The 72089-nt window shown below is 41.2% G+C and overlaps 1 protein-coding gene across 2 annotated transcripts; it reads right to left on the bottom strand.

Moving 5' to 3' along the window:
• Positions 1 to 25207: 25207 nt before the first annotated feature.
• tmem74b (transmembrane protein 74B) lies at positions 25208 to 61392 on the bottom strand. 2 transcript variants are annotated; one of them, XR_002469199.3, is made up of 4 exons: positions 60954 to 61392; positions 58596 to 59501; positions 29758 to 29916; positions 25208 to 29649 (listed from the first exon to the last, which is right to left on the bottom strand). XR_002469199.3 is itself a non-coding variant. In XM_021568374.3 (2 exons), exon 2 carries the CDS (start codon positions 59438 to 59440, stop codon positions 58685 to 58687), a length of 756 nt encoding a protein of 251 aa, XP_021424049.3. In that variant the 5' UTR covers positions 59441 to 59501; positions 60954 to 61392; the 3' UTR covers positions 56605 to 58684. The 2 variants fall into 2 exon arrangements, 1 of the variants encoding a protein (XP_021424049.3); XM_021568374.3 differs by lacking the exons at positions 25208 to 29649; positions 29758 to 29916 and having other exon boundaries at positions 56605 to 59501.
• Between the last annotated feature and the right edge of the window lie 10697 nt (positions 61393 to 72089).

The raw sequence follows: 72089 nt of genomic DNA, 5'->3' as shown, positions 1-72089 counted from the left end.
AACAAATATGATAATTGCAAGATATTTCCATTTAAAATATTGTATTTACTTTGCCCTTACATTGAATAAAAAGTCCTATAATGTTCTGTAAATAAATATATATTGGGGAAAGCATGTGAGAAGATGTTTTTCAGCACTGTTATAAAGTTTTGCTTTTGTGAACAAACTTCCCCAAGTTTGCTGTAAAATACATATTTATATCCCATCACAAAGCACATCATAAATCAAAAAAATTCCTTGAACATTTACTGGCGATCCTAAAAGGAATTTGAGGCATGATTGTTGAAAAGAAATATACCGACATTCAATATTATTAACAAAGACCTTGTATAGCTAGCACAATTTCACATTTTAAGATATAAAAAAATGAACTCCAAGGTTGTTGGTACATTTATCTTTTTATGAATCTAGAGGAGATTAGAACATAAATGTATTGTAAAAATGGCAACGTCATATGGCTGTACAACACTTTAGGAATCAATAATACATATGTCTATTCTGCACCCCAAAATGATCTTGACAAGCATAAAATGACTTGTGTCGATAACTTCATGGATGGAATTACAAACATTCACAGAGCCAGCAAAATATCTCCATAACCCTTCATAATCTGTGAAAGAACTATTCACAACAGTTTATGGCAATCAGTGAGTATGATAAGGTCGTTGAACATGGATAAATAGTTGCCATGAAATGCTGGCAACAAAGTTATATGGTTTAAATGCATGAATTGAATATAGTTCCACATACATTTCTAATGATTAGTTAAATCAAAGACTCACAAAGCATAATATCGAACATGAACAAAACCACACAATGATTGCCCAAAGCTGTAGTCTGCAAAAGTGCCAAGTATGAGGTACAGTATACGTGCATTCGATTGACCTTGGCATATATTCATATTGAGGAATTACTCCAAATGTGTCATGTAATGAAACATAAATATGCAATATGATGGGCTTTACTGTATGCCATCTAAGAGGTGTGAATAGAATGTTGGTTTGGTACATTTAAAAAAATGTATCTGCCCTCATGGAGAAAAAGTTGTTCACTTAAATATTATGTTATTCATACGGATAATGTATGGCAATGGAACAGCTGAGTCTCCCAGGTGAGTCCCCCAGCTGAGTCCCCCAGCTGAGTCCCCCAGGTGAGTCCCCCAGGTGAGTCCCCCAGGTGAGTCCCCCAGCTGAGTCCCCCAGGTGAGTCCCCCAGGTGAGTCCCCCAGCTGAGTCCCCCAGGTGAGTCCCCCAGGTGAGTCCCCCAGCTGAGTCCCCCAGCTGAGTCCCCCAGCTGAGTCCCCCAGGTGAGTCCCCCAGGTGACTTGGTGCATTGTTCAGGAGTTTCCACTTGTTCTTTCGTCTCTTTCATCTCTTTCTCTCACCCCTTCTCTTCTTTTTTCTTCTTGTTTTGTCTGTTAGTGGAAAACAGACCATATTACAATGTCATGTATTGCACAACTCCTATCCACTTTACGTACATTATTGGGTCAGCTTTCCAGGGTGTTGACAGAAACTCTTTCCTTACCCTTCTGCCATCTGCTTTGGTTTGCGCCAGTATCTCTTAAATCAGTAGCTGTATTGATGCTTTGCCACCCCCCACACAGATATCAGAAACCATACCGAATACAGGAGAGTGTTTGAACATTCGTCAATACATAAGATACGGTTACTGTCATGTAGCTGTACATTTCAAAACACTCGTCTTTCAATTCACAATGAACAGCAAACACATAAAACACTGAATTTAAGGAAAAACATTGCATGATGTGAGAATGTGTATTCTCAGCAAATTGTCTTCAGGGAGGCTTGACCTACTGGCATACATCAAAATAGCTAAGAGGGTGTGGAGGGAAATACACGTTTCAAACTCATAGCACAACCATCTCCCTGTAGATGCAACAAGTCACATTTTCATTTTCTAAACAAAATCCATGTTTGTCTTTTTTTTAAAATGAAATCGACTCTAATTGACGCCTGGGGTAAAGAGAGAGAAAAGAAAGAGAAGCTTGGAAGTGGAAGAGAATGTGGGTAACCAGGTGCCGCTGCTCCACCTTCAGTCTGTCATGCCATCCCCCATACTGTGATAAAAGGGGATGTAGGATTTATAGTCCCAACGCCTCTCCTTTTACCTCTAGTACTCCAATCGCAAATATGTATTTTGTATTTGAATTTATTAAGGATCCTCGTCCTGAAGTCCAGCAAAATCATATACAGTTTTAAAAACATTATTACAAAACACATTGTGTGTGTGCCCTCAGGCCACTACTCTACTACCATATCTACAACATAAAATTAATGTGTACATGTATGGTGTTTATGTTATCATGTATGTGTGTGTCTGTGCCTGTGTGTGTTCACTGTACCCGCTGTTCCATAAGGTGTATTTGTATGTTTTTTTTAATCAGATTTGACTGCTTGCATGAGTTACTTGATGTGGGAGTCTCAGAAGTAAAACAGTCAAAGTGAAGAGGGAGCTCCTCAGTTCTTCCCGCTGAGAGAGGATGGGGGGCCGTGTCAGGTCAACTGAGTCCTCTGGGTTTGGATCTGTGGAGCTAGTTTCCGAGTTCCAGACCGACTAGGTTGTAGTCACCTGCCAGATTTCACAATGTCTGAATTAGTGTTTAGCACATCAGTTAGAGTGGCAATTTATTATTGCTTCATCCATTTTTTAAACTTTTAAGTTAATGATATATACCCTTTGATTATTTAAGAATATTACTAATACATGCCTCAGTAGCTCAGCTCAACTGTAGCCCCATCAGAACCCAAAATATATGTTTTTTAAAAATCCAATATTACCAAAAATGGTGGTGGGGTGTAACCTTTGTTATTGTTTCAACTGCCGATTACCCCTTTAACCGCATCTTATGATATAGCTTACATAACTATTTGTTTTTCTGGGTGCAACGCGACTCCAATGTAGTCCACCTGGAATGCGACCAATCTCTTTAAGCAGATTCCAATTCACTCCCTACCCTTAGACCTCAAATGTAAATGTTTGCAGATCTGTAAGGCGTAAGCAATATGATGAATGATCCACCGCTAGACTGCTTAAAACTATCCAGACCTTTCAGATCTGCAAATATTGAAGGAGGAAGAGGAAGAAGCATGGAGTTAATTGAGACCAGCTGTATGTGATCATATACAGTACCTTCAGAAAGTATTCAAACTTTTTAAAAATGTTGATTCACTGACACAATACCCCATAAGGTCATATTGGAATTATGTTTTAAGAAAAGTTTACAAATTATTCAAAAATGAAAAGCTGAAATGTCTTGAGTCAATAAGTATTCAACCCCTGTCTTATGGCAAGCATAAATAAGTTCAGGAGTAAAAAATGTGTTCCATGGACTTACTCTGTGTGCAATAATAGTGTTTAACATTTTAATACGCATCACTGCATCCTGTATCAAAAGGTTGGTTGGTCCTCATTAAAGTTCCTTAGATTAGTTAATTACTCCCTTTTTATTTACAAAGTTCTACTACACAAGCTTCCGACCTACCTCACTTCACTGTTAAAAAAAAAAAAAATGAGACACCAAACCCGTTCACAGGGATGGTTAACTCTCAGTTCTACTAGTATGCACTGATCTAGGTAAATCCGCCTTCACTTTTAGTTCCCCCATTTTTGGAATAGCCTACAAAACTCCCTTACATTTTGACTCTCTGGTGCCTCTAGGGCAGTTTAGGACTTGTGAAATACATTTTTATGAGAATTTCAACTGTTTAGATTGAATGTAAATAATTGGGTTTGTCGTGTTTGAAGCTGTTGAGTTAATTCTGTAATTTGTAGTTTATTTAATTTTGATTTATCATTTTGAAATTGTTCTGTTGTTATTCTCAGGCCACCACTGTAAATGAGACCCTGGTCTCAATGGATTCCCCGGAATAAATAGTCTTGCTTAATTGTAACACTACTTACTGGAGTGATAGTAGTTACCAACAAAACAGATTTATAAGTGTTGTTTGGATAAGTAAATCCCTTGGACCACAAACGCCACATTCTTTGAATCTGGCATGTGTTTGATGGGTCATTCTGTAAGGGAAAAAAGACCATGACTTATTGAATACTACTGATATTACAGAGCATGCGGAAAAGCTTCCTATTACACCAATTCATGCGTTGTTGCACCTGCAGACAAAATGTTGTAGCCTAGAGTCTTATATGAGGCCTAACTTCAACTAATTATTTCTCAACAATCCTTTTAAATACAAATGTCATGGGATCACATTTAGCAAGTGGTCACATGATGGCTCTCGCAGAAAATCTTGCGTAAAGTACACAAGTAGCCATTTTTCCAATCGTTTCTTATGGGAAACCAATTGTCCCGACGGATATATTATCGAATTGTTATGTGAAAAACACCTTGAGGATTGATTCTAAACAACGTTTGCCATGTTTCTGTCGATATTATGGAGCTAATTTGGAAAAAAGTTTGCCGTTGTAGTGACTACATTTTCCGGTCGATTTCTCAGCCAAACGTGAAGAACAAACATTTCTTCTACAAAAATTATATTTTGGAAAAAAGGAACATTTGCTATCTAACTGGGAGTCTCCTGAGTGAAAACATCCAAAGTTCTTCAAAGGTAAATTATTTAATTTGATTGCTTTTCTTATTTTCGTGAAAATGTTGCCTGCTGGTAGCAGAGCCTAGCCATAGCATTATGCCATGATAAACTTATACAAATGCTTGTCTAGCGTTGGCTGTAAAGCATATTTTGAAAATCTGAGATGACAGTGTGATTAACAAAAGGCTAAGCTGTGTCTCAATGTATTTAACTTGTGAGTTTCATGAATAGGAAGATTTTCTAGTAAGATTTATGTCCGCTGCATTGTGCTAATTAGTTTGAGGCTATGGTTACGCTCACGCATGCGGGTTGGAGAGTCATGAGAAGTTTTAAGATGTGAGTGGACAGGGACTTTAGAAGGAAAGGGAGAGGGAACACGTCACAGCATTGCACTACTGTTCATGTATCCATGACTACTACATCCATAAACGATGTTCATGTATAGATAGATTTCTAGGTTATTTTCCACATCTAGCCTAACGTATGCCCATTGTACTTACACATGGTTACCCGACCATGGTGCATATGGCAGGACCATTTTGTACAGAGCGGGTGGTGATATTACCATACTGGTTCTTTTTGGTTGAATGTTATAGTTACCTTGTTTTGTTACAATTGAGAAATGTTCCACTTGTAGCATTCTTCAATTGGGGAATTCATGTTTAATAAGATTGTTATTCCCCGATTCTTTAGGGACCACTGAGCCGTACAGTGAAATATAGAACATGTTGTAATTGTGTGGCCTGTGACCATTTCCATCTTATTTTTCATTTGAAGAGGTGTGATTCTCAAATTAATCTCATATCGCCTATCGAGATTGATATCTTCTAGGGTTGTAAAATTCTTGTAACTTTACCCAAATTCTCAGGTTTTCCATAAATCCTGGTTGGAGGATTTCTGATTTCTTGCTCATTCCCTCCGAATTCTGGGAATTTTCCGACTGGAATATCTGTCAAATCTGGCAACATTGGAAAAGCTACCGGAATGTTGCAACCCTAGCGTCTTCACATCGAAATCGGGCATATGGAAAGATGTGAAACTAAAATGGATAGCCCAGTGCCACGGTGTTGCCATTGTAAGAATATTTTAAGATAATACACAACGCTAACGGTAGTACTAATGGTCAATGGGAATTATCAATGGAAATAGTTGGTTTTCAGTTCAACATCTGTTTAGAATCTGTGTAGGAATGTGAGTCCTGGACTCAGCTGCGTGTGCCACGTTTTCATTGGTCTGAATCGTCTGTACATTGAGCCTGAAAAGGGATACTTGTTATTTAGCCATTGGCCCAATTTTACTATAAGGAATTCTAATTGGTCAACCACAGGCTAGGGTGGAGGGTTATAAATTACACCCTGTTCCTTTATTCTGTGGCGAAAGTCACTGAGGATAGGGGAGAATGAACCATCTACTTCCCAGCATAACATCTATAGTTGAAGTATGAAGTCTACATACACTTAGGTTGAAGTCATTAAAACTCGTTTTTCAACCACTCCACACATTTCTTGTTAATTAAACAAACTACAGTTTTGGCAAGTCGGTTAGGACATCTACTTTGTGCATGACACAAGTCATTTTTCCAACAATTGTTTACAGACTGATTATTTCACTTATAATTCACTATATCACAATTCAAGTGGGTCAGAAGTTTACATACACTAAGTTGACTGTGCCTTTATACAGCTTGGAAAATTCCAGAAAATTATGTCATGACTTTAGAAGCTTCTGATAGGCTAATTGACATTATTTGAGTCAATTGGAAGTGTACTTGTGGATGTATTTCAAGGCCTACCTTCAAACTCAGTGCCTCTTTGCTTGACATCATGGAAAATCCCCCAAAAATCAGCCAAGTCCTCAGAAAAAAAATTGTGGACCTCCACAAATCTTGTTCATCCTTGGGAGCAATTTCCAAACGCCTGAAGGTACCACGTTCATCTGAACAAACATTAGTACGCAAGTATAAACACCATGGGACCACACAGCCGTCATACCGCTCAAGAAGGAGACTCTGTCTGTCTCCTGGAGATGAACGTAGAACGAAGAAGCCACTGATACAAAACCGCCATAAAAAGCCAGACTACAGTTTGCAACTGCACATGTGGACAAAGATCGTACTGTACTTTTTGGAGAAATGTCCTCTGGTTTGACGAGACAAATATAGAACTGTTTGGCCATAATAACCATAGTTATGTTTGGAGGAAAAAGGGAGAGGCTTGCAAGCCGAAGAACACCATCCCAACCGTGAAGCATTGGGGTGGCAGCATCATGTTGTGGGGGTGCTTTGCTGCAGGAGGGCCTGGTGCACATCACAAAATAGATGGCATCATGAGGGTGGAAAATGATGTGGATATATTGTTCGCAAATGGGTCTTGAAATGGGACAATGGGACAAATGCGACAATGATCCCAAGCACACTTCCAAAGTTGTGGCAAAACGGCTTAAAGGAAAACAAAGTCAAGGTATTGGAGTGGCCATCACAAAGCCCTGACCTCAGTCCTATATCAAATTTGTGGGCAGAACTGAAAAAGCATGTGCGAGCAAGGAGGCCTACAAACCTGACTCAGTTACACCAGCTCTGTCAGGAGGAATGGGCCAAAATTCACCCAACTTATTGTGGGAAGCTTGTGGAAGGCTACTTGACCTAAGCTAAACACTTGACCTAAGCTAAACAATTTAAACACAATGCTACCCAATACTAATTGAGTGTATGTAAACTTCTGACCCACTGGGAATGTGATGAAATAAATAAAAGCTGAAATAAATCACTCTCTCTACTATTATTCTGACATTTCATATTCTTAAAATAAAGTGGTGATCCTAACTGACCTAAGACAGGGAATTTTTACGAGGATTAAATGTCAGGAATTTTGAAAAACTGAGTTTAAATGTATTTGGCTAAGGTGCATGTAAACTTCCGACTTCAATTGTATGATTTGTCCTCTTTGAATAAACCTATTTTTCTCCCCATGTGTTATTGAGGGGTCTGTGTTATTGAAGAATAACATAAACTGCTAACAACATTAAAGTGGAAGTTTACCTAAAATCCAAACTCCTTAAGTGATTCCATACTGTACATTCCATACTGTACAGAAACTAGTTAGGTGGAGTTGACCTCCTCGCTCTCCTTGCAGTCTAAACTGGAAAGCTGCAAAATGATGCACTGCTTTGTGCAATACTAGCTCTGCTCCGTTGTCAGTCAAAGAGTGATTGAAAAAATAAATTGTGGACAGTCTTTGTTTTAATGAAAGTGTACGGCCGAAATGAGCAAAACATTTTGAGTCAGGAAATGTGTACTTTTCTACCTAAAACGATTGCGATTATTTTATAACATTATTTATGTGGCCGACTGCAACAACAGCAGAAATAGGCTCACGTGGGGGAATCCCTTTACGTAAAAATTGCATGTAAGGCTCTTGTTCACAATCACAGATGCAATTTATTTTGCAATAAAATCTGATTAGCCAACACATCAGACATTGGAGATTATGAAAAAAAGCGAGTAGACCTGATTCTAAATAATTAAAATTCAACAAAACCGTTCCTTTTTGTTATCTGTCTATTCTGCAACGTAAGATGACACAAATACTGTCTATCTCTTCAACCTAAGCTAACCGGTAAAGTGTCTAGTCTACAACACAATAAGATCAATTCAAACTGCAATGATTAGACTACATAACTCTGCACGCTCGCTTTGGCGCTTGCTCTTGTCAAAAGCATCTCTGTATTTTGGCAGGCACCAGATGGCACCAGCCCATGGGAATACAGAAGGTATGGCTGTACACACACCTATATTTGCAAGATTGACGGTAGGAGTGTTTACATAGTATTTCCAGTTTTTTATTGCTACTAGCCATTTTCTGCACCTTTCAACAGAAAACTGACATTTTGTGCTTTCTTCCCTAGATTTCTTATAGAAAGTGCAGCAGGGGACCGAACACCATCTTACTCTTGCTGACATCTCTTCGGATTTCCACTTTTCAGAATTAACTTTAGGCTACCTGTAATAAGTCAGCTCCTTCTCCCCCAATAAAACTCACATCTGTGATGGTGAAGCTCCAAATAAGGTTATATACATCAAAGTTATCCCACAAGACCGCACATGCGCAGTTGTTACCCATCTCCGCTGTTGTTGCAATTCACAATTGTTTTAGGTGGAAAAGTGCATACATAGATCGAATCCCTGAGCTGACAGGGTAAAGATCTGTTGTTCTGCCCCTGAACAAGGCACTTAACCCACTGTTCCCCACTAGGCCGTCATCGTAAATAAGAATTTGTTCTTAACTGACTTTTGTTGCAAATGTTTTACTTCGGGACCACAGTGTTAGTGCTGTTCTGGATTTTACCATCTCCTGCTGGTAACGTTAGCAGGCTAGCCCCTGCTAGATCCAACTAGCTAGGTTACCTGGCTGTCACCGGCAAAATGTGTCTCAAGTCGCATTTGGCTCTTGTAGCCAGGACCGCTGTGTCTGACCTAAGTATAACCATGTCAGACTCCTCTGATTTGGATCCAGAGATGGACAGTAAAGCCATCATATTGGAGACCTTTGATATGTTCACTTTAGTGAAAGATAAATAATTTACTGTGTACACTTGTGAAAAGTGTAAACAACTTGTCGCCTCAAAAGACCAGAAAACGACTAGAGGAGAACAGGGTCCTATAAAAGAAAGGTCTGTCTAAGCAGACTTCAAGACTGCATGCTGTTTTTGATGCAACAATTCTAAACAATTCTTGAATACAAGATGGCGTAGCAGTCAGACGTCTTTGTCGTCGTATATATCTTTTTATATATTTTTTTCTTTGCATATATTTTCTTTTATATTCTTCTTAACCTCAACTTCAACATACTCTCCTATAATCCGCCTCACCCAATGTGGCATGGATCTGCTATTTTCTTTACTTTAGAACCGGAACCCCCAACAGAGGCTAGCCAGCTAACTAGCTTCTAAGTAGTAGTCAGTATTCAAACCAGAGCATATCGGACATATTTTTCTCCATAGCTCCGGATTCCTACCGCAAGCTTTGAACCTTTTTACTTGGATCATAGAAGATAGCTAGCTGCTATCTGAGTGGCCACTCCTGGCTAACGTCTATGTCCCGAAGCAAGCACCAATTAGCTTGGCGCTAGCCTACGCTAGGCCCATCTCCTTTTAAACACTTCAGCAAGCAGGGCTTTCTAATCGACCTGGCCCGGGTATCCTGGAAGGATATTGACCATATTCCGTCAGCCACTCCTTGGGCTACAATCCCTATTTTACCAATTGGCATGGACCCCTTTCACTGCCGATACGGAGCCCCACCGTATGTGAAAGGGGTCCAGGCCTATCCATCCCGACTGGACTACCGACGTAATCTGCCTTGAGGGGGTTTTTCAACTGGCTCCTCCGTCGTGACGTCCCCTGAATGCCCGTCTGCTAGCCTGCTAGCTGTCTAGAGCATGTCGGACTGTTAGCTGAAAAGGCCCATTCACCAATTTCTTGGGCCACTATACCTAGATTGCCTGGACCCTTTTTCTACATGGAGCCCTGCTGATCCATCACGACTGGTCTGCCGACGTAACCGCATGAGGGGGCTACAACAGACTTCTTCCGCCACGACGTACATCTAAGCCCCGGCCCGCTAGCTGTCTGAATCGCCGTGTCTCCAGCCCGCCTAGCTACTCACGGGACCCCTAAGATCACTCGGCTACACATGCCTCTCCCTAATGTCAATATGCCTTGTCCATTGCTGTTTTGGTTAGTGATTATTGCTTTATTTCACTGTACGGCCTCTAGCCCTGCTCAATATGCCTTAGCTAACCCTTTAATTCCAGCTCTCACACATGCGGTGACCTTACCTGGTTTAAAGGATGTTTCTAGAGACAATATCTCTCTCATCGTCACTCAATGCACAGGTTTACCTCCACTGTATTCACATCCTACCATACATTATGCCTTGAATCTATTCTACCGTACCCAGAAACCTGCTCCTTTTACTCTCTATTCGGAACGTACTAGACAACCAGTTCTTATAGCCTTTAGCCGTACCCTTATCCTACTCCTCCTCTGTTCCTCTGGTGATGTAGAGGTTAATCCAGGCCCTTCAGTGCCTAGCTCCACTCCCATTCCACAGGCGCTCTCATTTGTTGACTTCTGTAACAGTAAAAGCCTTGGATTCATGCATGTTAACATTAGAAGCCTCCTCCATAAGTTTGTTTTATTCACTGCTTTAGCATACTCTGCAAAACCAGATGTCCTATCTGTGTCTGAATCCTGGCTTAGGAAGACCACCAAAAACCCTGAAATTTTCATCCTTAACTATAACATTTTCCGACAAGATAGAACTGCCAAAGGGGGCGGAGTTACAATCTACTGCAGAGATAGCCTGCAGAGTTCTGTCTTACTATCCAGGTCTGTGCCCAAACAATTTGAGCTTCTACTTTTAAAAATCCACCTTTACAGAAACAAGTCTCTCACTGTTGCAGCTTGCTATAGACCACCTTCTGCCCCCAGCTGTGCCCTGGACACCATATGTGAATTGATTGCCCCCCATCTATCTTCAGAGCTCGTGCTGTTAGGTGACTTAACCTGGGACATGCTTAACACCCCGGCCATCCTACAATCTAAGCTTGATGCCCTCAATCTCACACAAATTATCAGTAAACCTACCAGGTACAACCCCAAATGCGTAAACACGGGCAACCTCATAACTATCATTCTAACCAACATGCCCTCCAAATACACCTTTGCTGTCTTCAACCAGGATCTCAGCGATCACTGCTTCATTGCCTGCATCTGTAATGGGTCTGCGGTCAAACACTCCCTAAAACACTTCAGCAAGCAGGCCTTTCAAATCGACCTGGCCCGGGTATCCTGGAAGGATATTGACCTCATTCCATCAGTAGAGGATGCCTGGTTATTCTTTAAAAGTGCTTTCCTCGCCATAAAACAGATATTAAACAGATATACAGATATAGCAGATATAGGAACAGATATAGCCCTTGGTTCACTCCAGACCTGACTGCCCCTGACCAGCACAAAAAACATCCTGTGGTGTACTGCATTAGCATCGAATAGACCCCGTGATATGCAACCTTTCAGGGAAGTTAGGAACCAATATACACAGGCAGCTAGGAAAGCAAAGGCTAGCTTTTTCAAACAGAAATTTGCATCCTGTGACACAAACTCCAAAAAGTTCTGGGACACTGTAAAGTATACAGAGACTAATGTTTGTGTATTCATGTGTATATTGATGTGTATGTTTGACACAAGGCTCATCTGTAAAAGAGACCATGGTCTCCGCATGACTCCCTGTCAAAAGAAAGGTTAAATAAAAAATGTAAATATCTTGAATTGGAGGGCATCATCTCAGCTCATATCCATCTTAGCCAACATTTACAGCATGTTTTTTTTGCCTCGGCTTCGCGCCGGAAAGAAAGTGAAATGGATACAGAGACTAAGAATAGACGGGGTATGTGGAGTATTCTCAGTGTCCCGCACTGCAGACACATGGGGGCAGGGCATAGTGTGCAGTGCAGGAGAGAAAGAAGAAGAGTCGTCCTTAGGAAATGGCACCGGTCCAAAGATGGAGCCTGTCACTTGGCATCCACCACCTCCCTTTTCTCTCTCTCTCTCACTCCCTCCCTCCTCTCTCCTCCCTTTGCTTCCTCTGACCCTATCAGATTTGTCTCGTGATGTCAGCAATATATCGACCTTGGTGCTGTCATGCCCTCGTCCACGAGGGAGAGGGAGCAGAATGATACAGCAGATTTACATTCTGTCTGAAGTATACAATGGTTAGGAAAGGGCAAAGGGACACAGTATTCACAAGATGCTCTGACATGCTGAGGAAATCAGTCAATATAAATAAATTCACGAGGGCTAATCTATGGATTTCACATAACTGGGCAGGGTCGCAGCCATGGATGGGCCTGGGAGAGCATAGGCCCACTCACTGGGGAGCCAGGCCTAGCCAATCGGGATTAGTTTTTCCCCACAAAAGGGCTTTATTAGGCAGAAATACTCAGCACCCCCGCCTCAGACGATCCCACAGGTGAAGAAGCCGGATCTGGAGATCCTGGGGTGGCGTGGCTACACGTTTTAGAGAACAAGCACAGACCACAACGTTGGAGATGACTTAGAGAAATTAACATTCAATTCTCTGGCAACAGCTCTGGTGGACATTCCTGCAGTCAGCATGCCAATTGCAATCTGTGGCATTGTGTTGTGTGACGAAACTACACATTTCCGTGGCCTTTTATTGTCCCCAGCACAAGGTACACCTGTGTAATGATCCTGCTGTTTAGTCTGGTTCTTGATATGCCACACCTGTCAGGTGGATGGATTATCTTGGCAAAGGAAAAATTCTCAGTAACAGATGTAAACAAATTTGTGCTCATATTTTTGTTGTGTTTATATTTTTTGTTCAGTATATATTACCAGAAGCTATTCTAATACCTAATCCTATGCATAGGGTAATATTAGGGTAACAATACAGAATGAATACATACACTGAGTATACCAAACATTAGGAACACCTGAGTTGCACCCAACACCATTCTTCATACACACGGGAAACTGTTGAGCGTGAAAAACCCATTTATCAGGTATGAAGGTAAGACCCAGATGCAGAACACATCGAATAAACAATAGTTTAATGATCCAATAGGGGCAGGCAATAGACAGGTCAAGCCAGGCAGGGGTCATAAAATTAGAGGTCAGGCAATGGTACCAGACGGCAGGCAGGCTCAGGGTAAGCAGAGGTCAAAAGGTACAGGTCGGTAGGCGGGCTCGGAGTCAGGAGAAACAGATCAGGGTGTGACACCATTAGCATTGCAGTTCTTGACACAAACTGGTGCGCCTGGCACCTACTACCATACCCTGTTCAAAGGCACTTAAATCTTTTGTCTTGCACATTCACCCTCTGAATGGCACATGTCGTGTCTTTGGTTATGCCGGATTATGTGATATGACTTGCTATTCTATAAAATAATGTCTCTGTAATTAATATCACCTGATTGAGCTAATCATGTAAATGTAATTAACTAGAGAGTCGGGCACCACGAAATAACATTTATAAAGCTGTTATCTTCCGAATAAACTCTTAAAGACCTAGTAATATTTTACATCCATAGCAGTCAACATTAATCTTCATCTTACTTCTCATCTGAAAGTTGTAAAATGTTTTATCTGCACGAACCCTGGCTAACAATTTGAATCAGCAATACAAATTGGGTTTAATTATTTATTTACTAAATACCTAACTAATCACACAGAATTCACATACACACAATTAATCATAACTTGATTACGAATTACGTCATAAAAAAAGAAAACGTCCCTAGCGGGCGGAACAGAATTGACGGCTTGTTACACAAAGGAAAAGGGGCTGGGTTAAGTGAAAGAGCGGGAAGACAGGAACAAAGGGCGAAGCTGTGCTATTGTAAATACAGTATCTTATGCATTCTAAATTACCACCCATTTGGAAAAGGAAAATGCAATAAATATTTACTCTGAGCTGCTCTTCAGCATGTTGTTGGTCGATGGAAGGCCATGTTGCCAAACCGAGTCCTCTGTCCTTTGAAGAATGTCTCTGGTTGTCAATTGGATACGTTGTAGTAGTGTCGTTGTGTGGTAGACGGGATACTCTGTCTGTTCCTTCCTAACCTGCGTTTGTAACTGCGGTCGCTAACTCAACAGCTAGGTGGTATCATTTCTGTAGTGAATAAGAGTTCAAAGTTCATACCATTCGCAACCAAAGCTCATGCTGATGTTGGCTTCGTTCTGAACCATTCTGACATAGGACCGTCGCCCTCATATCCTTGGAACAGGAAGTTATGTTATCGTCAAGGGCTTATATAGGAAGGGAGAGGAGGGTGTGTTTGAAAAGTTTTATAGCCCTTGTCCCTTCACAGGGGAGGGCCACTGATTGAGCAGCCCTATCTTATGAAAACCCACATCTCACATTCTAGAAGCTGAAATCACATTTCATCCCATCACAAATAATTTCATATTCAAACATTTAAATTGAACAATAATTCCATGTGAATCTGATAAATCTGATGTGTAGACTTTCCACTGTAGAGTTTATGTAATCTTATCATTGATGAGAATGTCTCAGATGACAACCGAACTGACATCATATTCATTAAGTACCACTGCATATGTTCAATTGTTCGGATTACCAGAATATAGTTCATTTCCCCCCACATTCTGACGTTCCCAGAATCTCTATGTTAACCAAGGGGTTTTGCAAATGTAACCTTAGTAGGTTAGAGAGAGGAAAAAGGGGGGAAGAGGTATTTATGACTGTCATAAACCAACCCCCCCAGGCCAACGTCATGACACACACAATCCATGTCTCAATTGTCTCAAGGCTTAAAAATCCTCCTTTAACCTGTCTCCTCCCCTTCATATACACTGACTGAAGTGGATTTAAGTGGCATCAATAACGAATCATAGACTGATAATGAAAGCTATGTCATGGAAAGAGCATTTGATCTTAATATTTTGTAAACTCAGTGTCTTCTGAAATAAGTTTATGCTGAGTTTATATATACAGTGTTGATACTGTATTCACTCACCTGCATAAAACATTTTTCAGTATATACCCCTGTGGGCGAACAATATCACACAACTTTTAATGTACATTTGATATTGTATTGTTGTCAACAAACGCGAATTGATTGTACATCCAACAAAAACCATTGTATCAACTGTGAGACTTAGTTGACATCTGACAATACCTTGCAAAACTAAACTATGTGCAGTCTCTAATTTGCCCCCAGCCTGTCTGATTGTGGCTCCATTCGCTGCAGGAGGAGCCATTCTGGATCTCTTTGGGTGAGTTTCCCTACTGCACTCAGCAAGTGTCACGTCCTGACCTGAGATATCTCTGTTTTCTTTATATTTTGGATAGGTCAGGGTGTGACTAGGGTGGGTACTCTAGTTTTTGTATTGTCTAGGGTTTTGTATGTCTGGTGTTTTGTAAGTCTAGGGGTTTTTGTATTTCTATGTTGGCCTGATATGGTTCACAATCAGAGACAGCTGTTTATCGTTGTCTCTGATTGGGGATCATATTTAGGTAGCCATTTTTCCTTTGGCGTTTGTGGGATCTTGTTCTATGTTTAGATACCTGTCTGCACTATTCATATTAGCTTCATGTTTTGTTAGTTTGTTCAGTGTTCATTCTTTATATAAAGGAAGTATGTACGCATACCACGCTGTCTCCTTCATATAACGGACGTGACAGCAAGGATAGAACAACAGACAATGTGGCAGACCATTCAAAATTGAAGATCAATGAAGATCAGGCCCAAGTATTATGAAAGGGATTACTCTATCTGAGCCACTAACACCGCAAATAGCACAACATGATCATTATTCATCCTAATTAAAAAGACCAATGCCAGTGGCCTCCTGAGTGGCGCAGCAGTTTTAGGCATTGCATCACAGTGCTGAGGCGCTGTTACAACCTGGGTTTGACCGGCGGTGCACAATTGGCCCAGCACAGTCTGGGTTAGGGGAGGGTTTGGCCAGCGAGGCTTTCCTTGGCTCATCGTGCTCTAGGGACTCCTTATCTTCGTATGGCTGCAATCGCGTTAAAGGGATCGATATGATAACAGCTAGTGAAAGTGCAGGGCGCCAAATTCAAAGCAACAGAAATTTCATAAATAAAATTCCTCAAACATACATGTATCTTATACCGTTTTTAAAGGTAATCTTGTTGTTAATCCCACCACAGTGTCCGATTTCAAATATGGTTTATAGCGAAAGCACCACAAACGATTATGTTAGGTCACCACCAAGCCACAGAATAAACACAGCCATTTTTCCAGCCAAAGATAGGAGTCACAAAAAGCACAAATAGAGATAAAATGAATCACTAACCTTTGATGATCTTCATCAGATGACACTCATAGGACTTCATGTTACACAATACATGTATGTTTTGTTTGATAAAGTTCATATTTATATAAAAAAATCTGAGTTTACATTGGCGCGTTACGTTCACTAGTTCCAAAAACATCCAGTGATTTTGCATAGCCACATCGATTCAACAGAAATACTCATCATAAATGTAGATGATAATACAAGTTATACACATGGAATTATAGATATAACTCTCCTTAATGCAACCGCTGTGTCAGATTTCAAAAAAACTTTACGGAAAAAGCAAATCATGCAATAATCTGAGACGGAGCTCAGAAAAATAATCAAATTATCCGCCATGTTGGAGTCAACAGAAACCAGAAATTACATGATAAATATTCCCTTACCTCTGATGATCTTCATCAGAACGCACTCCCAGGAATCCCAGGTCCACAATAAACGCTTGATTTGTTCGACAATGTCCGTTATTTATGTCCAAGTAGCTACTTTTGTTAGCGCGTTAGGTATACATATTCAAACGCTCATACATTACTTCGGACAAAAACTTCAAAAAGTTATATTACAGGTCGAAGAAACACTTCAAACTAAGTATAGAATCAATCATTAGGATGTTTTAATCATAAATCTTCAATAAAGTTCCAACCGGAGAATTCCTTTGTGTCTAGAGGAGCAATGGAATGCAAGTCGATATCATGTGGAATGGGCATGACCAGGAAATGGCTCAGACAGTTTTAGAAACCGCAGAGTGTTTTCTATCCAATACTAATAATAATATGCATATATTAGCAACTGAGACTGAGGAGCAGGCCTTTTACTCTGGGCACGTCTGGGCACCTTTCATCCATGCTACTCAATACTGCCCCTGCAGCCATAAGAAGTTATGGCAGGTCGGGTGCCTGCAAGCTGACTTCTGTCGTCAGTCAGACAGTGTTTCTTCCGACACTTTGGTACGGCTGACTTCCGGGTTAAGCGAGCAGTGTGTTAGAAGCAGCGCGGCTTGGCAGGTCATATTTTGGAGGATGCATGTCTCGACCTTCACCTCTCCCGAGCACATTGGGGAGTCGCAGTGATGAGGCAATGTCAACTGGATATCACAAAAATGGGGTAAAATAATACAAAAATGCTAAAGACCAAAGCCAGCTCTGTTTCTGTGTTTGTCCCACAGTGGTTGTGGAGGAGGATGGATGATCGTGGACCCTTTGCGAGCTGGTTATCCCCGCTCAGGGTTCGACCCCTCTCGTGGGCGTCCTGCCCCCGGGAGCTGTGCCACCTGGGGCCCACCCCTTTGGGCACGTTGGAAGACACAGACCAGGGTACAGGTTATGTTTCTATTGAGAATTTTAATTTAGGTATTAATAACGTCCACCAATTATAAGGCATTCATAGGTAGTTTGCTCACCATTTGTGAATCATTATTCCTAAATTAGTAAATTTTAGTAAGCTATATATAGATAATTATTAAAAACAATTGCCTTTGAAATGTAAATATTATATCTACAGTGCATTCGGGAAGTATTCATAACCCTCATCAATCTACACACAATACCCCATAATGACAAAGCAAAAACAGGTTTTTAGTGAAATGTATAAATACAAAAAACTGATATCACCATTACATACCCATCAATCAGTACTTTGTTGAAGCACCTTTGGCAGCCTTGAGTCTTCTTGGGTATGAAGCAGTGGTGTATCTGTACTTTAAGTTTATCTTTTTGCCAACTTTTACTTTTACTTCACAACATTCCTAAAGAAAATAATGTACTTTTTACTCCATACATTTTCCCTGAGAGCAAAAACTACTTGTTACATTTTGACAGGAAAATGAACCAATTCACACACTCACACTATCGTTCAAAAGTTTGGGGTCACTTAGAAATGTCCTTGTATTTGAAAGAAAAGCACTTTTTTGTCCATTAAAATAACATCAAATTGATCAGAAATACAGTGTAGACATTGTTAATGTCTTAAATAACTATTGTAGCTGGAAACTGCAGATTTTTTATGGAATATCTACATAGGCGTACAGAGGCTCATTATCAGCAACCATCACTCCTGTGTTCCAATGGAACATTGTGTTAGCTAATCCAAGTTTATCATTTTAAAATCTAATTGATCATTAGAAAACCCTTTTGCAATTATGTTAGCACAGCTGAAAACTGTTGTTCTAATTAAAGAAGCAATACAACTGGCCTTCTTTAGACTAGTTGAGTATCTGGAACATCAGCATTTGTGGGTTCAATTAAAGGCTCAAAATGGCCAGAAACAAATAACTTTCTTCTGAAACTTGTCAGTCTATTCCTGTTCTGAGAAATGAAGGCTATTCCATGCGAGAAATTGCCAAGAAACTGAAGACCTAGTACAACGTTGTGTACTACTCCCTTCACAGAACAGTGCAAACTGGCTCAAACCAGAATAGAAAGAAGAGTGGGAGGCCCCGGTGCACAACTGAGCAAGAGGACAAGTCCTCAACTGGCAGCTTCAATAAATTGTACCTGCAAAACACCAGTCTCAACGACAACAGTGAAGAGGCGAATCCGGGATGCAGGCCTCCTAGGCAATTCAATCAATTCAATTTACCACAGGTGGTCTCCAAGTTGTAGAAACATCTCAACTATGATCAATGGAAACAGGATGCACCTGAGCTTAATTTCGGGTCTAATAGCAAAGGGTCTGAATACTTATGTAAAGAATATATTTCTGTTTTCTATATTTAATGCAATTGTAAACAATTCTTAAAACCTCTTTTCACTTTGTCATTATGGGGTAATGGGTGTAGAGCTGAGGAGCTGTTTTGTTTAATCCATTTTAGAATAAGGTTGTAACGTAACAGAATGTGGAAAAAGTAAAGGGGTCTGAATGCTTTCCGAAGGCACTGTATTTATAGCGTACTAGCTGACATTTACGAATGTAGGACTAATGATTAAGAAATGGTGAGCAAACTATTTATAAATGCCTTATAAATGATTTATTGCTGGACGTTATTATTAAGTGTTATCTCGCTTTAATTATGGAATTTATTTTAAATGGATAAGTGCACAATAATTACAATTTCAGCGGTTAAGTCCATGTAAATGTGTCTGACATGGCCTCCCGAGTTGCGCAGTGGTCTAAGGTTTTGGCCGGCCGGGGATGTCCTTGTCCCATCGTGCGCAGTGCACGCTGACATGGTCGCCAGGTGTTCGGTGTTTCCTCCGACACACTGGTGCAGCTGGCTTCCGGGTTAAGTGGGCATTGTATCAAGAAGCAGCGCAGCTTGGTTGGATTGTGTTTCAGAGGACGCGCGGCTCTCGACCTTCGCCTCTCCCGAGTCCGTACGGCAGTTGCAGCGATGAGACAAGACTGTAACTATCAATTAGATACCACGAAATTGGGGAGAAAAAAGGGGTAAAAAAAATAAATAACTGTAATGGCTTCCAAAGGTGCTTCCACAAAGCATTAACTCTGGGGTGTGAAAACATACAGGTATGCAATAAAGACATCTTTGTTAAAAAAAAAAATTATTTAGCCAATTTTCTATAGTTTTCTTTCACTTTGAAAATGTGGAGCAGGTTGTGTAGATCTGTTGGAAACATATATTTTTAGATGTATTTTAAGGAAGACAAATATGAAGACTGCAAGGGGTGTGTAGACTTACGCTAGGCACTGTAGGCATTTGCAATACAACACGTCACTCACTTCTACGTAACTGAAGCTAAGGTCAGCCAGTCTTTCTTGAATCATATCTGAGATAGGCCTATGTTATCATTTAAGAGTTAATAAATAGCTGGCATGGTGGGCCGTCACAGAAATTGGCCACCAGATATGTGTCTTAAATCTGGCTTTTGTGGAAGAGTACTATTTATGAGTGTATTAATTATGTATTATGATCTTTGGTTTCCAGGCCAGACCCAGATCACGTGCCGCCGCCAGGCTATGATGATACAGTGCCTTGCGAAAGTATTCGGCCCCCTTGAACTTTGCGACCTTTTGCCACATTTCAGGCTTCAAACATAAAGATATAAAACTGTATTTTTTGTGAAGAATCAACAACAAGTGGGACACAATCATGAAGTGGAACGACATTTATTGGATATTTCAAACTTTTTTAACAAATCAAAAACTGAAAAATTGGGCGTGCAAAATTATTCAGCCCCCTTAAGTTAATACTTTGTAGTGCCACCTTTTGCTGCGATTACAGCTGTAAGTCGCTTGGGGTATGTCTCTATCAGTTTTGCACATCAAGAGACTGAAATTTTTTCCCATTCCTCCTTGCAAAACAGCTCGAGCTCAGTGAGGTTGGATGGAGAGCATTTGTGAACAGCAGTTTTCAGTTCTTTCCACAGATTCTCGATTGGATTCAGGTCTGGACTTTGACTTGGCCATTCTAACACCTGGATATGTTTATTTTTGAACCATTCCATTGTAGATTTTGCTTAATGTTTTGGATCATTGTCTTGTTGGAAGACAAATCTCCGTCCCAGTCTCAGGTCTTTTGCAGACTCCATCAGGTTTTCTTCCAGAATGGTCCTGTATTTGGCTCCATTCATCTTCCCATCAATTTTAACCATCTTCCCTGTCCCTGCTGAAGAAAAGCAGGCCCAAACCATGATGCTGCCACCACCATGTTTGACAGTGGGGATGGTGTGTTGCTTTTACGCCAAACATAACGTTTTGCATTGTTGCCAAAAAGTTCAATTTTGGTTTAATCTGACCAGAGCACCTTCTTCCACGTTTGGTGTGTCTCCCAGGTGGCTTGTGGCAAACTTTAACCAACACTTTTTATGGATATCTTTAAGAAATGGCTTTCTTCTTGCCACTCTTCCATAAAGGCCAGATTTGTGCAATATACGACTGATTGTTGTCCTATGGACAGAGTCTCCCACCTCAGCTGTAGATCTCTGCAGTTCATCCAGAGTGATCATGGGCCTCTTGGCTGCATCTCTGATCAGTCTTCTCCTTGTATGAGCTGAAAGTTTAGAGGGACGGCCAGGTCTTGGTAGATTTGCAGTGGTCTGATACTCCTTCCATTTCAATATTATCGCTTGCACAGTGCTCCTTGGGATGTTTAAAGCTTGGGAAATCTTTTTGTATCCAAATCCGGCTTTAAACTTCTTCACAACAGTATCTCGGATCTGCCTGGTGTGTTCCTTGTTCTTCATGATGCTCTCTGCGCTTTTAACGGACCTCTGAGACTATCACAGTGCAGGTGCATTTATACGGAGACTTGATTACACACAGGTGGATTGTATTTATCATCATTAGTCATTTAGGTCAACATTGGATCATTCAGAGATCCTCACTGAACTTCTGGAGAGAGTTTGCTGCACTGAAAGTAAAGGGGCTGAATAATTTTGCACGCCCAATTATTCAGTTTTTACTTTGTTAAAAAAGTTTGAAATATCCAATAAATGTTGTTCCACTTCATGATTGTGTCCCACTTGTTGTTGATTCTTCACAAAAAAATACAGTTTTATATCTTTATGTTTGAAGCCTGAAATGTGGCAAAAGGTCGCAAAGTTCAAGGGGGCCGAATACTTTCGCAAGGCACTGTATGTTCATGTAGAAGAGAAGGCCCTTCTTGCTTCACTTCACACACTTCCTGGACCACTTCCTGTCTGCGCAATGCATGAAGAATACACACTTAATAAAACTGACGGACTCATTTGTTCAGCGTGAGGACTAAAGTTACATTGCACTCCCTTTTGGGGGGACGTACCTGGAGGTAATTTAATTGTACACAATTTGGGAGTTCCTAGAGTACAAATCTGTCGGAAATGTTGAAGCAGCTAACATTTGTTTTGATTTTCAAATGCTGGCGTTTGCCACTAATGTGAAAATACCAGTCAATTAATTTTTTCCAGACAAAGTTGTTCATATACACACCTGCAGCAATAGAAGTGAATGATTGATTGATAAAAACATTATTATGCCTGCTACCCAACTTAAAATAATATGCTTTTATTAAAAGGTCATAAGATGCTTTTTAGACCTTTTACATTTTTCAGATTTGACTCATTTATAACTACTGCAAAATGTCGTAATCAAATATTTATTACATTCCAGTTTGTGATATTACTATTTAATTATTGATTTTGTTATAAAAGAAAGCGAAAACTCAAAGGCAAAACCCTGTAGAATGAACAGGTTCCTTTAGAAGCAGTCAAATCATTCATTTGAACAAGCAACAGTGTGCCCTCCACAGCTGAACTTAACAAGAGCACATGTCACGCCCTGACCATAGATATCTCTGTTTTATTTATTATTTTGGTTAGGTCAGGGTGTGACTAGGGTGGGTATGCTAGTTATTATATTGTCTAGGGGTTTTGCATTGTCTAGGGGTTTTGTATTCTCTAGGATATTTGTATGTCTCTGGTGACCTGATTATGGTTCCCATCAGAGGCAGCTGTTTATCATTGTCTCTGATTGGGGATAGTATTTAGGTTGCCATTTTCCCTTTTGGTTTTGTGGGTTCTTGTTCTATGTTTAGTTGCCTGTCTATATTAGCTTCACGTATCGTTTTGTTAGTTTGTTCAGTGTTTCGTTCTTTATTAAAGAAGAATGTACGCATATCACGCTGTGCCTTGGTCTCGTCCTTACAACGATCGTGACATATAATCTGAGTGAATATAAAAATAATAATGGAATTTGAATGGACAATCGATGGCATGATTCCCATAAATGTATCTTAAAAATATATTGAGGATACACAAATGCATTTTTATAATTTCTTCTTAAGTTTCTGCAAGATGAAATAAGATAAGAACTGTAAAGATTGCCATATGAATCATGATAGATCATACACAGTGCTTATGTTTTAATGGCGAAATCTTATTAATCAGTCTGTGGTTGAGTGATGATCTAGCTAGCTGATGCTCTGCCTGTGTTCTGATAATATCCTGTGATCTAAAAGCCTGTCTTCTGTCTGATAGCCTGTGCTCAGTGCTGTGCTCCTTTGTACTGGAGTTTACCCTCATTGTCATTCTGTGTGTGCAGTGTGTGCAGTTCTCCACCGCTACTGTCAGTGGAAACAAGAGTGCAACTTCAGTGCTCTCCTTTCAGTCTACCCTCTCACTGTCATATCAACAACAATCTACACAAAATAGTCTAATGTCAGTGGAATAAAAATTCTCCAAAAAAGTATTGTTTTAAAAAAATAAACTTAAACACTAATTAATGTATTCAACAAATGTAAGAATTATTTTGTCTTTCTGGGCAAGTCGCTAAGAGTTTTCCAAACCTGGATTGTACAACATTTGCTCATTATTCTTTTCATAATTTTTAAAACTCTCATATTGGATGTTGATCATTTGTAGACAACCCTTTTCAGGTCTTGCCATATATTTTCAAGCAGGTTTAAGTCAAAACTCTAACTCGGCCACTAAGGAACATTCACTGTCTTCTTGGTAAGCAACTCCAGTGCAGATTTGGCCTTGTGTTTTAGGTTATTGTCCTGCTGAAACAGTGGTGGCTGCTGAGGTGAGGACGGCTCATAATAATAGCTGGAACGGAAGGAATGGAATGGCATCAAACCATGTGTTTGTATTTGATTCCATTCCACTGATTCCACTCCAGCCGTTACCATGAACCCGTCCTCAATTAAGGTGCTACCAATTAAGGTGCTGAAAGGTGAATTCTGTCAGTGTGTGCTGGAAAGCAGACTGATCTGGACCAGGTTTTCCTCTAGGATTTGTGCTGTGCTTAGCTTCATTCCTTTACTTGTTTTTTTTTACTGAAACGTCACTAACGATTACAAGCATATGCATAACATGACGCCGCCACCACTATTCTTGAAAATATCGAGACTGTGTCAGAGTCTATCTAGAGGATAGCGAAGGAGTCAGGCGCAGGACACAGGTAAGAGTAAAACCACTGTATTTACTCCATCCGAGAACGGAACAAAAATCCTGTTTATAAAACAAATACAAAAAAGGATACGAAAGACAATCACGCACAAAACAGAAAGCGAAACCAGAGGGTTAAATAAGGAACATAATCATGAGATGGGAACCAGGTGTGTAAAACAGACAAAACAAAAGGAAAAATGAAACATGGGATCGGTGGCAGCTAGAAAGCCGGTGACGTCGACCACTGAACACTGCCCAAACAAGGAGAGGGAACAACTTCAGTGGAAGTCGTGACAGACTGGTACTCAGTGATGTGTTGTATTGGATTTGCCTCAAACATAACACATAATATTCAGGACAAAAAATTCATTGCATTGCCACATGTTTTGCAATATTACTCTAGTGCCTTGTTGCAAACAGGATAGATGTTTTGGAATATTTGAATTATGTGCAGGCTTCATTCTTTTCACTCTAAATTAGGTTAGTGTTGTGGAATAAATACAATGTTGTTGACCAGTCCTCTGTTTTCTCCTATCACAACCATTAAACTATGCAACTGTTTTGAAGTCTCACTGTAAAACCTGATAAGTTCCGTGAACTCACTTTTTTTGGGGGGGGAAACTGATTACTTTTTAGATAAAGTAAGGTCACACCTAATTATTTTGAATTACTTGTACTTAACCTAATGGTTTTATGCAAACTCTATTTTTTAACTGTACTTAACTTTAAAATATTGTTTAAATAATTTCATACATTTAATTGCTGCATATTTAATTGCTATGCTTTATTTGTACTCAACTTCATTGAGTATTGCAATAGTTGTACCAACTCAAATTCTTATGATCTTACTCAAACCCTTTTTGGAAACCGATTTAGGTAGGTACTATTAACTCAAAACTTACCAAACCATACTATATTCTTAGTACACACAACTCAGGCAGACCATTTTCAGGTATTCAAGAAATCTTTATTATAAAGGCTTGAATAATATTTAAAAAAAACAATTATATAGATTGCTATAAATATACAGTACATAATAAAATTAGGAATCAAATGAAGTAAACAATTGAAAATGTTCTTGACAATGCAAACTTTAATATTCCTATGCCTGTGTATTCAACTTAACAAAACACCTGCCTCCAACACAATAACCAAATGTGACACTAACCAAGTTTCCATCTAACCTTTTTATGCGGGTATAGACAAGTGGAAACGCTTTATGAGGACATTTTTAGATAATAACCATTATATTGAAGTAAACTTGGAGTTACACAATGACGTGTGGTCCTCCCACTACGACTTGTCGGGAAAGCATGCAGTTTATTAGACGACAGGTGAAATAAGTTGTGATCAACTTCACAGGGCGGTGAAAGTGCAAGGTGCTCCTCTCCAATAAATATCAAGGGTCTTATTCTGGTGACATGATCATCAATGCTTGGTTGCAGTTTGACAAATAAAATAAGTATCTCGCTTCTTTGTCCAATCTTATCATGTAGGCTTTATGTGCGCTCTAGCATGAAATGGAGGATAGAAACCTGGTTAAAGCATTTTCTGTAACTCCATTTGGATAGTCCCCTGTGCTGTACATGCTCAAACTATCAATAAACTAAGAAAATGTCAACTGTATCTCTGCTGATATGTTAGGGTTAGTTTGATAGCAATTTAACATTTGTTGATGGTCTTTGAATGCTCAATTCACTATCTACAGATGGACTATCCAAATAGTTTCACTGAATTTTCTATTTTCTATATATATAGACAAAAACGGGAAAATGAGGAACAACACATTAAAGCTGCAGCCATGAACAAAAACCATGAACTGTTAGAACCATTGCAATACATACATTTTAGAAAATATGTTCCAGCTTTATTTTAGTGCAAATTAACTCTTGCTTACCTCCATTACATTCAGAACATAGTGTACGTTACATGTCAGACATCAATGACAATAAAAGGAAAACATTTATAACTTTGAAAGAATGCATGGTTTTTGATTGGAAACACTGGCTGTGTGAGCCTATACTGCGATTTACAAGGCAATGATGGGACAATGTGGACCCACACAATAAAGACATATCTACGAGAAAGGCCTACAACCTCACTGATGGTAAATACCTCTAAAGGCAAATACCCACACAGGCCCATACATCATTAGTCTTGCGCCAATAGGTCATTTTTCAGAGACACAAGCTTCGGTTTAAGCATTTTCCCATCAGCCTAGAACTGTTTTGTATGAAGTCAGAAGTATGGATCAGCTGCTTGGGATAACTCAGATGCAAGACGTAAATCAAACCAAATAACATAATTGCATCAGCCAACCTGGGGAGATCATTCATTACAATGTCACCTTCTAGCACCACAGCAATCCTGGCTGGGTTGAACTGGACATGATCAGTTAAGTTCTCACTGAGAACAGTGAGGAGAGCGACAGGTGTGTCTAATGTCTGGCTCTTCAGTTTCCTCCACCTGAAACATGCATAAATGTAAGCTTGGCATAGAATCGGGCCCTTCAAAATGATGTTTGTTATGCGGTGGAACTCTGCACACACATGCATCAACAAACCACAAACAAAAGCCCCATTGAACACAATGTTGACTGAAAGAAAGATCTTACAAAGGGGAAGAGGGTTAAAGGGAGCAAGAGGGAGACAGAGACAAAATAAGAGAAAGAGAGGGGGATAACAGCTGTTTTACCTGAGACTCCATGGGAAGGGCTGGCCAGTTCCCTCTGGAACCATTTCACTGGCGGTCCATCATTTCGTCAAAGGGCAAAAGTTGTCTGCATCAGCTTGTCTATTAATGGCAGGTTTCTCTCAGTCTTTGAAACTTGGTTGATGATTTGCTGTCTCAGCTGCTTGAGAGACTCTGGGTCTCTCAAGCATGGCAGGACGTTTACCTCAGCTCGTCTGGGTCTCTTGATGTTTGAGTGGGGTGACTCTCTCTCTAGGTTGTTTCTGCTCCTCTTGCCTGCATTCAGATAGAACTCAGGAACTCCAGCTCTGCTCAACTTGGTCCGATAGTTCCCCATCTTGAACTTCAGACTAGTCATCCATGCATACCATCCAGACCGACTCCCTGCTCCTTTGAGACATGGGTGCTTGGTAACAAGGTGGTAGCCTTGCCTTGCCTATTTCTCCCCCACTTGGATAGGTCTTGAAGCTGTGTATTGCTTTAGCTATGTTCTCAAGAATGTCATGCTTCTGGGCTCTTGTTAATTTAAGTCTTTCCAGTTCTCATAGCAACTAAGCATGTGCTCAATATCATAAGAAAAAGATGGCACCCGGAAAACCGTCAGGCCACTTCTCTAGGCACTCTGGAGACTCTCTGGCGTGGGGCAAGTATATCTGTGTCTCCAGATTCGGTTGAGTTGGCATCACTTTCTGATCCAATTACCTTCAGGACAGCTTCCTCAGGAAACTCCTCAATGTCCACTAGACAGCACAATTGTCCATCGAAGTCAGGATCTTCGTATTGAAGAGTGAAGTCATAGTCCAAATTCAATTTGTTTTACATGATGATCTTCAGGACATCCACCGACTGTGGACGTTATCCCGAATTTCAAGTTTTCATAACAATCGGAAATCGGTATTTTTGGACACTGACACTGGACAGTTTATTTTTTTAAATAAAAAATAAATTAGAAAATACACCTTTATTATACTAGGCAAGTCAGTTAAGAACACATTCTTATTTTCAATGACGGCCTAGGAACGGTGGGTTAACTGCCTTGTTCAGGGGCAGAACGACAGATTTTTACCTTGACAGCTCTGGGATTCAATCTTGCAACCTTACGGTTAACTAGTCCAACGCTCTAACCACCTGCCTCTCATTGCACTCCATGAGGAGCCTGCCTGTTATGCGAATGCAGTAGAAGCCAAGGTAAGTTGCTAGCTAGCATTAAACTTATCTTATAAAAAACAATCAATCAATCATAATCACTAGTTAACTACACTTGGTTGATGATATTACTAGTTTATCTAGCGTGTCCTGCGTTGCATATAATCGATGCAACGCAGGGGGATGATTTAAGAAAAGTGCATTTGCGAAAAAACCACAATCGTTGGACGACTGTACCTAACCATAAACACCAATGCCTTTCTTAAAATCAATACACAGAAGTATATATTTTTAAACCTGCAAATTTAGCTAAAAGAATTCCAGGTTAGCAGGCCATATTAACCAGGTGAAATTGTGTCACTTCTCTTGCGTTCATTGCACGCAGAGTCAGGATATATGCAACAGTTTGGGCAGCCTGGCTCATTGTGAACTAATTTACCAGAATTTTACATAATTATGACATAACATTGAAGGTTGTACAATGTAACAACAATATTTAGACGTATGGATGCCATCCATTAGATAAAATACAGAACGGTTATGTATTTCACTGAAATAATAAACATTTTGTTTTCGAAATGATAGTTTCCGGATTTGACCATATTAATGACCAAAGGCTCGTATTTCTGTGTGTTATTATGTTATAATTAAGTCTATGATTTGATGTTTGATAGAGCAGTCTGACTGAGCGATGGTAGGCAGCAGCAGGCTTGTAAGCATTCATTCAAACAGCACTTTAGTGCATTTTGCCAGCAGCTCTTCGCAAACACAGCACTGTTTATGACTTCAAGCCTATCAACTCCCGAGATTAGGCTGGTGTAACCGATGTAAAATGGCTAGCTAGTTAGTGGGGTGCGCGCTAATAGCGTTTCAAACGTCACTCGCTCTGAGACTTGGAGTGGTTGTTCCCCTTGCTCTGCAAGGGCCGCGGCTTTTGTGGAGCGATGGGTAACGATGCTTCGACAGTAGCTGTTGTCAATATGTTCCTGGTTCGAGCCCAGGTAGGGGCGAGGAGAGGGACGAAAGCTATACTGTAACACTGGCAATACTAAAGTGCTTATCCAATAGTCAAAGGTTAATGAAATACAAATGGTATAGAGAGAAATAGTCCTATAAATACTATATTAACTACAACCTAAAACCTCTTACCTTGGAATATTGAAGTCTTATGTTAAAAGGAACCACCAACTTTCACATGTTCTGAGCAAGGAACTTAAACGTTAGCTTTTTTACATGGCAATAATTGCACTTTTACTTTCTTCTCCAACACTTTGTTTTTGCATTATTTAAACCAAATTGAACATGTTTCATTATTTATTTGAGGCTAAATTGATTTTTATTGATGTATTATATTAAAATAAGTGTTTCATTCAGTATTGTTGTAATTGTCATTATTACAAATAAATACTTTTAATTTATTTTATTTTAAATTGGCCGGTATCGGCTTTTTGGTCCTCCAATAATCAGTATTGGTATCGGCTTTGAAAAATCATAATCGGTTGACCTCTAATATGGAGACGAAGTAAGGTCTGGTATGTAGGTTCTGCCATCTGAGGGAGGAAAAATATAGATAGACTGAAGTTAACGATCCATTTTTCCATAGCATATTCCTTTATTTAACAATTCCTTTTTCATGAGTAAGGGAAAATATCAGTCACCTTTTCAATATAGTTGTATGAATCTCTTGAGCCTCAGGAGCAATCTGCCTCCTGTGTTGTATGCTGAGAGGGTGGATGTATCGTTGAACTTTGAGTTTTGAGTTGCCTGAGGACAGTTCATAGGATCCAAGATGTTCCACGTAGCAGGACTCTTACTTTCTACAGAGAAAGGAAACATTGTTATTCACAAGGAAGATCTGCTCAATTCTGCAGAACTGAGGGAGTCCTCCATCCACTCCCACTGATACAAACATGCCATTGGCATAATCAGTGCTATCAATAGTGACTTTTGATGTGCAGTAAATAGTGTTGCTTTCTGTCTCTTGTTCAATCTAGTGCTTAGCTACTTCGGGAGTGTTGAAACAATGGCAGAGGTGACAAAAATGATGGTGCACTGAGGTAATATGCCATCATGTGTTTGTTGACAGTTTCCAGGACATTCTTGAAGTTCTGAGTGCACAACCCGTTTGAAAAAGCGGTGTTTACCCTGAAACCTCATGGTCCAAAGGTGTACAAGAGCCCCATAATGCTTGATGAGCTCAGGGTAATGCTCAACATACTGGTGTTTGGGACGAAGTCTAAACCCAGGAAAGACCTCTTGCAGAGTCTGTCTACAATCACTGATTTTAGATTGCAAATACTGGACAGTTTCAGATGTAGGTGACAACACAAGCTCGACGATGTCTTTCAAATCCGTTAACACTGCCCACACTCCATCTCCCTCTGGCACATCACTACCAACCATTAAAGGAAGCAGTCTGAGCAAGGTTGCATTTTCATGCCCATTTTCACCAATAGTTCCTATGGTTGCAAATGTCTTTGGGATTGGATGTGGTCTGTTTATTTTGTCTGCGTACTGATATGGGAATGAAACCATTTTCTGGTTTAAATACTCAAGAGTGAAATACTTAAGACGTATCATTTCGCTGATGCAAAGGGCCAAGTCAACGGGCACAATTACTTCAAGCAGATCATGCAGTACATTAGGTCGGAAACCAGTAATTGCATGAAAATATTGCAAGGTCTGGCTCAAAACACTTTCACGCTTCACACCTTACTGACTCTGACCATTCAAAACATCTTGCAGGTTAAGGTCATGGGTGGCTCTTGTTCTCCCTCACCAACTTCATGGGTTTGAAATTGGCCTTGCGTGGCTGTACAGAATCTACACACAAAGTCAGCACTAAAGGATTGTAAAAAGCCTGCTAACCCATGGGCTGCAAGACTGCCAGCTGCAACACACAGGACAGTACCCTGGACACACTGACCGATGGACTCAATGAAAACCCCATCCTGTCCTATAGTGTGAATGTCTTGTAACAAAGGGCCTAACACACATTCATAACCGCCACTATGGAGATCAGGCACCTTACATAATGCTGCCAGCTGAATAATGTGCAAGGCTGATCTGTACTTACTTGGCAGATTGGCAAGCAGCCAGTATACTGCACAGAGTTTGTGTATTTCCCTGGAAGTGTCCAGTGGATTTGCTAGTTCTATGTCATCAATATACAAAAGCAATGACAATTTAAGTTCTCCTGCCGATAACAATGAATTTAATCTGAAAATATGAGCCATCTATGAGTCATGTAAAGACCTGGCTGAGCAACGTTAGATTCTTGGATTTTGTTCCTGATATCAGTATGTTTAAAAATGTCCTGAAGCATTTGAAGAAGAGGAATATGCACTTCAGTGTGTCCAGGATGCTCCATTTACAGTGCCTTGCGAAAGTATTCGGCCCCCTTGAACTTTGCGACCTTTTGCCACATTTCAGGCCTCGAACATAAAGATATAAAACTGTATTTTTTTGTGAAGAATCAACAACAAGTGGGACACAATCATGAAGTGGAACGACATTTATTGGATATTTCAAACTTTTTTAACAAATCAAAAACGGAAAAATTGGGCGTGCAAAATTATTCAGCCCCTTTACTTTCAGTGCAGCAAACTCTCTCCAGAAGTTCAGTGAGGATCTCTGAATGATCCAATGTTGACCTAAATGACTAATGATGATAAATACAATCCACCTGTGTGTAATCAAGTCTCCGTATAAATGCACCTGCACTGTGATAGTCTCAGAGGTCCGTTAAAAGTGCAGAGAGCATCATGAAGAACAAGGAACACACCAGGCAGGTCCGAGATACTGTTGTGAAGAAGTTTAAAGCCGGATTTGGATACAAAAATATTTCCCAAGCTTTAAACATCCCAAGGAGCACTGTGCAAGCGATAATATTGAAATGGAAGGAGTATCAGACCACTGCAAATCTACCAAGACCTGGCCGTCCCTCTAAACTTTCAGCTCATACAAGGAGAAGACTGATCAGAGATGCAGCCAAGAGGCCTATGATCACTCTGGATGAACTGCAGAGATCTACAGCTGAGGTGGGAGACTCTGTCCATAGGACAACAATCAGTCGTATATTGCACAAATCTGGCCTTTATGGAAGAGTGGCAAGAAGAAAGCCATTTCTTAAAGTGTCGTTTAAAGTTTGCCACAAGCCACCTGGGAGACACACCAAACATGTGGAAGAAGGTCAGCTCTGGTCAGACCAAAATTGAACTTTTTGGCAACAATGCAAAACGTTATGTTTGGCGTAAAAGCAACACAGCTGAACACACCATCCCCACTATCAAACATGGTGGTGGCAGCATCATGGTTTGGGCCTGCTTTTCTTCAGCAGGGACAGGGAAGATGGTTAAAATTGATGGGAAGATGGATGGAGCCAAATACAGGACCATTCTGGAAGAAAACCTGATGGAGTCTGCAAAAGACCTGAGACTGGGACAGAGATTTGTCTTCCAACAAGACAATGATCCAAAACATAAAGCAAAATCTACAATGGAATGGTTCAAAAATAAACATATCCAGGTGTTAGAATGGCCAAGTCAAAGTCCAGACCTGAATCCAATCGAGAATCTGTGGAAAGAACTGAAAACTGCTGTTCACAAATGCTCTCCATCCAACCTCACTGAGCTCGAGCTGTTTTGCAAGGAGGAATGGGAAAAAATGTCAGTCTCTCGATGTGCAAAACTGATAGAGACATACCCCAAGCGACTTACAGCTGTAATCGCAGCAAAAGGTGGCGCTACAAAGTATTAACTTAAGGGGGCTGAATAATTTTGCACGCACAATTTTTCTGTTTTTGATTTGTTAAAAAAGTTTTAAATATCCAATAAATGTCGTTCCACTTCATGATTGTGTCCCACTTGTTGTTGATTCTTCACAAAAAAATACAGTTTTATATCTTTATGTTTGAAGCCTGAAATGTGGCAAAAGGTCGCAAAGTTCAAGGGGGCCGAATACTTTCGCAAGGCACTGTACATACTGCACTGACATGACTAAAGGGTAGTTCTTTGCAAAAACAAAGGTTTTCCTGCGCTTAGAAGTTGACATCTCTGCAACTTAAGCAGTGGCACTGGCAAAAACATTGCTGTCCATGACCTCCTTGACTACTTCGTCAAGGGTAGCATCGCTAATTGTGTGTTCATTTTTCAGTAATACATATTTTATTGCTTCCTTGACAAGAGGTTGAGAGAGAAAATATCTGCCCCAAGTGCTCAACTATTTCCTGTGTTGTGTAGTCAGAAACATGGAGAACACTTTGCATTTTTAAGAATGGAGGAGCCCAAATGTTTATTTAACTGAGCTCTCAACTCGTTTGTGTCAAACTGACACTCACGGAGGTCAAAAGTGTCTGCACTCTGAGTAGGACACTCTTCATCGGGGTGAACTGACCTAGTGACTGGGAGACTACAGCATCTTCACAGAAGTCAGAACTAACAGCAACTGCATGTTTCCTACTCTTGTCAGCATTAAATGAGGACTATACATTAGTGCGATAGTCACAATTCTTAAACGGGCATGTTACCATACCATCTTAATGTTAACTAGCCCACATGCTATGTATCAATGCTTTGCAATTATCTATTTCGCAAGCACGATGTGCGTTGGTAACTCCAATAGCTAGTTTGCTAAACTAAGTCAAAATCGCACAGATTTGTTTGAATACTTTTACACAGCAAGGAATTCAAATGTGTTGATAATTTATAACTCCCCAGATCAGTGGGCTCAATAAACTATGACCACCACGCTGCAGCAGACGATTAGGGTTATGCTAACACCAATGGAACCAACTACTTGTTGCTGCATCTCTTCAGCGCGTGCACCCTTGGCATAACGCTAAACCATGCAGTCGCCGTACTGTACACACGGTCACAGCATGCAGTTGTCAAGCAGTGTGTTAACATAACCTAGACTAACGTTAGCTAAACTGAATTGCACGATATCTCCATAGAACTCACTAATAACTAAAACGAAATCAACATGCAAACATTAACTGTCCAATGGTAATATATGCTCACCTGTTTGCTAACATGCTGACCAAACCGGACATGAGCATACCGATTTTCTACACCCACACCAGAAGTGATCAGGGCACGCAGGTTGAAATATCTTAACAAACTATGAAACAATTATATTAATTTGGGGACAGGTCGAAAAACATTACATATTTATGGCAATTTAGCTAGCAAGCTTAATGTTGCTAGCTATTTTGTCCTGGGATAAAGATATTGGGTTGCTAATTTACCTGAAATGCACAAGGTCCTCTACTCCGACAATTCATCCAGAGATGAGAAAATAATTTGGTTTACCGTTTTGTCATCTCTTCCTTCCTCAGGCTTCTTATTATTATTTTGGACTTAATATGGCGGTTGGCAACCAACTAAGTTCATCTTTCAATCCCCAATGTGGGTGTATGCTCCTAAAAACCTATGAGGAGATGGGAGAGGCCGGACTTGCAGCGCTTTGAGCATCACAAATAGAACAAAGGTTACATATGTAACCCCGGTTATGTGAGCTACATGGATCACTCCAATATATTGGCATCACTCCGCGGCGGAGGGATACATCCGAGGTCAGGATTGACAGATTTACTCCCGTGTACACCTGTGTCACGGCTGGGGTCCTCCCCTATATATAGACCCCATGGCCACGACATCACATTGGAGTGATCCAGATAGCTCACATAACCGTGGTTACATACATAACCTTTGTTATGTTTCACTATATTGTATCACTTCAATATATTGGTACACCCGTACCAGATGTAGTTGGTGCTAAAGGGACCTGGCCAGCCAGCGGCGAAATCCCAGTGCGGAATGGAGACGCAGGGGCCGTCAATGTGGAAGGGGGTCCCGGCACAGTCCCCAGAAGGGGAGGCGATGCCCAGGACTGCCCAACCAACCGCAGAGGGAGTGGCCACATTTACCCGATAGTACCTAGCAAAGGTGCAAGAGGAAGCCCAGCTGGTCGCAGCACAGATATCAACGAGGGGCACTCCTCTCAGTAGATCCCAGGACGCAGCCACACCTCGTGTTGAATGTGCCACCACAGATCCCAGCCCTGTCCTGCCAGCCAGGCGGTATGCTGTCAAAATCGTATCCACGATCCAGTGAGAGAGCCTCTGCTTTGATAACCCAGCCCCCAGGACTCACTCACCACAGCAGACAAAGAGCTGGTCTGTTGTTCTCACTGCCCGTGTCCGCACCACATAGGCAGCCAGTACCCGCACAGGGCACAGCATGTCAGAGGGAGGCCCAGACTCCCCTCCACTGCCGGGGGGGTTGTAAGCAGACAGGATAAAAGGGATGTTCACATGCCTGTCTGACAGAACCTTTGGGAGGAAGGAAGGACTGGGGAGGAGAGAAATACTCCTCCCACCAGAGTCCATCCGGTAGCACTCAGAACTCATTGAATGAGCATGGAGCTCACCCACCCTCTTCATGGAAGTAATCACTACCAAGAAAGCCACCTTCATAGAGAGGTGTTTCAGAGAGGCAGACTCCAACGGTTAAAAAGGCGGCTTTGCCAAAGCTGCCAAGACAGCATCCAATTCCCAGCTCACCATTGAGCGGGTCCTAACTGGACGCAGGCAACGAAGCCCGTTCATAAACCTGGAGACTAAGGGATGGCGCCCCGCCGGCCTGTCCAGCCACCCCACATGGCAGGCAGATACAGTGCCTTGCGAAAGTATTCGGCCCCCTTGAACTTTGCGACCTTTTGCCACATTTCAGGCTTCAAACATAAAGATATAAAACTGTATTTTTTGGTGAAGAATCAACAACAAGTGGGACACAATCATGAAGTGGAACGACATTTATTGGATATTTCAAACTTATTTAACAAATCAAAAACTGAAAAATTGGGCGTGCAAAATTATTCAGCCCCCTTAAGTTAATACTTTGTAGCGCCACCTTTTGCTGCGATTACAGCTGTAAGTCGCTTGGGGTATGTCTCTATCAGTTTTGCACATCGAGAGACTGAAATTTTTTCCCATTCCTCCTTGCAAAACAGCTCGAGCTCAGTGAGGTTGGATGGAGAGCATTTGTGAACAGCAGTTTTCAGTTCTTTCCACGGATTCTCGATTGGATTCAGGTCTGGACTTTGACTTGGCCATTCTAACACCTGGATATGTTTATTTTTGAACCATTCCATTGTAGATTTTGCTTTATGTTTTGGATCATTGTCTTGTTGGAAGACAAATCTCCGTCCCAGTCTCAGGTCTTTTGCAGACTCCATCAGGTTTTCTTCCAGAATGGTCCTGTATTTGGCTCCATCCATCTTCCCATCAATTTTAACCATCTTCCCTGTCCCTGCTGAAGAAAAGCAGGCCCAAACCATGATGCTGCCACCACCATGTTTGACAGTGGGGATGGTGTGTTCAGCTGTGTTGCTTTTACGCCAAACATAACGTTTTGCATTGTTGCCAAAAAGTTCAAATTTGGTTTCATCTGACCAGAGCACCTGCTTCAACATGTTTGGTGTGTCTCCCAGGTGGCTTGTGGCAAACTTTAAACAACACTTTTTATGGATATCTTTAAGAAATGGCTTTCTTCTTGCCACTCTTCCATAAAGGCCAGATTTGTGCAATATACGACTGATTGTTGTCCTATGGACAGAGTCTCCCACCTCAGCTGTAGATCTCTGCAGTTCATCCAGAGTGATCATGGGCCTCTTGGCTGCATCTCTGATCAGTCTTCTCCTTGTATGAGCTGAAAGTTTAGAGGGACGGCCAGGTCTTGGTAGATTTGCAGTGGTCTGATACTCCTTCCATTTCAATATTATCGCTTGCACAGTGCTCCTTGGGATGTTTAAAGCTTGGGAAATCTTTTTTTATCCAAATCCGGCTTTAAATTTCTTCACAACAGTATCTCGGACCTGCCTGGTGTGTTCTTTGTTCTTCATGATGCTCTCTGCGCTTTTAACGGACCTCTGAGACTATCACAGTGCAGGTGCATTTATACGGAGACTTGATTACACACAGGTGGATTGTATTTATCATCATTAGTCATTTAGGTCAACATTGGATCATTCAGAGATCCTCACTGAACTTCTGGAGAGAGTTTGCTGCACTGAAAGTAAAGGGGCTGAATAATTTTGCACGCCCAATTTTTCAGTTTTTGATTTGTTAAAAAAGTTTGAAATATCCAATAAATGTCATTCCACTTCATGATTGTGTCCCACTTGTTGTTGATTTTTCACAAAAAAATACAGTTTTATATCTTTATGTTTGAAGCCTGAAATGTGGCAAAAGGTCGCAAAGTTCAAGGGGGCCGAATACTTTCGCAAGGCACTGTATAGTGGCCAAATACCCTCTCAGCGTAGAGGCTGCCAAGCCCTCATCCAAGCGAAAATGCAGCTATTGGAGGACATACTGCACCCCGCATGACTCGGGTACAACCTCAATACCAGTGCACCAAGAGCAGAACAACCACCAGCGCAACTGGTATGCTGCGGTTGTAGCCAGTGCCCTTGCGCTCTGCCTGGTGTACATTACGCCCTCCTGTAGTCCTAACATGGACCATTGGTGCCGTTCAGAGGCCAAGCCCACAGACTGAGGCGGTGCAGTCTCGGATGCCACAGAGTTCCCCCGACCTGAGACAGATGCTCCACCATCCTGGTCCTGTCCTGCACAGCCTGGATCAGGGGAAAAAGGGGGAATGCGTAAAGCTCCAGCCCTTACCAATCGTGAGCCAGAGCATTCAAGCCCAGAGGCCCTGATGGCTTATGTGCATTATCCAGGAAGGCATTGTCTCAGTTCCACCTGAGCCCTCCTGAACATGTCCCACAGGTGCTGCACTACCTGGGGATGTAGGCTCCAGTCCTGACCAGGACATGTGTTCCCTTCCGATGTGGGAGGAAAGACCGCAGGGCCAGCGGTACAGCTCAGACCTCTAGTGTATTGATGCACCTGCTGCTCCTACTGTGCGGTGGCGGTGGCGCTTCGGGTGCAGCTGGTGGGAGTTGAACCACCGTTGAAGAGGCCGGAGATGGAGCAGGTCCAGGGGAATCAGTAACGAGGCCGCCGTCAGCAAGCCCAACAGGCCTTGGCAGGTCAGGGCAGATACCACCCGCCCCGGCCGAAAGTGGTCAAGACAAGATAAAATCACTTGAAATCTTCTGTTGGGCAGGCGTGCTCTCATGTGGACTAAGTCCAGTTCCATTCCAACGAAGGCCACCCTCACTGTCAGATGACTCTTCTTGTCGTTTACAGTAATGCCCAGCCCATCAATGTGGGTCAGGAGCATGTCTCTGTCTGACAGGCCCTGGGTCCTGGTCGGGGCACAAATCATCCAGGTAATTAGGCCAAACAATCCTCGGGACGTGAGAGGTGCCAGGACAGTATCCATGCACTTTGTGAAAGTGCGGGGTGCCAAGGAGAGGCCAAAAGGAAGAACCATGAATTGGTAAGCCGTCCCTTCGAAAGTGAATCGGAGGTACTGCCAATGAGCTGGGTGAACAGGATAATGGAAGTACGCATCCCTCAGGTCCAGCATCACAAACCACTGGTCCCTGGAAACGGCCTGCAACACTCGGGCTGGGGACATAATGTGGAACCTCAGTACCCATTGAGGTTGCGGAGGTCCAGAATTGGTCGAAACCCTCCGTCTCTTTTTGGAACCACAGAATAAGTGGAGCATTGTGGACAACACCCAGGGGGACTCCACACCCTCCTCCCACTTTGCCCTTTGAGATCGGGAGAAGTGGCCGGGGAATGGTGTGTCAGGGGTCTTCTGGGGTCCTGTCAGGGGTTCTGCTTCTCCTTTGGCGCCCAGAGCGCCTGGGTCCCCCAGGCACGTCCCTATGGCAGTGATGGTTGACAGGTTGTTGCTCCATCTCACGTTGTTGCCCCTCCCCGCTGTCATCCCTCAGCAAGAGGTGATGGGGCAGGAGAAGGACCCCACCATCGTTCGGGTGTGGGTGGGTGACGACGGCCCGTCTGTCTTGAACCCGGGGCCTGAGGAGGCATCATGAACCGTCTCAGGGTCTCCCGGTCCCTACGAATCGGTCTGCTCCCGAACGTCGACAACCCCTGGGCCAATTGTGAGCCCTGGGGTGATGAGGAGAGTGGAAAATGTGCTTTGGAGAGCAGCTGGCAGACGGGATTGCGCCAGCCTGAGATGGTGCCGGGAGGTAAAGTCTCTGCTGTGAGTCGGAAGTGCCCCTTTGCAGAGGTCCAGCTCTCTTGCAAGGCCTCGCAGAACTCAGCAGAGATGTGGACTGATGAAAATAGCACCATATGATGGAGTAACTCTTAACCTCTCTGCACACAGAACCCGGTAGCGGGATGAAATTCGACAACATACGGTGATCGCTACATAAATAGTCATATTAAACATTCATGAAAATACAAGTATCTCACATGTTTCGAAAGCCTAGAATCTTGCTTCACTGCTCAACTAAGGGACCTTAAAGATTTGTATGTGTGGGGTACAGAGATAAGGTAGTCATTCAAAAATCATGTTAAACACCATTATTGCACACAGAGAGTCAATGCAATTTATTACGTGACTTGTTAAGTACATTTTTAATTTTTTTTAAACTCAGGCTGTAAAACAAAAGAATGTGGAAAAAGCAGAGGGGATGTGAATACTTTCTGAAGGCACTTCATCCACTTTATTCAACATCCAAATTAACGTGAAAACATGGCTGTCATTATTTCAATCAACGATAGAACCTACACTTTATATCACCATTTGAACTTCTAATATGAAAGGGATAATAAGAAAGGGAGTGGTTGGTGACACACAGGAGTAGCCACTCACCGATTTCTCAGCTCATAGCACAGTTACACCTCCAACACCGGTAAAACAACCACTATGCGGATGTCGGCCAGCGCATGTTAACGCTCGATCTGATTGAATCAGATGCACTAGGGTGCCATGTGGGACGGAGCCTCAGAGGGACAAGTCACAGGGAGAGACATTCATTACTCTTCTCTGTCATATATGTTTACTATGCATGTCACTATAGGGACAAGCTAAGGTCTTGGACAGCAGCATGTTAGTCAGCTAAACATCCACTGCGCATGCAGTCGCTAGCACACAAAAAATCTATGCGTTGTCTACTACCAGTGGCAGAGGTTGTTTCCAATTATGATGTTGTGTCCTGTTGTGCTGATGCATTCTAAGAGCTTGCCCCAGTAGAAATGGAGCATATGGAGTGGACACAGTTCTTGATTCTATGATAGTTGGCGAGAATTATTTTAGCTTCTCTATCTAATCTGATTCATCAAAAAAATGTATTTGAATCTTAAACTATCAATCAATTCACCTCAATGGTCAATTCTAGGATGTATATGTATTATCACAGACCCATAACAATGTGAACAGAAGGAATTACAGTAAAAACCATAGAAATATAATTCCTAGAATGGACAAAACCCCTTTAGACCACAGCAATTTATACACTCAATGTTTTAGTAATTATATTTCTATGGTGAAAACACCCAAAGGAAAAACCAAGGTGCTCTGACCCAAGGCATCTGTCTGAATTAAACTGGAGTAACAGGCAAACATACTCTGTGTACAGTATCCATTCTGGATTGCACTCTGCAGTCACATTAACTCAATAGCGGGCTTTTTCAGTAGTTGTCCCACGTTTTCCATTCAGGTTCTCTGTTACCTCTAGTATTTGTGTGTCCTGCATTTCAGCAAATGTCCCTTTATCTGCAGCTCCACAGCCTACAATAATAGGATCAGGGAGTTTAACTTGTCAGACATGCTAAACCCCAGGCCTATGTGCCTTCTAATGCCATTGGGATTTAACTGGTCGTCATATTGGCAAGTGGAAAACTAAAAGTAGCCCACTCATCTCAATGTCTTCTGACATAGTGACCCCTGACCCTTGATACCGTCTTACATGAGATGTGCTCGATAAGGCCATTAACTACTGTAGCTAGCCAATTTTACCTCAGAAGAACAGTTGGCTAACTTAACCTCAGAAGAACAGAAAGTTGAGTGAACGTCTTTCGTCAGTACCTGAGAATTGAGGAGTCCAAACGACTTTCGTGCAAATGAGGATCATCAGTGACAAAATCTATGACTCATGAGAATATAATCCATGTGTAATAACAACGTAAAAAATTCATGAACGTGTTACATTATTATGTACAGTCATATTAAGGTCCTGATTGGGCAACAAGATGATTTGACATGTCAAATAGTGTTATTTGACGGGTATCTTTATGGACACGCAAAGACCCAAACGGCGTTCTATACAAAGGCTGACGCGAATACCAGATTTGTGACCAGAAAGAACTTGTTTCATTTCCTCCAGTTTTGCCTGACAAAAACAGATTATCATTGTCAACTACGTTTATCGTCCATATAAAATACAATTTAGCGATCTACTACTGATTCAATAGGCTACCTGACGATTTCATTGATCATTTTTGTATTTCAGGTAGGCCTAGTTTGGGTGGCTACCTGCTATATGTTTAAAGATAAGTAGCTGTAACATTGCACTGTCTTCAATATTATGGGATGAATAATTTATTAAGATATTTGTGAGGAAGTAAAGGGCTACCAGGCTGGCAACGAGCACTCGGTAGGCAGGCTGCCCTCCAACGTGATGGCACGTTCCAGACATGACATGCTTTCCATCCGATCCTGCAACCTCTTCTACAAGTAGGTCATATGGTTGTATGATTCATCTTTCTCTGGACTCCAGATATCGGCTGCTAACATGGATGATTTATTGCTAATAAGTGCAGAATTTATTCCATTTCAAAATAGCTTTGCAAAATACTTTACTCATCAGATTGTAAGAGTTTCTCAGCGTCTGTGACCACAGTTTTCGGGGTGGCATTTTTGGGGGGAAAACATGCACCCCAAAAGATCTGTGCATGGCCATGAATCTTCTCATCATGCTTCTAAACAGAAAAATCTGGAACAATTGTGCATTTTGTGATAAAAGCACAAAATTTGGCACAGATATAGATTAATGTATATCTTTACATTTTAGTCATTTAGCACATGGTCTTCCAAACTCGGTCCTGGGGCCCCCCATGGGTTCAGGTTTTGGCTTTTGCCCAAGCACTACACAGCTGATTCAAATAATCAAAGCTTGATAATGAGTTGGTTATTTGATGTAAAATGTTATTTGAATCAGCTGTGTAGTGCTAGGGGAAAAACCAAAACCAAAACCTGGGGGGGGGGGGGGTCAGGACCGAGTGGGGGGCCAGAACCATGTTAGGGAAACCCTGATTTAGCAGAGACTCTTATCCAGAGCAATTAGGGTTAAATGCATTGCTCAAGGGCACGTCGACAGATGTTGCACCTAGTCTGCTCTGGGATTCAAACCAGCAACCTTTCAGTTACTGGCCCAACACTCAACCACAAGGCTACCTACCTGCCAACAGTTGGCCTACCATCATTTTACAGTTCAGAAGAGAGGTACAAATTGAAACAGAAGTAATGGGTTGATTAATAGCCTAAATTGTCTATCCAATGAGCTCGTAGTGGCATAGGCCTATAGGATATCAGAGACGTTTCTTTTCTTTGCACGGGAACAAATATGGCCTTTTGACAAACATTTTATGCAATTCTACTACACTTCATATGTGTGGAGACATTAGCATACTTTTTATATGATGGCAACCTAGGCCTACTCTGCTGACAATGACAACAGATCAATAAAAACAAACTTGTCTTGAATGCAACCATGTAACGAAGACCTATGTAAAGGGTTCATGGCTAGAAGGAATCCAGCTTTTGTCAAATTAACCTCAAAAGTTATTTTTTGAATTTTAGCTAACCCTAACCCTTTTCCTAACCCTAACCTAATTCTCCTAACCGGCTACTTTAATTATGCTAATCTGCTATGACAAAACCTTCTAGACATGACCATGAAAAAAGGGGAGAACCAAATTGTACAATATGAAGTCCATATAGCCTGGAGGAGGACATTAGTCCAAAAAAAGCTCAGTGGCACTGACCCAATGATAATTTGTTGAGAACTTTATTTATAAGAGGGAAAAGGTATGGACATTACAGCAAAGGCCTCAATGGGATAAGACAACCGGCTGTTTTGAATATTGGTTGTTCCAGCCCAACAATATATTTACTCTTTATTTGACACCAAAACAGCTGAATGAATTAAACACAACCAAACAATTAAGAGCCCTGATGGTATAGGTGACCCGAATAAGTGATAATCTAACATCAGGTGGCTTTTAATTTGTTATGTACTGTAGGTTCACCAGCAGACCTCTATCAAGACACCCATGTCGACTGGATTCCCCCGTGAAAATGAGCAATGGTGCAGCAGCATCAGTTTCTACGACTTCGTCCTTATCCAGATATGAAAAGGAGACATATCATCCCCCCCCCCCCCCTCCCCCCTGTACAAGATGGTTGTCATGTGCTGTGGTCAATCTGAATGATTCTGTTGTGCCATTTGAGTCGAGAGCACCTTCACCTTGTCGACATGACACATGTGCCCCCTTAAACCGTATGAATATATAACATGTCATTTAGAACATGTAAAATACTATTGTTTATGTAAACATAGTGTACTTTAATAATAGGCTGTTGTTGTATGGGCGACATTCAAAATATTTTGTGTCTGCTTTTCCTTGCGCCATTGAATAAAATGTATTTCTTATAGCCTAACTTTTCTTTATTTTACAATTCAGACACATTTAACATAGACTATCACAACAATGACATGTTCCAAGGCAAACCATCTTCATTATCACAAGTGGCACCTCCAAGTGCCACTCGGACCTTCTGGGAGAAAAGTGTCGAGCATTGAACTTGGTAGTAGTTGTGTGTATGTTTTAAGATAAAGATTCCATCATCTCCTGCTTCCAGACATCTCACCACCTAGATTGCAAAGGTTGGATTTGCACTAAACAAATAAAAAAATGTCAGCACAAGGCATGTACAAACTCTACTATAACGATTAGCCTCATACTTTGTCTTGTGGTATCATTTTTAAATTAAGAAGATCTAGCTCAACAATATGTAAACCATGTGGGAGTTAATCTATTCTCGGGTCAGATGCAGAATGTCAATTGGGTGCCTTGCAAACACCCATAAGACTAATGCCATCATACTGTAGGTCAATGGTTCCTAACTCCGGTCCTCAGGTACCCCCAACAGTTCAGTTTTATTGAAGCCCCGGTGCAAACAAACCTGATTCAACTTGTGAACTAATCATCAGGCCCTGAATGAGTTAAAGTATTGTGTGTACTGTTGGGAGTACTCAATGTGTACTCAAGGCCTGGAGTTGGGAACCACTGCTGAAGGCCTATGGCTACATTGGTGTTGCATACCATAATAAGCTGCAAAATGGGTTCACATGGCTGATATTTGATTGTCACTCTTTTTTTCCAGGATAAAACTAATTGGAGAGCTTCAGACTGAACAAAGGAGGTACCGTTTGTTCATTTGAGAATACACTGCAGAAACAGACAAATTAGAGACATATTCTCTTCCCCTCTTTCTAGCACAATTGTGATCTGTGATTAATTAACATTGACATTACTTCATCACAAAAAACGAGTTCAAGCACTTCACTTCAAAGAATGATCACTTTCATATAAAAGTAAGCTAACTCATATGTAAAGGTTGGACATCTTAGTAACTTGTAGGCTATTATTACTAAAGCATAATTTCAGGTGAACAAAAGAAAGTCAATACCAGAGGTGGCGAACCTCCTTCCACTGATCCCTGATCTACTGGGTGAGCAGACTTCTGTTCCAGCCAAGCGATAGCACACTTGATTATCAACTACTTAGTTCTGATAAATTGAATTAGGTGTGTTAGTGCTGGGCTGGAACAGAAGCCTGCACACCCAGCAGGGTTGGCCTGCTCCAGTTGTAATAGCTTTATACATATTGATTTTTAAACTGTATTTTTGTTTTAAATTCGCTAACATACAGTAGGTCCCCATAATCCTCTTCATCCGCAGACAGTGTTTCACAAGTCTCTGTATCTGAGGACAGATAACATTACAAAGAATCAGGCTGCATTATAATCAAATTAGACAGTACTGAATATTATGTTGTAATACACAGTGCACTCGGAAAGTATTCAGACCCCTTTTTCCACATTTTGTTGCATTAGAGCCTTGTTCTAAAATTGATATAATTAATTTTCCCCCTCAATATACACACAATGCTCCATAATGACTAAGCGAAAACAGGTTTAGAAATGTTTGCAAATTGTTTCCATTGATCATCCTTGAGATGTTTCTTCAATTGATTGGATATTACTTTGAAAAGACACACACCTGTCTATATAAGGTCCCACAGTTGACAGTGCATGTCAGAGCAACAACCAAGCCATGAGGTCGAAGGAATTGTCCGCAGAGTTCAGAGACAGGATTCTGTTGAGGCACAGATCTGGGGAATTGTACCAAAACATTTCTTTAGCATTGAAGGTCGCCAAGAACACAGTGAACAAAGACTCTTCCTAGAGCTGTCCGCCCCGCCTAACTGAGCAATAGGGGGAGAAAGGCCTTGGTCAGATAGGTGACCAAGAACCCACATTCCAGTACGACAACCATCTTGGCAGCACTCCACCAATCAGGCCTTTATGGCACTGGCCAGATGGAAGCCGCTCCTTAGTAAAAGGCACATGACAGCCCGCTTGAAGCTTGCCAAAAGGAACCCAATGGACTCTCACAGCAGAAACAAGACACTCTGGTCTGAAACCAATCCTTGATCTCAGACTGGGACAAAGGTTCACCTTCCAACAGGACAACTTCCCTAAGCACACAGCCAAGACAGGAATGGCTTCGGGACTAGTCTTTGAATGTCCTTGAGTGGCCCAGCCAGAGACCAGACTTGAACCAGCTCTAACATCTCTGGAGAGACCTGAAAATAGCTGTGGAGCGAGGCTCCCCGTCCAACCTGACAGAGCTTGAGAGGATTTGCAGAGAAGAAATGAGAGAAACCCACAAAATACAGGTGTGCCAAGCTTGTAGCGTCCAACACAAGAAGACTTAAGGCTGTAATCGCTGCCAAAGGTACTTCAACAAAGAGTAAAAAGATTGAATACGTGATATTTCAGCTTTTTTATTTTTTTCAAAAATTTGATTTTTTTTGCTTTGTGATTATGGGGTATTGTGAGTACATTGATGAGTGAAAAGAAAAAAAGGCTTTAACGTAACATAATGTGGAAAAAGTCAAGGGGTCTGAAAACTTTCCGAATGCACTACATACAGTTGAAGTCGGAAGTTTACATACACCTTAGCCAAATACATTTAAACTCAGTTTCACAATTCCTGACATTTAATCCAAGTAAAAATTCCCTGTCTTAGGTCAGTTAGGACCACCACTTTATTTTAAGAATGTGAAATGTCAGAATGGCAGTAGAGCGAATGATTTCAGCTTTTATATTTTTCATCACATTCCCAGTGGGACAGATATTTACATACACTCAATTAGTATTGGGTAGAATTGCCTTTAAATTGTTTAATTTAGGACAAACGTTTTGGGTAGCCTTCCACAAGCTTCCCACAATAAGTTGGGTGAATTTTGGTCCATTCCTCCTGACAGAGCTGGTGTAACCAGGTCAGGTTTGTAGGCCTCCTTGCTCGAACACTCTTTTTCAGTTCTGCCCACATATTTTCTGTAGGATTGAGGTCGGGGCTTTGTGATGACCACTCCAATACCTTGACTTTGTTGTCCTTAAGCCGTTTTGCCACAACTTTGGAAGTATGCTTGGGGTCATTGTCCATTTGGAAGACCCATTTGCGACCAAGTGTTAACTTTCTGACTGATGTCTTGAGATGTTGCTTCAATATATAAAAAAAAAAATTCTCTCATGAAGCCATCTATTTTGTGAAATGCACCAGTTCCTCCTGCAGCAAAGCACCCCCACTACATGATGCTGCTACCCCGTGCTTCACGGTTGGGATGGTGTTCTTCGGCTTGCAAGCCCCCCCTTTTTTCCTCCAAATATAATGATGGTCATTATGGACAAACAGTTCTATTTTTGTCTCATCAGACCAGAGGACATTTCTACAAAAAGTACAATCGTTGTCCACATGTGCAGTTGTAAACCGTGTTCTGCGATTAATTTGCACTTTTCGCACCAAGGTGCGTTCATCTCTAGGAGACAGAACGCGTCTCATTCCTGAGCGGAATGAAGGCTGCATGGTCCCATGGTGTTTATACTTGGTTACTATTGTTTGTACAGATGAACGTGGTACCTTCAGGTGTTTGGAAATTGCTCCCAAGGATGAACCAGGCTTGTGGAGGTCTACAAATTTGTTTTATGAGGTCTTGGCTGATTTCTTTTGATTTTCCCATGATGTCAAGCAAGGCTGAGTTTGAAGGTAGGCCTTGCAATATATCCACAGGTACACATCCAATTGAATCAAACGATGTCAATTAGCCTATCAGAAGCCTCTAAAGCCATGACATCATTTTCTGCAATTTTCCACACTGTTTAAAAGGCACAGTCAACTTATTGTATGTAAACTTCTGACCCACTGGAATTGTAATACAGTGAATTTTAAGTGAAATAATCTGTCTGTAAACAATTACTTGTGTCATGCAAAGTAGATGTCTTAACCGACTTGCATAAACTACAGTTTGTTAACAAGACATTTGTGGAGTGGAAAAAAAGTTTACTGACTCCAACCTAAGTGTATGTAAACTTCCGACTTCAACTGCGCACACACACACACACGCACGCACGCACGTTCAAAAGTTTGGGGTCACTTAGACATTTTTGAAAGAAAAGCACATTTCTTGTCCATTAAATTAACATAAAATTGATCATAAATACAGGGTCGACATTGTTAATGTTCTAAATGACTATTGTAGCTGAAAATGGCAGATTTGTAATGTAATATCTACATAGGCATACAGAGGGCTAATATCAGCAACTATCACTCCTGTGTTCCAATGGCACCCTGTGTTAGCTAGTCCAAGTTTATCATAAAAGGCTAATTGATCAATAGAAAACCCTTTTGCAATTATGTTAGCACAGCTGAAAACTATTTTGCTGATTAAATACAACTGGTTTTCTTTAGACTAGTTGAGTATCTGGAGCATCAGCATTTGTGGGTACGATTATAGGCTCAAAATGGACAGAAACAAATAACTTTCTTCTGAAACGCGTCAGTCTATTCTTGTTCTGAGAAATGAAGGCTATTCCATGCGAAAAGTTGCCAAGAAACTGAAGATCTCGTACAACGCTGTGTACTACTCCCTTTACAGAACAGAGCAAACTGGCCCTAACCAGAATAGAAAGAGGAGTGGGAGGCCCCGGTGCACAACTGAGCAAGAGGACAAGTACACTAGAGTGTCTAGTTTGAGAAACAGACGCCTCACAAGTCCTCAACTGTCAGCTTTATTAAATAGTACCCGCAAAACACCAGTCTCAACGTCAACAGCGAAGAGGCGACTCCGGGATGCTGGCCTTCTAGGCAGGATTCCTCTGTCCAGTTTCTGTGTTCTTTTGCCCATCTTAATCTTTTATTTTTATTGGCCAGTCTGAGATATGGCTTTTTCTTTGAAACTCTGCCTAGGAGGCCAGCATCCTGGAGTGACCTCTTCACTGTATCTAGAGTTAGACATTTCTAAGCGGAAATTACTACGGCTTGATTTGCCCTAACAAAAAATGGATATACCACAAAAATATCCTTTAATTATAATCCACATAATGCATGTGTCCTGCTGCTGCAGAATTGTTTTCCTGCTGTAGCAAACTGACTCAAATTAAGATCCTACATCTGTAATGGTATTCATGATGTAAGCAGATATGAATGCTCTTTGGCTGGACCCTAACATAAGATGAGCAATTCCTAATTCTACTACAATAAGTAGACTTCAACCAGGATCTCAGCGATCACTGCCTCATTGCCTGTATCCGCCACGGAGCCGCAGTCAAACGACCACCCCTCATCACTGTCAAACGCTCCCTAAAACACTTCTGTGAGCAGGCCTTTCTAATCGACCTGGCCCGGGTATCCTGGAAGGACATTGGAAGGACATTGACCTCATCCCGTCAGTTGAGGATGCCTGGTCATTCTTTAAAAGTAACTTCCTCACCATTTTAGATAAGCATGCTCCGTTCAAAAAATGCAGAACTAAGAACAGATACAGCCCTTGGTTCACTCCAGACCTGACTGCCCTCGACCAGCACAAAAACATCCTGTGGCGGACTGCAATAGCATCGAATAGTCCCCGTGATATGCAACTGTTCAGGGAAGTCAGGAACCAATACACGCAGTCAGTCAGGAAAGCTAAGGCCAGCTTCTTCAGGCAGAAGTTTGCATCCTGTAGCTCCAACTCCAAAACGTTCTGGGACACTGAAGTCCATGGAGAACAAGAGCGCCTCCTCCCAGCTGCCCACTGCACTGAGGCTAGGTAACACGGTCACCACCGATAAATCCATGATTATCGAAAACTTCAATAAGCATTTCTCAACGGCTGGACATGCCTTCCGCCTGGCTACTCCAACCTCGGCCAACAGCTCCGCCCCCCCCCCCCCCCCGCAGCTCCTCGCCCAAGCCTCTCCAGGTTCTCCTTTACCCAAATCCAGATAGCAGATGTTCTGAAAGAGCTGCAAAACCTGGACCCGTACAAATCAGCTGGGCTTGACAATCTGGACCCTCTATTTCTGAAACTATCCGCCGCCATTGTCGCAACCCCTATTACCAGCCTGTTCAACCTCTCTTTCATATCGTCTGAGATCCCCAAGGATTGGAAAGCTGCCGCAGTCATCCCCCTCTTCAAAGGGGGAGACACCCTGGACCCAAACTGTTACAGACCTATATCCATCCTGCCCTGCCTATCTAAGGTCTTCGAAAGCCAAGTCAACAAACAGATCACTGACCATCTCGAATCCCACCGTACCTTCTCCGCTGTGCAATCTGGTTTCCGAGCCGGTCACGGGTGCACCTCAGCCACACTCAAGGTACTAAACGATATCATAACCACCATCGATAAAAGACAGTACTGTGCAGCCGTCTTCATCGACCTTGCCAAGGCTTTCGACTCTGTCAATCACCATATATATTCTTATCGGCAGACTCAATAGCCTCGGTTTTTCGGATGACTGCCTTGCCTGGTTCACCAATTACTTTGCAGACAGAGTTCAGTGTGTCAAATCGGAGGGCATGCTGTCCGGTCCTCTGGCAGTCTCTATGGGGGTGCCACAGGGTTCAATTCTCGGGCCGACTCTTTTCTCTGTATATATCAATGATGTTGCTCTTGCTGCGGGCGATTCCCTGATCCACCTCTACGCAGACGACACCATTCTATATACCTTCGGCCCGTCATTGGACACTGTGCTATCTAACCTCCAAACGAGCTTCAATGCCATACAACACTCCTTCCGCGGCCTCCAACTTCTCTTAAACGCTAGTAAAACCAAATGCATGCTTTTCAACCGATCGCTGCTTGCACCCACATGCCCAACTAGCATCACCACCCTGGATGGTTCCGACCTTGAATATGTGGACATCTATAAGTACCTAGGTGTCTGGCTAGACTGCAAACTCTCCTTCCAGACTCATATCAAACATCTCCAATCGAAAATCAAATCAAGAGTCGGCTTTCTATTCCGCAACAAAGCCTCCTTCACTCACGCCGCCAAGCTTACCCTAGTAAAACTGACTATCCTACCGATCCTCGACTTCAGCGATGTCATCTACAAAATGGCTTCCAACACTCTACTCAGCAAACTGGATGCAGTCTATCACAGTGCCATCCGTTTTGTCACTAAAGCACCTTATACCACCCACCACTGCGACTTGTATGCTCTAGTCGGCTGGCCCTCGCTACATATTCGTCGCCAGACCCACTGGCTCAAGGTCATCTACAAGTCCTTAGTAGGTAAAGCTCCGCCTTATCTCAGTTCACTGGTCACGATGGCAACACCCATCCGTAGCACTCGCTCCAGCAGGTGTATCTCACTGATCATCCCTAAAGCCAACACCTCATTTGGCCACCTTTTGTTTCAGTACTCTGCTGCCTGTAACTGGAACGAACTGCAAAAATTGCTGAAGTTGGAGACTTTTATCTCCCTCACCAACTTCAAACATCAGCTATCTGAGCAGCTAACCGATCGCTGCAGCTGTACATAGTCTATTGGTAAATAGCCCACCCATTTTCACCTACCTCATTCCCATACTGTTTTTATTTATTTAATTTTCTGCTCTTTTGCACACCAATATCTCTACCTGTACATGACCATCTGATCATTTATCACTCCAGTGTTAATCTGCAAAATTGTAATTATTCGCCTACCTCCTCATGCCTTTTGCACACATTGTATATAGACTCCCCCTTTTTTTTTCTATTGTGTTATTGACTTGTTAATTGTTTACTCCATGTGTAACTCTGTGTTGTCTGTTCACACTGCTATGCTTTATCTTGGCCAGGTCGCAGTTGCAAATGAGAACTTGTTCTCAACTAGCCTACCTGGTTAAATAAAGGTGAAATAAAAAATAAATAAAAATAGATTGTAACAGATCCTTGCTAGCAACATCTGCATAGCGGTTATTTTGGCGGTGTCGGAGGTGGAACTGCATTAGAGCTGTCAAAATCACATGCGGCTCCTTGTGTTACCTTGCCACGGACACTGCTATTGGATGAAATGAAACCACACCAAACTTTATATCTGACAAATTCCATGCAGCCCCATTAGAAGTTCATGCAACCGTGTTACAAGTTCCAACACTCTAATTCGTGATGTTCTATTGTCTACACTTCAGAAAGTAATCACACCCCTTGACTTTTTCAACATTTTGTTGTGTTACAAAGTGGGAGTGAAATGGATTTAATTGTAATTTGACTACACAAAATACTTTAATGTCAAAGTGGAAGAAATATTCTATGAAAATAAACACATACTGTATGTATCCAGATTATGTATCCAACCCAGAGTCATAATCACCTTTGGCAGCGATTACAGCTGTGAGTCGTTCTAGGGTAAATCGCTAAGAGCTTTCCACACCTGGAATGTGCAACCATTATTCTTTTCAGATTTTTTCAAGCTCTGTCAGATTGGTTGTTCATTTGTAGACAACCATTCAGGTTTTGGCATAGATTTAAGTCAAAAATGTAACTCGGCCACTCAGTCACATTCACTCTCTTCTTGGTAAGCAACTCCAATGTAGATTAGGCCTTGTGTTTTAGGTTATTGTCCTGCTGAAACAGTGGAGGCCGCTGAGATGAGGACGGCTCATAATAATGGCTGGAATGGAGTGAATACAGTCGTGGCCAAAAGTTGATAATGACACAAATATTAATTTCCAAAGTTTGCTGCTTCAGTGTCTTTAGATATTTTTGTCAATGTTACTATGGAATACTGAAGTATAATTACAAGCATTTCATAAGTGTCAAAGGCTTTTATTGACAATTACATGAAGTTGATGCAAAGCGTCAATATTTGCAGTGTTGACCCTTCTTTTTCAAGACCTCTGCAATCCGCCCTGGCATGCTGTCAATTAACTTCTGGGCCACATCCTGACTGATGGCAGCCCATTCTTGCATAATCAATGCTTGGAGTTTGACAGAATGTGTGGGGTTTTGTTTGTTCCCCCGTCTGTTGAGGATTGACCACAAGTTCTCAATGGGATTAAGGTTTGGGGAGTTTCCTGGCCATGGACCCAAAATATCTGTTTTGTTCCCCAAGACAGTTAGTTATCACTTTTGCCTTATGGCAAGGTGCTCCATCATGCTGGCAAAGGCATTGTTCATCACCAAACTGTTCCTGGATGGTTGGGAAAAGTTGCTCTCAGAGGATGTGTTGGTACCATTCTTTATTCATGGCTGTGTTCTTAGGCAAAATTGTGAGTGAGACCCTTCCCTTGGCTGAGAAGCAACCCCACACATGAATGGTCTCAGGATGCTTTACACAGGACTGATGGTATCGCTCACCTCGTCTTCTCCGGACAAGCTTTTTTTCGGATGCCCCAAACAATCGGAAAGGGGATTCATCAGAGAAAATGACTTTACCCCAGTCCTCAGCGGTCCAATCCCTGTACCTTTTTGCAGAATATCAGTCTGTCCCCGATGTTTTTCCTGGAGAGACGTGGCCTCTTTGCTGCACTTCTTTGCTTCTTCTTTGCTCGGCTACACACGCACACAAGGTCTCAGAGTGAGTGACGTCACCGATTGAAACGCCACTAGCACGCACCATCGCTAACTAGCTAGCCATCTCACATCGGCTACACACGCACACTGAGGCGAAGACTTTTGGAGGATGGTCTGGTGTGCCGATGTGAGATGGCTACCTAGTTAGCGATGGTGCGTGCTAGTGGCGTTTCAATGGTGCGTGCTAGTGACGTAAAGTCTATCCTGTTACACGTGCAGATGCACTCACACCTGCCTGCTGCCATTTCTGAGCAAGCTCTGTACTGGTGGTGCCCCGATCCTGCAGCTGAATCAAATTTAGGAGACGGTCCTGGCACTTGGTGGAGTTCTTGGGCGCCCTGAAGCCTTCTTCACAACAATTGAACCGCTCTCCTTGAAGTTCTTGATGACCCAATAAATGGTTAATTTAGGTGCAATCTTACTGGCAGCAATATCCTTGCCTGTGAACCCCTTTTGTACAAAGCATGGTTGACAGAGGAAGAACAATGATTCCAAGCACCACCTTCCTTTTGAAGCTTCCAGTCTGTTATTTGAACTCAATCAGCATGACAGAGTGTTCTCCAGCCTTGTCCTCGTCAACACTCACACCTGTGTTAACGAGAGAATCACTGACATAATGTCAGCTGGTCCTTTTGTGGCAGGGATGAAATGCAGTGGAAATGTTTTTTTGGGATTCAGTTAATTTGCATGGCAAAGAGGGACTTTGCAATTAATTGCAATTCATCTGATCATTCTTCATTCCTTTCTGGAGTATATGCAAATTGCCATCATACAAACTGAGGCAGCTGACTTTGTGAAAATTAATATTTGTGTAATTCTCAAATCTTTTGGCCACGACTGTAGAATGGCATCAAACCATGTGTTTGTATTTGATTCCATGCTGCTCCAGCCATTACTATGAGCCCTGTCCTCCTCAATTAAGGTGCCACCCACCTCCTGTGTGCTGAAAGGTGAATTCTCCCAGTGTGTGCTGGAAAGCAGACTGAACTGGTACAGGATTTCCTCTAGGATTTTGCATGTGCTTGGCTCCATTCCATTTCTTTTTTATGTTGAAAAACTCCCAAGTCACTAACGATTAGAAGCATACCCATAACATGACTCAGCCACCACTATCCTTGAAAATATGGAGAGTGGTACTAGGTAATGTGTTGTATTGGGTTTGCCTCAAACATAACACTTTTAATTTTCAGGACAAAAGGTTAATTGCATTGCCACATTTTGTTTGTAGTATTACATTAGTGCCTTGTTGCAAACAGAATGCATGTTTTGGAATATTTGAATTATGTGCAGGCTTCATTCTTTTCACTCTAAATTAGGTTAGTGTTGTGGAATAAATACAATGTTGTTAATCCATCCTCAGATTTCTCCTTTCACAGCCATTAAACGATGTAACTGTTTTAAAGTCACCATTGGCCTCAAGGTAAAATCCCTGAGCGTTTTTCCTCCTCTCCGGCAACGGAGTTAGGAAGGACGCCTGTATCTTTGTAGTGCCTGGGTGTATTGATACACCATCCAAAGTGTAGTCAATAACTTAATTTGTAAAAATGTGTGTAGGCCAGTGACAAAAACAAAAATAATTCGGAATTTCATACATTTTTAATTCAGACTGGAAAACAACAATGTGGACAAAGTCAAGGGGATGTGAATACTTTCTGAAGGAACTTTAACCCCCCCCCCCACACACACACACACACACACACACACATCTAAAATGAACGTGAATACATGGCTGTCATTATTTCTATCAAGGATAGAACCTACACTTTATATCGACATTTGATGTGAATACTTTCTGAAGGCACTTCATCCACTTTATTCAACATCCAAATTAACGTGAAAACATGGCTGTCATTATTTCAATCAACGATAGAACCTACACTTTATATCACCATTTGAACTTCTAATATGAAAGGGATAATAAGAAAGGGAGTGGTTGGTGACACACAGGAGTAGCCACTCACCGATTTGTCAGCTCATAGCACAGTTACACCTCCAACACCGGTAAAACAACCACTATGCGGATGTCGGCCAGCGCATGTTAACGCTCGATCTGATTGAATCAGATGCACTAGGGTGCCATGTGGGACGGAGCCTCAGAGGGACAAGACACAGGGAGAGACATTCATTACTCTTCTCTGTCATATATGTTTACTATGCATATCACTATAGGGACAAGCTAAGGTCTTGTTCAGCAGCATGTTAGTCAGTGGCAGAGGTTGTTTCCAATTATGATGTTGTGTCCTGTTATGATGATGCATTCTAAGAGCTTGCCCTAGTAGAAATGGAGCATATGGAGTGGACACAGTTCTTGATTCTATGATAGTTGGCGAGAATAGTTAGCTTCTCTATCTAATTCATTTTTTTGTTTTCATTTGAATCTAAATCTATCAATCAATTCACCTCAATGGTCAGTTCTAGGGTTTATATGTATTATCACAGACCCATAACAATGAACAGAAGGAATTACAGTAAAAACCATAGAAATATAATTCCTAGAATGGACAAAACCCCTTCAGACCACAGCAATTTGACTGGATCACTCATGGGTATACACTCAATGTTTTAATAATTATATTTCTATGGTGAAAACACCCAAAGGAAAACCTAGGGGATCTGACCCAAGGCATCTGTCTGAATTAAACTGGAGTAACAGGCAAACATACTCTGTGTACAGTATCCATTCTGGATTGCACTCTGCATTCAGTCAATAGTGGGCTTTTTCAGTAGTTGTCCCACCGTTTCCATTCAGGTTCTCTGTTACCTCTCTAGTATTTGTGTGTCCTGCATTTCAGCAAATGTCCCTTTATCTGCAGCTCCACAGCCTACAATAATAGGATCAGGGAGTTTAACTTGTCAGACATGCTAAACCCCAGGCCTATGTGCCTTCTAATGCCATTGGGATTTAACTGGTCGTCATATTGGCAAGTGGAAAACTAAAAGTAGCCTATACCTGCCCACTCATCTCACTGTCTTCTGACATAGTGACCCCTGACCCTTGATACCATCTTACATGAGATGTGCTCAATAAGTTCATTAAAGGAATAGACCAGCCCTAAATTGGGGTCGGTCAATTCCATTTCAAATCAGTCAATGGAATTGACCCCGAACTAGCCAGATGGTCACCATGGAAAATATGCACAAAACTTCCAAAGGGGCTCTCTACCAAAGTATGATGGCACTGCATAATGGCACTGCAGCTACATTGAAAAATCAAGGTATTCAAAAAGGATACAAGAAGTATTCAATACACTGTAGAAAAACCTACCTGTGTTCCACTGCCTCTATCAATCAGATAACCAATTCTATCACAGGACAGTCTTATTTAAATACACAGAGGATTCTGAATGTTTATATGGTGCTGATAAGCAACAAAAGTCAACCACAGAGGAAAAATAAAGAGGACACAAGAGACGTAGAGTTGAGAGAGAAGAAACAAAAGTTTGTCACGTTGAAATTATTCTTAAATTGTCATGAGGCATTGGATTTTGACATTATCTCACAAAATACATATGCAGTTTCAACAGTGTCCTCTTTGTTACTCTTGTACCACCACATGCACTCAGAAATTATTCAGGCCCATTTCGACTTCATCAAAAATGTTGTTACATTACAGGCTTATTCTAAAATGAATTAAATAAATAAACTCTTCATCAACCTACACAAAATATCCCGTAATGACAAAGCGAAAACAGGTTTTTAGAGTTTTTGGCAAATGTATAAAGAATAAAAAACAGAAATACCTTAATAAGTATTCAGACCCTTTGTTATTACACTTGAAATTGAGCTCAGGTGCATCTGGTTTCCATTGTTCATCCTTCATTCTTAAATGGAAGAAGTTTGGAACCACCAAGACTTTTCCCAGAGCTGACTGCCCGGCCAAACTGAGCAATTGGGGCAAAAGGGCCTTGGTCAGGGAGGTGACCAAGAACCCAATGGTCACTCTGACAGCACTCCAGAGTTCCTCTGGAGATGGGAGAACCTTCCAGAAGGACAACCATCTCTGCAGCACTCCACCAATAAGGCCTTTATGGTAGAGTGGCAAGACGTAAGCCACTCCTCAGTAAAGGCACACGACAGCCTGCTTGGAGTTTGCCAAATGTCAACTAAAGGACTCGGACTCTGCATTGTGTCCCGCCACCCACCACCCCCTCTTTTACTCTACTACTACTACTCTCCATTTCTCATATATACAGTCACTTTAACCATACCTACATGTACATACTACCTCTACATACTACCTCAATTAGCCTGACTAAGCAGTGCCTGTATATAGCCTCGCTACTGTATATAGCCTCACTACTGTATATAGCCTCGCTACTGTTATTTTTCACTGTCTTTTATTTCTTTACCTATCTATTGTTCACCTAATACCTATTTTTTACTTAAAAATTGCACTCTTGGTTAGGGCCTGTAAGTAAGCATTTCACTGTCAAGTCTACACCTGTTGTATTCGGCGAAGTGACAAACTTTGATTTGATTTAATATTTATAATACATAAATTACTTATGTGCTGGTGTTAAACTGGCTGATTTTAAAAAAGAAAGCATGAGAGCAAGAGCCCGAGAGAGAGAAATTCACACCTACACTTCCATTATTAACTTTAGATGACTGTTTTACCGAATGACTGATGTTTTTATAAAGATAAAGGCTATATTTGTCCAAACCACTGGGATGATTGTGCGGACATCCTCCCCTTAAGACATTCTGATGTAAAAGTTGTTTCTAGTTTTCCAAATTTGGTATATATTTCTACATCATTATGAAATAAAATCTTTGGTTTTCTTAATCAAAAACCTGTCCAAAAGCCTCTAATGCAAATCTAAACATTTCACTTGCTTGGATTTTTGTTTGTTTGTGCTGCTGTATATTCTTACCAAGATCATGTTATAATAAAAATCCAATAGATTAAGTGGTTCCAGTGAGTTGCTACATATTTACCTTGGCTTATTGGCTCACAGGAGCTTGGTATGTTTACAGTGACTAAGTTTAAGGCATGTTGTATCCTTACATGATAATAATGTCCCGTGTGGCTCAGTTTGTAGAGCATGGCACTTGCAATGCCAGGGTTGTGGGTTCGATTCTCACGTGGGACCAGTACGAACAAATACGAAAATGTCTGCACTCACTACTGTATAAGAGTGTCTGCTAAATGACTAAAATGTCATGTAAATAACATTTGTAGGTCTATACATATTGTACATGTTTTGTTCATTTATGATATCCAGAAATACTGTATATTCAATTCTTAAAGAGTCCGATAGCCATTATTTGCAGCATGTCAAGTTAGCCTATCCTATTCATTCCTCAAGGGTGCCCATTGTGCTTTTCATAGCCTATCTATTTCAGTCTCTGACTTGATCCTACATCTAACAATACATGATGTGCATTTCCAAATGTGCTCTTATATAGTCTTAACCACAGTCGGCTTACCTTGCTGGCTTCACTTTTTTACAAAGCCCGTTAAGTAATGATTACAACCCTTGAAATAGGTCTGTGGATAGAAACGTGCTCGTATTGTGCTACTCCTGTTGGGTGCCACTGTGCACCTGTGTTCCATCTGTAGGCCTAGTGGCTAGAGCTGTGGTGCCAGTGTGGCTAAGTTCACATTCAAACAGAGATTCTTCCCCCTCGCCCAACTGTCTCATCCGGAGGTGAATCGACCCGTATGTTTTCCTGGGTTGGAAAAATGTCCTCCGGTGGTACAGCTCACCTTTGCATATGGACACCATTAGCAAGATGGACAAGAGCATTCCCCCTAGAGTCAACAGTCCCAGGCCTGCTATGATACACTTGTCGAGGTGCGAGCCCAGTTGTGTGTAGTACATCTCCAGTTTCTCCATCTGACGGGCTGACACCAGGTCTGGGTTGACCTTAGCCTCTCGGGGAATGGTGTAGGCAATGACCACCAGTACAATTCCACTCACCAAGAACACCATGGCAAATAGGAAACCGTAGTCGAGTGAATGGTTTTTAAAGTCAGTCTCATGTCCCGCCTCAGAGCGGTGTGACAGCTCATCTCGCTGGAAAGGCCGGGGTTGTGACTGATAGCCCCTGTCATTAGACGTGGACCGATGAACACTCGAGCTGTCTGCTCCCTGGGGACTGAACCTCGTCTCGTGCTCCTCGTCCTGATATGACATGTTCTCGATTCCAGTGCTAGCTACTGTCCGAGGTCTTGACTGGGTAGCTTTTCGCGGAGTTGTAGTGACCTCGCAGGTAGCGGGCTTGTCGCCATCCCCCAATTCACAGAGCTCTACGGCATTCAAAGACTCCATCGAAATTCAGTCGATCTGCTCAGGTCATGATTTGGCCACCCTTCCTTATTTTGCCAAATACCTGCAGGAATATTTTAAATTATGAAATAGCATTAACAGGCTGCATAGCTATCATGCATGCGGTGTCTGCCGCTCAAATTTGAATAGTCCGCAATATTTTGTGAAATATAAATACAATTTAAATCTAATTTTAAGCCATATATATCTTTATTCAAAAGCAATAAAATAACATGTAGCCATAACAAAACAACAAAGCGTTGAAGTGTGTCAACCTTGGTCATGGAGTGAGACGTCCCAACTAGTACATGACATCCTGAGAACCTTAAGTGGGAATTTCAGCACAATGTTTCCTCATGTTTAAAGTAATGATCTCAAAATGTTTAGAGAACATTTAGAAACAACGTTCTTCTGTGGGAATTTCAGTACTTCAGCACAACATTTTCAGCAGGATTCCTCATGGTTCAAAAGTCATGTTCTCAGAAAATTAAGAAAAGTTTCCATAAAAACCACAAGAAAACATTTATAAGAATGTTATTTAAAAACATATACATTCCATTCTCAGTGTCAACAAAACTCTCTATCCTCTACCCTGTTAAGTGTGTTCAGGTGTGCTGGCCACGCCCATTAATTAGCCACACCTGATTTTAATGAGCACTTTTTTCCCTTTGAAATGGGGTCCGGGTTAATAGACTAAAATGACATCCTGCTGTCTCAGTGGATTAATTCCATGGATAGAGGACATGAAATAGCTTTGAATCTCACTGACTCTGTGCCACAAAGTGTTTGCATGATTAATTCTAAGCAAAATAATTTCTGTGCTTGGAGTTAAACTAGCAGTGTTATTAAAAGTCTTACCAAAATATGTTCTCAGATTCATCTAGAGGCTATCCTTATACTGACATTATGCATCTTAAAAACACTTCACTCAAGTCACTGATTGTAGGCTATTTATGGGAATGAATGCATCCCTCCCACCCTCTAACCTAGAAGGAAGACCATGTAGTGCGACTGGTAACACAGCTGCTCTGATTATCATTAAACTGGGTGGAGAAAGTCAAGGCTTCAAAAAACGTTGATATGTTAACAAGAACAGACTTTTCATTATCAGTTCAGCCTACAATTAGCAGATTATCTAACAGTTTGATAAGGGTCTGTGACAATATATGCGACATATACCAATAACAGTGGGCGACTGACACATTTTTATATGATTTACATTTCATGAAATACCTTCTATTTCTGCCCATGATAGGGGTTTAATCGTCTTTAAAAACAGCGCAAAATCAACCCTGGCATGACCTTGATTCCCATCACAAAAACGTCGCCTATGTATTGGATTAAATTAGGTATGTTGACCGGTAGTATATCGCCTATCTATATCTAAGTATCAATCAATTAAAGAGGACTATTCAACAAGAACCGCATACACTACAATAATATTATAAACATCCTATCCAAAAAAAGACAGCCTACTCTATTGATATATCAATATTAAACACAAAAATGGACCTACCCCCAAGCGTTGACGCTCCAGTGATAAGATGTTGTAGTGCAGTGCAAAGATGCCGGTTGTTTCGAGGGGGACCGAAAGACCTAGAGAGCAACTGGCCATGCGCAAACAAACGGTGCCATGAAATTGGTGGTTGAAAGGGAGCGCATCGCTTCAGCTGGTTGTGGAGCTGACAGTAATGACATTAAAAACGTTTACCTGCACTATGGGGGTGATATGTGCCAGAATTAAGCCTAGTCAACCATACTACCACGTGGCTGTCCATTGAACTTCTGACTGACTTGGCATGTGCAACGAACATGCATAGTTTATATTAATTAAATCTCAACCATAAATGTTACAAATTTACAGTTTTTCCCGTGCACGCCGACATTCCGAAGTAGCCACCTTGAGCTATAGTGTAGCCTATGGCTTGTGTATTTCCTGTTATTGCTATCCTGTTATCCCTAATTGCCTAGAAAAGATTATGTCCAATCTATAGGTTATCTGTCTAACATCGCATGGTATGTTATCTTATCTCGCTGTATAGCCAATCACAGACTCTGTTGTTACCAGTTCCCAGTAACCTACATCAGACAACCAATAAGAGTTGTGTCCATGGCTTTCAGTCAAATAGAGGAGTTCATAGGTGTTCCCAGGGGGTCCGTGCTATTCAGGATTGTTGGGATATCCCTCCCTCAATCAACTATACATGTAAAATGGTTAAGTTTAGTGTTAGTTAGGGGTTATAGTTTAGGGTTCAGGGTAGAGACATCCTAAGGAATCTGGATTGCAGTGACTGTTCATAGAGTGAGAGATTATTTGAGAGCTCGGCGGCGACACAGACATTCATTTTGTTTTGTTTTTTTACAAGCGACAGAAGCGATTTTCGAGAGTGTCTGCCCCAGATAATTATTTTCAACGACTCTAAGGAAACTATCAAGATCTCCCTGATCCGATTGAGTAGTAAGTAGGCTATATTTAAGTTGTGATATCGATAGGAAATATAGGCCTACTGTGTTGATAAGGCAAATTTGGTTAATATGAAAATAATTACTTTTTATTGAAAACGAGTTGATAACGTATTGTCGAAAGCACTTAGGCAATACTATTTAATGTGTCGATAGGGGAATAGGCTGGTGTACAATAATAATGCAATTTGATGTGCTAGTATTATTTATTTCATGGGTTAATTAAATTGTAAAATAAAATATGTGGCCAGTTTCAGGAAACTAGGAATATGTCACAGGTCACTACTTCACAGAGAGCTGTTAGAACATATGTTTTTTTTAAATCAAAATTAGCCTAGTTGGTTTAGCCACAGAAAAAGTCAGCAACCTTCCCGTTAGCCATGATTGTCTGAAATAATGAGTGGGCTGGACATGCCCAGAGGTGAGTTTGGATTGGTCTGCCAAATAGCACCCATTTATCTATTTGAGCTGGTCTGTGTGTCTAGGTAATCCTATCTAAAACAGCTTTTTTATGTATCACATAGTAAAACTGGATAAGCCTAATGTCAAGTTTGAGTGTACTGTTAGCTCGCTAACGTTACGTGTATGCTCTCCACATTCTGGAGGACCGAGTTTTGAAATCAATGAAATTTGAGTATGCTGGCTAAGGAGATGGAGAAAAAAAGCCTGTCTCCGGATTACATCTTCAAACTAAGGGCAACCATGGCATCCGACAGGAGACGCGGCCATCCATGATGTATATAGGTAAGATAATGTAACTCGCTAGACTTTCAGATATTACATGTTTAAAATTTTGACAGAAAGTGGCCCGCTAGCTAACATTACGTGTATGATCTTATTATTCGGTATCTCAGAGCCATTTGCTTGACTAGTTATAGCCTAATGTTAGCTAGCTAACATTGAACCTGATTGGTTAGCTCCCTGCAGATTCATGTAGCGTAGTAACGTCATGAGCTGGGATTATGGTTCATTGTTTAGCTAGCTACATGTCTTAACAAAAGACTCTCATCTGAGTGTGTCAGCCTAACTAGCTCTGCTAGGGCGAGTAAAATGGTCAGAGTGGGGTGTTTTCTCATTCGGGTCTGGAAGTAGCTAGCCAATGTTAGCCAGGTAGCTTGGGTGCTTGACTGCTGTTATGGTCAGAACGTTGAGAGCGAAATGCTCTGAATTTTCGAACGGACAATCTGACAGCACAGTGGCAGTCACCAACGCTCTGGTTAACATAACAGCCTAACCAGTTCAGCTAGGGCGAGTAATGTTCAGTGAGCTGTTCTCTCATTTGTGTCTGGAAGTAAGTTAACAAACAAGCTAGCAAGTTAACCTCTCTGCGCACCGAACCCGTTAGCGGGATTAAATTCGACAACATACGGTGATCGCTACATAAATAGTCATATTAAACATTCATGAAAATACAAGTGTCTCACATGGTTCGAAAGCCTAGAATCTTGCTAATCCAAACGATTGGAAGACAACAAGTGACGAACCCATTGTGCACCAATTATATGACCACTGTCTCGTTGATTGACTGTATTTTAACCCAATGGCCACTGATCATCTTGAAATCTAGCTGGGTGGATAGCCAATGAGCAGAGGTAAACGGCAATATCCCATGATTCTTTGTTGTAAGACAAACCTTTCCATTGAACGCTGGCGTAAAGACCGTTCTTTCGCCATTGCCAATTCAACCGTGAAGGAGCAAAGCTTATTACGCACAACAGTATTTCGGTGACTTGCATCTTCAGCTGTTTATTTATCCAACATCATGGCGAATAAGTCAAGGAAAGCTAATTCTAAGACTAGATATACAAATGTAGAAACAATTTTAGAGGAAATTCATTGTGAAAGTGAGACAGATCTGTTTTTTGAAGACTCCATTTTGAAGACTCTGAAACTGAGGCATATTTTTTTAATGGAGAGGACATTGTTTTGGACTGGTAAGTTGCTCTCATGCTAATGTCATTGTTTGAAATTAATATAACATATTATTTGTGATTGTTTTTACATTTTTTTTGCAAAATATAAAGATTGTGAGTGAGGGTCTGTTTGTTTGTATGAGAACGACCATAGCCTATGTCTGTGTGTGTGTGTGTGTGTATACAGTGGGGCAAAAAAGTATTTAGTCAGCCACCAATTGTGCAAGTTCTCCCACTTAAAAGATGAGAGGCCTGTACTTTTCATCATAGGTACTTCAACTATGAAAGACAAAATGAGAAAAAAAAATCCAGAAAATCACATTGTAGGATTGTTAATGAATTTATTGGCAAATTATGGTGGAAAATAAGTATTTGGTCACCTACAAACAAGCAAGATTTCTGGCTCTCACAGACCTGTAACTTCTTCTTTAAGAGGCTCCTCTGTCCTCCACTCGTTACCTGTATTAATGGCACCTGTTTGAACTTATTATCAGTATAAAAGACACCTGTTTGAACTTATTATCAGTATAAAAGACACCTGTCCACAACCTCAAACAGTCACACTCCAAACTCTACTATGGCCAAGACCAAAGAGCTGTCAAATGACACCAGAAACAAAATTGTAGACCTGCACCAGGCTGGGAAGACTGAATCTGCAATAGGTAAGCAGCTTGGTTTGAAGAAATCAACTGTGGAAGCAATTATTAGGAAATGGAAGACATACAAGACCACTGATAATCTCCATCGATCTGGGGCTCCACGCCTTATCTCACCCCGTGGGGTCAAAATGATCACAAGAACGGTGATCAAAAATCTCAGAACCACACGGGGGGACCTAGTGAATGACCTGCAGAGATCTGGGACCAAAGTAACAAAGCCTACCATCAGTAACACACTACGCCGTCAGGGACTCAAATCCTGCAGTGCCAGACGTGTCCCCCTGCTTAAGCCAGTACATGTCCAGGCCCGTCTGAAGTTTGCTAGAAAGCATTTGGATGATCCAGAAGAAGATTGGGAGAATGTCATACGGTCAGATTAAACCAAAATATAACTTTTTGGTAAAATCTCAACTTGTCGTGTTTGGAGGACAAAGATTCCAAAGAACACCATACCTACTGTGAAGCATGGGGATGAAAACATAATGCTTTGGGGCTGTTTTTCTGCAAAGGGACCAGGACGACTGATCCGTGTAAAGGAAAGAATGAATGGGGCCATGTATCGTGAGATTTTGAGTGAAAACCTCCTTCCATCAGCAAAGGCATTGAAGATGAAACGTGGCATTTCAAGGTCCTGGAGTGGCCTAGCCAGTCTCCAGATCTCAACCCCATAGAAAATCTTTGGAGGGAGTTGAAAGTCCGTGTTGCCCAGCAACAGCCCCAAAACATCACTGCTCTAGAGGAGATTTGCATAGAGGAGTGGGCCAAAATACCAGCAACAGTGTGTGAAAACCTTGTGAAGAGTTACAGAAAACGTTTGACCTCTGTCATTGCCAACAAAGGGTATATAACAAAGTATTGAGAAACTTTTGTTATTGACCAAATACTTATTTTCCACCATAATTTGCAAATAAATTCATAAAAAATCCTACAATGTGATTTTCTGGATTTTTTTCCCTCATTTTGTCTGTCATAGTTGAAGTGTACCTATGATGAAAATTACAGGCCTCTCTCATCTTTTTAAGTGGGAGAACTTGCACAATTGGTGGCTGACTAAATACTTTTTTGCCCCACTGTATATGCATATCCTGGCTTCTGGGCCTGAGTAACAGGCAGTTTACTTTGGGCATGTGAGTCAGACAGGAAGTGGAGAAAAATAGGCCCTAGCTTGAAAAATATTTATTAAAGAGATGGGTTGGGCTAAAGCTTAAACCTCTATATGATCGCTGTCCCTATACCGGGACGGTTGTTGCTGACTAGAATGACGTAAGTAACAGCCTATTTTCCAGGACAAAATCCCAGGACAGACATGTCTTAAATGTGCAGAAAGCTTAAATTCTTGTTAATCTAACTGTACTGTCCAATTTGCAGTAGCTATTACAGTGAAAAAAGACCATGCTATTGTTTGAGGAGAGTGCACAACAACAAACTTTTATCACGCTAATTGGTTTGATACGTTCACCTCTAAAGGTAAATAATGTTCTTACATTCAGTAATCTTGCTCTGATTTGTCATCCTGAGGGTCTCCGAGATAAAAAGTGGCCTAGTTTTGTTTGATAAAATCAATTTTTGTATTCAAATGTAGGAACTGGGTTCTACAGTTTGAAGCCCCTTCTTTTATGGCCCCACACCCTGGGAGTGCGTAAATGTACATTTTTTATTACCAAAAGATTTTTGTATGTTCTCTGTAGTTATGTTCTTGGAAATGTATCAATTGACCAATTCGGCACATTTGGGTAGACCTGATTCAAAATGTTGTGCAGTAATGTAATGCTTCACTGGATCAGTCTGAAACTTTGCACACACACTGCTGTTCTGGTAGCCAACATCTAAATTGCACCTAATCTACTATGTGATGTTATGGCCTTTCTCTTGCATTTTAAAGACGATGGGAAAAACAATATGTGTATTATCTTTTACCAGATCTAATGTGTTATATTCTCCTACATTGATTTCACATTTCCACAAACTTCAAAGTGTTTCCTTTCAAATGGTATCAAGAATATGCATATCCTTGCTTCAGGTCCTAGCTACAGGCAGTTAGATTTGAGTATGTCATTTTAGGCAATTTAAATTTGTTAAAAGGGGTCCCATCCTTATGAGGTGTGAACAATGGATGGGTATAGACAAAGAAGCTCTCTCCAGCTTTCAAAGCAAAATTATGTTCTCATTGTTCCTCAACTGTACTGTATGATATACAATTTTATAGCTCTGAGTCTCTACTTTTATCTAATGTAAAAAACACTATTTCAAACTTTGCTACATAAGACATATACAGACGTGGTGCAATAGGATATTTACATATTTTACATTGTAATACACTATCCTTACAAGTCATTGTGTGCTGAAGCTATGGGTTTATTTTTCAATTGTCACTAGGCCTACACATTCACACTCAAACTATATTGAATGGGGGATGTATAACTACTTTTCACTGAAGATGGGAACAAGGTACGATACACAACTTCAATCGAAGACCTTAAAATCATGCCTGACAAGACCAATGAAATCATAACAGTGTCCTAATATAGTGTGGATACAAGAGTAGCCTATTCTAAAATAATGTAACTATGTGCTTGTATTATTCATCTGAATTATTAATTAAATTAGAAATGTGGATGGGTACGCTACTTCATTCAATGATTATGGTATTGCACAAGGTAGGGGCGGCAAGTAGCCTAGTGGTTAGAGTGTTGAATCCCCGAGCTGACAAGGTAAAAATCTGTTTTTCTGCCCCTGAACAAGGCAGTTAACCCACTGTTTTTTGTTCTTAACTGAGCTTGCATAGTTAAATAAAGGTAAAATAAAAAATAAATAAAGATACTGGAGTAGTATATAATCTACAATAGTAATGTCATTGAATGTGCTATGGTATAACTTATTTAATTGATGAATGAAATTGTAAATGGGGATGGGTAGGCTACTTCATTCAGTGAATATTGAATGTCTTGCTATCTCTGGGAGTATGTTAATGAAGGCTTTTCAGCTGTTGAACTGTTTGAGCAAGATCGAACTAATTTCTAAATCTATCTTTCTTTTAGCCAAGAAGTGATGAGCCAGAGCAACCAATCAGCGTCACTGTAGCTGTTCTACCCACCACCCACACAGCTCTCCCTCTACAAGCAACCACATCCTCTTCTCCTGTTCAATTAATTTGCCAGCACACTGAAAAGGACTGTACATGCATACCTCTGTGCCCATCTCATTGCAACATGATCCATCCAAGGTCAAAGCTGGAAGCCTAAAATGTGAGAAATGTAAACAAGTAGTGTGTGTTGTGTATGGATGGCGTTCCAAGAAAAGACACGAGAAAAGGGCAAAGTAGATAGTGATGAGAGTGAGAGCATACAGTATGAAAATAAAGACCCCATGGGATCTAAAATGAGTGGGGGTGCCCTCGTCTCCTTTTTATTCCTTTGAGGATACTACAGTCACCCCTGGTGGAGGTTCTTGGAACACTGCTATTTAAGTCTGAGCAGAGGTTGACAAAAACCTTCAAAGGTGATGGTGCTATGTTGCGTGTTATCTCGAATACCAGGCAGATGTTTGAGTACAGAATTAAATGGTGTAAACTTAACAGGTTAAACTTTTCGAGTACACTCTTTGAGAAAGGGGTTCCAACATGGTTCTGTGGCTGTCACCAAAGGAGAACACTTTTTGGTTCCAGGGAGAAGTCTTTTTGGTTCCATGTAGAACCCTCTGTGGAAGGGGTTCTACCTGTAACCAATAAAGGGTTCTCCTATGGGGACGGTGGAAGATTCATTTTAGTTTGTAGATAGCACCTTCTGAGTGTAGGCCTATATTGCAGTGGTGGTTCTGTGGTTTTCTGTAAAGAAAAGGCCTCCCAGGTATTTAAATGTTATGTATGTGATTACTACCGCTAGGGGGAGCTGTGATGCCAATGGAGTGAGTTAGTGAGATCTTGGAGATTTCTTCTTCAATCTTGGAGAATGACTATTACTGAAAATGAACATTTCTCCATCTCATCATTTTACTCTATTAATTCAGGTATATAATGTGCAAAAGTGCCATGTGACTCAAAATATTGAGGTAACATGGTTAATTAGACAGACCATGAGTTTGGTGATGTTTGAAGGCAATTGAAGGGAGTTTTCACAGAGTGAAAAACTGGTTGGTATTTTTCCCATTGTAAAGTAATGGGGTTTGCGAAGTTGCTAATGGTTCACATGTAAGAGAAAGGATTAAGATGGCGTCTGAACTTTCTGTACTTTTTTTTCACCAAAGTTTTATTTTCTATTAACAAAGGCTCAGTTTACTTTAGGTATTATGTAAATATGTGAATATTAGTACAAGAATAAGAGTTTAACAGTTTGCTAGCTTGATGCTAACCAAATTGAGCTTGGCTAAGTGTTGGTTAGCTCTAGGCTAGTTGGTGTCAGAGAATGTCAGCGGTTAATAATGTAATGGTTGTAGCATTATTTTGCATAGGCCTTCAATAATTTAGCGTTTGTTTTTGAAATTGACATTTGAGTACAATATATCATGTGTAGCTGTATGGTGACTCCAGGTTTGGATGGACTGCCATGGATGGACTTTGGATGGTGGGAATGGTGGGAAGACAATCTGAAGGTAATTATCGTTGCACACAACGGTAGCGTCCAGGCCTCCAGAGTTCTCACCCTATCGCCTGATGTACGGACAGGAGCCACAGCTGTTTACTGAGGTAGACAATGCAATTGTATATACAATTATTGCATATACTGTAGTATAAAAATTGTGTGATTGACTTAGCGCTAGTGATTTTTTTCTATTGCTATTTTTGTACAACGTACTTTGAGGTCACTGAAACTCCACCTGATGTGATAGATGTGTCAAACCAGATCAGAACACCTTCGAGGACCACCTTCAGGCATGGGATGAGAAGGATGTGGAGATTTTTGACCAGGTAAAAATTATTGTCCCCAGTTATTTATTTTCTGGCCTTCCAAGAGATGTATATTTAATAATGTGAAAATATAATTGCATTTATTTCTATTATCAATCAAGGTGAGACTGTACATGGACAAGGCACAGGAGAAACAGAAGGAAAGCCACCAGATGAGAATCAAGGGGACCAAGTGCTTCGACATCCGGGCAAATGACTTGGCTTGGAAGAAGGACAAAAGGAAGGCGAGACCTGGGAAACCTTGCTGCTCTTTCGCTTCTAGCTGGGGTCCCCATCCGTTAAGGTAAATATACAAATCTCAGATGATAACTATTTGCATTTGCCTTCTCATTGGGTGGTATCGCCATACTGTCAGAAGTACCAAAACTGGCCCAGGGGTTTCTCCAAATAGTCCATCTCAAGGCTAACCACTGGGTCACGTTAAGTAACCGCCACTTCCAGGTAGGTACTGTTAAGGTGTATGGGGGTCATGGGGGTCATGACACCACCCTGGAGTTTCTCTATCTTTTCCAGGGACCATCCCTTACCTCCCACATCAAGCCCACTGACATAAAAAATTACAGACAGGTATCCTTTTAACATTATTGCATATTTAATCAAACATTTAAATTAAATCATTCAATAACTGTATTTTTACATACAGTACCTGATAAACCTGCAACCTGTGTGTTTGCTTGTTAACGTCTGTCTCCTACCCTGTTCCCTTCACTCTGCTCCTGTTCTCCAGGACCTAGGGGTTCTGCCTAAAACCCAGACATGGATCCACCTGATCCTCCTTTACCAACCACCCTCCAACTTTTCATTGCATCAGCTACTCTTATTGTCATGTGGTCATTATCTGCTGAGAAAGAGCAAGAAAATGATCTTACTGGGCACATAATGTGAGATGCACAGATAAGCTAAAAACACTAGCACTGCAAACACTCAGAACAAAGAGAGCAGCAGCGCCTGGACTTTGCAGTTTCCCTCTTCGAGTCCCCCTTCCTAGACTGACTGCCTGTTGAAAACAAGTGACAGGCTGAATCTCCCATCCACACAGCACCCACCCCCTCTCCATTCCACACGCCAGAATTCAGTATTTCAGTCTGATTGCCATGTGAGTGTGCAAAACAAATCTGTGAAAGTAAACGGACACACGTACCAAAAAAATATACATATTTTTTATTTAAATTTAAAATATTGCCAGCTTGGTATTCACAGGTGTTTCATGAGGTGTTTATTATTGTAAATTGTAATTTATTTATTATTTGTTAGCTCAATATTATTCATTGTTGTAGCTATGATTTGTAAAAAATAAAATCATAATATTATTTCTGCGTAGATAAGGGAAGGCCTGTTTAAAGTGAAAACATCCCAGACAGACAAGCCAGTGTATGAATCAAATGTATTTGCATATGAATGGAGTGGAAATTGGATGACTTTGGGATCAGCAAGGTAAGTAACAATGTGTGGAGGGGGGTCATTAAAATATACATTTTTTTTTACCCCAATGTCTATTTATTCATAAAAAGCAGAAGATGGCAAGTAACATTAACAGGAATACATTAGCCTGATCGGTAACAAATATGACGTGGGGAAAAGTCAGGGCCCTCATTTATTAACGTTGCATACAAATAGAAATGTTCGTAAACCATGCGTGCGATCATTTCTAAGCAAAGTGGGATATATCCATTTGTACTTATACTTGAGAATGTGTGTAAAAATTTAAGCGGACCTCTGACCATGTGGTAGAAAAGTCAAACTGCTAATGAAATGCCATCCACCAAATGGAGAAAGGATTGACATACCGGACCCAAATCATAAACTATGACGAAAAAAGTTAATATAATAATAGTTAATTTTTCTTTTATAGACACTTAAGCTACTAATAGTTTTCTTAGGATGCTATCGAATACATAAACATGAAACCATTTAAGCCTAATTGAATAAAGTTAATTAGAAAGAGTGGAATGTAATGTTGGAGGCAATTTAGTTAAACCAGTTAAATAATATAAAAGGCAACACTGAGGCATTGTGACTTGTCCAAAATGGCAAATATTGCATTGCTGGAGGATCTGGCACAAGCCCCATTATGCAGGTAGTGTATTTTCAATGAGCATGCAGATTTCTTTGCTGAGTGCGACGTGTTTTCGGTTCTGTTTAGGCTAAAGTTATGCATAAGAATGCAACTGCACTGAAATTAATTAAAAAGTATTTATCTGTTAAACTGTTTGGTCTATGCATAGACACATACGATTCTATCTTTTTGGTATTTTGCGGTAGGGGGGGACGAGGTCAAATCATGATATCAGTGATTTTCAGGTCAGAGAAAGATGCCAGAGTTTCCAGAGTTTCTGGATGACCGTTGGATGACCGTTCCAAAAAATGAAATCCCAGTCTGAGTTCGTTTTTTTCCGAGTTCCCTGTTGTCTTGAACGCACAGAAGTCGGAAGTCAGAGATTGACGATTTCCGAGTTGTTTTGAATGTGCCACTAGAGACCTTGACTATCCCTTATTTCTGAATAGGGCTACCTCCAACAAAGAAGCCCTTGTGTCTGTATTGATGTGAGAAATAGGCATATCTACACAGTAATGGTGGCTGGCTGAAATATCAACTAGCCTAATAATTTTTGTATTGAGGTGATATGCCTATTTTAGCTAAATTGACAAATGAAATTGATTAGATTACTCTGGCAATGACATTTTTTTTTGTACATGTAGACGTTTTTAAGGCG

Source organism: Oncorhynchus mykiss, chromosome 17 (assembly GCF_057628025.1).
Source record: "Oncorhynchus mykiss isolate SJ-2025 chromosome 17, ASM5762802v1, whole genome shotgun sequence".
Taxonomy (NCBI): Eukaryota; Metazoa; Chordata; class Actinopteri; order Salmoniformes; family Salmonidae; genus Oncorhynchus; species Oncorhynchus mykiss.
The sequence above is the reverse complement of the archived record's forward strand: the minus strand, read 5'-3'. Positions and strand labels throughout refer to the sequence as shown.

What these genes read in the sequence shown, in the direction of transcription:
- tmem74b (XM_021568374.3), bottom strand. Translation starts at nt 59,440, where the DNA reads ATGGAGTCTTTGAATGCCGTAGAGCTCTGTGAATTGGGGGATGGCGAC.